Raw genomic sequence first — 72,089 nt, forward strand, 5'->3', positions numbered from 1 at the left:
AATGGCACAGAATAGAAGACAAAGCCAAATCCATACAGACACAGTCATCAGGTTCTTGATGAATGTGCCAAAAACATACACTGGAGAAAAATCTGCTTTTATAACACATGGTCCTAGAAAAATTAGTTCTCCATATATAGAAGAATTAAACTAGACCCCTGTCTCTCACCCTGCACAAAAATCAACTCAAAATCAATCAAAGACCTAAGAATTAGACTGGAAACTAGAAGACAACAGAGGTCAACACTCCCGCACACAGGCACAGGCAATGACTTTCTCAATAGGACCCCTAAGGTTCAGGAAATAATGACAAAAGTTAATAAATGGGATAGCATCAAATAAAAAAGTTTCAGCACAGCAAAGGAAATAACAGGGAATGTGAAGAGAGAACCAATCAAAATGGGAGAAATCTTTGCTATCTACTCTTCTTACAGAGGATTAACATTTAGAAGAGGTAAAGAATTCAAAAATACCAAAAAAAAAAAAATTTAAACCCAATTAGGTCAATTAATAAACAGGCAAATGAACTAAACAGAAAGTTGTCAAAAGAAGAAATACAAATGGTGAATAAATATGTGGAAAAATGTGCAACCTCTATAGCAAGAAGAATGCACATGAAAATTACACTGAGAGTTCATCTCACTCTAGTCAGAATGGCAGCCATCAAGAATATAACAACAGTATGCTGGAGAGGGTGCGCAGGAACAGGAATACCCTCACACCGCTGGTTGGAGTGTGAATTAGTACAATCACTATGGAAATCAGTAAGGAGTTTTCCAAAAAGACTAGGCATGGAACCATCCTAGGACCCAGATACTCCTCAGTGTTTATCCTAAAGAATTAAAGTTGTCACACTAGAGTGACACATGCACACCCAAGTTGATAGCAGCACGATGCATAACAGCCAAACTGTGGAACCAGCCTAGGTGTCCATCAATGGATGAATGGATAAAGAAATGGTAGTATATATACACAGTGGAGTTTTATTCAGTCATAAAGGAAAAAATGAAATTATGTTATTTGCAGGAACATGGATGGAACTTGACAATATTATGTTCCGTGAAATAAGCCAAACTCAAAAGGTCAAGGGTCATATGTTTTCTCTCATATGTGGAAGCTAGAGAGGAGAAAGGAAGAAAGGTGAGGTCAGGGATATCATGAAAATCAAAGGGACATCAACAGAGGAAAGGGACCAAGAGGTGGAGGCAGAGAGAGAGGGGGGAAGTGCTGGGGAGTGATACTGGCCAAATTAGATTGTTAAATTGTGTGCATGTACAAATATGTAACAAATCCCACCATTATGTACAACTATAATGCATCAATTAAAAAATGTAGGGGACAAGAGTTCCAATGTCTAGGACAGCCAAGTTCCTCTAGTTCACATGGTCCTGGGCACACACAGAGGGCTCTGCCTCACATTCACAGATGAGCTTATGGAGCATTACCAAGCAATTATGTCAATGGTAAATAAATCCTAGCTTATTTTATTACCTTGCCTGGAGCAGAAAAGGAGGTCCCCAGGTGACATCCAATTGGGGTCCTTAGTTCATTTGAGGCAGGGTCAGTGGTGACGTTGAATAACAACATTCCTAACTTCTAACTTCATTTGAGAACCAAAGGACAATGCTTTTTTTTTTTTTTTCCTATTCTATAAAAGAAACCTCAAGCAGAAGATCTGTGTAATTGCCAGACAAAGGTATTTCTCACAGGAATTGGCGACGTGTGCAATTTGTCTTCTGTCCTTGTTACAGTATGTATAATTTATCTAGTGGGAAATGAATGGGAAAAGGGCCCAGCATCCTTTTTGCAGCTTGGTTATTAGTCACAGCTTATTAATACCATATTCTTCCCCAGAGAAAGGGAAGTGCTGCAGCCTCGTGATGCCCAGTCTCAGGAGGGCATCCCATCGTGCCAAGGCACGGGCCCTGCCTGGTGATCCCACACATCTATATTTAAAGTATAACCATGTCTATTGTTTGGTAGCCTATTAGAATGCACCAAGAACATCTGACGCTTCATTCCAATCCATCCACCTTTTTAGTAGTGAGGTAAGAAGTTTGTCTTAAATTAGTGGGAGAACTGTAAGCAAAAGAAGTGGTTTTGAAAAATGTGTCTTGGAGAAAGTCTCTCTCAGGGATGTCTCCACCTCATTAATTAGATTTAGATCATGGCATCCACTCAATACAAGGTGCTTTTATAAAGTCGTGCTCATAAATAACATTCTAATAGAGCCCCATTCTCTGACATCTTACTACTTACAGTATGCAATGGTCATGGTCATAATCTCTTTGCCTATCATCATGAAGATCAGATACATTAGCCTTATTTTTTTTAATTATTAAATTATGATGGAAAAACTTATAATTTCAATGCTCTCAAAAGCTGGGTTTGTATCATATGCTGAATACTGTTCTAGGCACTGAAAATATGACCAGCTCCGGGAGCCAGTAAGCTGTTGACATGGGCATGATGAGTGGAAGGTGAGAAGGGGAAACGCCCAGTGGGTATGTACAGCCAGCAGCCCAAGACTGAAGGGTGGCTCAAGGCAAGTCTGAGAAAGCCAGGGCAAGAGGTGGGAAGAGAAGTGGGGCTTTCCTAAGAGCCAAAGCAAGGAGCGCCTACAAGAGTTTAATGAGCATGGATGAACCTGCCTGATGTCCACTGCTTTGGCCCTGCAATGGTGAGGTCAAGTGGGAAGAGAGAAGGAAGCTGTCTATAACAACAATCATCTCAGGAATCGCAACAGCCATCTAGAAGATGAAGGTAACCCATGAAATGGAATTGGCCCAACTAGCTTGTCAGAAATTTATATCGTTTATCTGGACTGAAGGAAGTGCTTCTAGTTACACTAACATTAGGAAAAGTGTCTCCTCACTTTTTCCCCCTTCTGCCCATAAACTTTTCTCCTAAAAATCTAGAGCAAGAAGTCATCATTTCCTTGGAGGTCATCTTGTGATCTCCTCTTGTACACACAGCCAGACCTCTAGAGGAGTGTTCAATATGGTGGGGACGATGAAGGGACCCACGCAGAAGCTGGAACTCAGTGTAAACAGAGGTGCTTGGAAATGATTGTCTCCTGTTATTAATTCAGAGCCTGACTTTGTCACCTTAAGGTAGGATATAGAAAGATTCCCCTACATATTTCTTATAGGTTCTAAATTTTAAGTCCTTCAATGTGGACAGAAACAGTTTATGAAATTCCTCCCCTTCCAAATATTTGGAGAGATGATGGGGAAACAAATTATAAGTTCCACATTCTAGGCTTCTATACATTTTTGGTAAGAAATCCTGCTTAGATGTTTTCCTTAGAAAATAAAATACTCATAAGTGTATTTAGGTTTGGGACAATTAGAACTTTCTCCAGGGGAAAGGGCTCATATTCTTTCCATCCTACATAACTTTAAATGATTTTTATCCAAGACACAATACTAGTAAGACTGCTTCACTGACGTCCTCAGGTCAGTGTACTAATGCGCTGCTGCCCTGGGCATGTAGCACTGCATGCAAAGCTGTCACAGCTCACTCCAAGGAGGCCAAGGGGAAGCAAGCTATTATTTGTTGGATAATATGGGATATTCAAAAATTTGCCCTTAGGATTCTGGATTTTCCTCTGCCATAGATAAACCAAAATGTTCCAGGTACATGAGTCCACTTTTATTAGGGCATTGGAAAAGCCAGGAAAAAAATGTCAGATGCAATATAAAGTTTGGAGCAATGTTTCTAGAGCTACTTTCCATCCCAGGGCTGGCACTTGGTGGTTGGGACACACCTGTGACCTGAGGGCTGCGCCCCCTGCTGGTAGCCAGTTACTGATGCGTGTTCACAAGCTTCTCCTGGTGGCATCTCAAACTCACCCTGCCCACTATTTTCTGGTCTTACAGGAGAACTAGATCACATAGGAAATACTCAAAACAAGGTAAGTAGACAAAGCTGGCCTCAGCACTGGACACTGAGGGGATCCTGACAATTAGCCCAGCAAGGACAGGGAAGGAGGAGGAAGAGTCGTCAGAGCTGACCTGACTGCAAGGTCTCAGTCTCGGTCCCCAGATGCCCCTCACTGTTGACACCAGCTGCAAGTTCAGGGTCTGAGGATTTGCTGGAGGAGAAGCGGGGCTTTCCTAAGAGCCAAAGGAACTCACAGAGCTCACCAAATACTGTTGTGCAGTTGCAGTTTATAACAAGGAAAGAACGCAAATCAAAATCAGTCAAAGAAAGAGACACAGAGCAGGCTAGGAGTTTCAGACAAGAAGCTTCTGTTATCTCCTCTTGGGAGCCAGACAGGCCATTCCCAAAGAATATCACAGACCACAAAAGCTCACTCAAGCTCTGATGTCCAGTGTTTTTACCAGGGCTTTATTACACAGTCATGATGGATGATTGATTGATTACCCTTAGGTTGGATTCGGCCTCCAGATCAACTAATGCCGTCTGATTCAAAGCTCCATTCCTAAATTACAGGGTTGTTCTTTCTGACGTGAAGGAACCTGTCTAAAACAAACTGCTACCATGATTATCTCCCTGCAGCCAAAGGCAAAAGCCAGATCTCTCTTTGCACAAAGTTGAATTCTTCACTGCAGAGAGAGAAGCCAGCAGTATCTACTTACGGTGAGTTCAAGAGAGGAAGGGAGTTGGTCGCCTGCTGTGGAGGAAACTTCATGGCTGAGGAGGTGAAACCTATGGTGCCTTAATCCATCTTCAATTACTCCATCTTCAATTGAAAATGATTTTAAATATTTGAGAAAATAAGGCCACACTCCTGATTGTTCCAGAAAGAACTCTATGACCTTCAGAGGAATGGCGGTTGTGTTGGGGGAGGTTCTGTGATTTAGCAGGAGGACTTGCAGGACTCAGAATTTGATCATTCTAATGCACAAGGTTTGTTACAGCAAAAGGATACTTGGAAGGTGAATGAAGGGAGAAGGAGCTGGGCAGGACTCAGGGAGACCAGGGGCAAGCTCCACTGGCCTTACCTCAGTGCAGTCAGTCATACAGGACGTGACTAACTCCCCCAAACATGAGCTGTGAAGACACGAGAAATGTCACCAGCCAGAGGTGCTTGGTTGATTTTATTTGTAAAGCTTCCTCCTAGGACAGACCTGACTTACACAATCCCAGAGGGAAGCAGGGATTCGTTATAGACCACGTTGGGTTAAAGCTTGGTTTTCATGAGCCACTCTTACAAGTTCTGAAATGGTGGGATCCTCCAGAAATACAAGTTCCCTGACAGGGCTTAATGTTTTAAGCAGGACTTGGAAAGGGTAGTAGTTAGCTTTTTTGATGCACAGTGGCATAGCTGAAGTCTCCAAAAGAAAATAAATCTAAGAACGTCTCATTTAAGCCAAACACAAGGATCAGAGGGAAAATTTGTCCCAGCAACCTGCCGCAGTCTGGCTGGCTGGGCAAAATAGCCGGGGGGTGACGAGCAACTTGTGTAGATTGATACAGCAGGAGTGGGAGCCGTTTATTGTAGCACAGGAGTGGTATATATACATTTCACACAGCTTATCTTAATTAACATAAACTAGATACAGCAGTCAACCAATAAGGAATCTCCACACTTAATGGCTCGCTGGTGTTACTTCACAAACCACTCCCTCTGGCAAAATGCCAGGCGCCATCTTGACTTGTTTACAGACCCTAACATTTCCCCCTTTTATTTAATTTAAATAACGACCATAGTGGTTTTTACACAAACACCATAAATAATCTGCTACAAGCAGAAGGGGAGAATACAAAATGCCACAATACCAAGCCAATTGATGGCTCCATGCAAGAAGCCCTTGGAAAAATTATACCAGCAATGACACCGTTAGCAAAGATACCTAGTTACAATTTGTTGTAGATTACAGTTTGTTGTCTCAGTCCAGGTAAAGCAGTGTCTCAATAGATTAACTCACAGTCCAGTTAAATCACAGTCCAGATAAGTTCTGCAGGCAGCTAGCCTAAGCTGTAGCAACAGAAACAGCAACAGCTCCAAAGTCTCGTCCATTTCTCAGCCAAAGTTTCGTCCGGTTCTCAGCAACACTGGAAATTCTTCCACCCTCGTCCTCACAGGCATTGGGACTAAGGCAGGAACTCCGGCAATGCTGGCTAAAGAAAATCCTGTAGCATTCCACTAAGAAAACAATCTTCTGAACAATTTAGTACATTATCTCAAGGGTTTTTTTTACATTTGAAATAAGCCTTAATAGTGCTCATTACTCATCAGCCTCCAGGTGTGGGAGAACCATTGTAGCTTAGTTATTGGCATTGAAAATGACCAAACTTCAGGGGCGCCATGTGCCATGTGTGTCCTCCGCCCGGCTGCAGCGACCTCGGGGAGTGTCCGGGACTCAAACTGCCACCAGGCACAGGGAGCAAGAGCCTGCGAGACTGTGCCTCCGGGTCAGGTCTGGATTTGGGCTCTCAAGTTGGTGTCCCGCTCCCCGGGCGGGGGGTGGGGAAGAGCCGGCTGCCGCCGCTTGGAAAGTCCTTGCTGGGCCATGACTGGCTCGCGCACTTGGCAGCCGCAGCGCTGATCCACGCACCCTCTGGGAACGAAAAGTATTCAGTAATAGCCTTTTGCTGCAACTTTTTTCCTGATAATCCTTCTTCTTCTGAACTTTCTTTCTGACTAGAGTTCCTGGGCTTCTATCAACACATGCCCTAACTATTCTTGGTTCCACTGGGGTGCCTTCTTCCCTTAGTAATTTACTTCTCACCCCTTCCATATTTTCGTCACAAAGACAATACAACATTTCAAGACAAAACAAGACACAAACATACTGTCTCAATCTTCTCCATTTTCTCAAAATGGCCATTTTTCCTCTCGCCCTATCTGCCTAGGTATGAGCAGATTTACTCCCGTCCTATCTAGGGACGGGCAGCTTTTTTTTCATCAACTTACCCCCGAGTGTCCCAGGGTTCCCGGTACGGGCCACCATCTGCTGCAGTCCGGCTGCAGCAAAATAACCCGGGGGTGTGGAGGAACTTGTGTACATTGATACAGCAGGAGTGGGAGCCGTTTATTGTAGCAGAGGAGGGGTATATATACATTCCACACAGCTTATCTTAATTAACATAAACTAGATACAGCAGTCAACCAATAAGGAATCTCCACACTTAATGGCTCCCTGGCGTTACTTCACAAACCACTCCCTTTGGCAAAATGCCAGGCGCCATCCTGACTTGTTACAGACCCTAATAGCAACCCAGTTATTATAAAATAGATGAGTATTCACAGCCTGGCATTTAGAAATCACAGGAAAATTTGACCCCTCTATAATTTATAGTGTAAGAAGATATTAAAATGAAACTGTATTTGCCTTAATTTCTTTTTTTGAGAGAGAGAGAGAGAGAGAGAGAGAATTTTAATATTTATTTCTTAGTTTTTGGCGGACACAACATCTTTGTTTGTATGTGGTGCTGAGGATCGAACCCGGGCCACATGCATACCAGGCGAGCATGCTACCGCTTGAGCCACATCCCCAGTCCTTGCTTTAATTTCGATATCCCTAAGAAAATAGGTGCCAGCCTCTCAAAAATTTCCAAGTGTGTTGCTAGACCAGGGCAGGGCGTGGAAGGGAGGCAATCCAAAATCACCTGTTTCTGTCCTCGCCAGTGACTGCAAATATCTGGAGGTGTGCACGGAAACCAGGAGCTTTCTAGGAAAGAGTCCTCTAGAAGGGGACTGCTGTGGTAGCTCCCTTCTGCACTGCAGCATGGCCCCAGGCATAGGGAGAGCAGAGAGCAGGAACATTGCATGCAAATGTTGGAGATGAGGCTAGCAAGCTACAGGGCTGGCCCAGTAGTGCAGCCCGTAAGGCTCACAGTGTGAGCGGAGGACAAGACCCCATCCTGCATGGACAAGGACAATCACATTGTGATACTCCAGTGGGTGGGTCATGGCTAATGCTTGTGTGACCCTGGATGTTTTAACCTTCCTGTCCCCACTCAAGGCAGAATATTGAAACACAAGTAAATGTGAACGACATCACTGTAGATCATTTTAGATTATCCGAACTTTTTACAGAAGTGAATACATTTAGAACTTTTGTTGTTGATTATCATTGCCAAGTGCATGATTGATCACGGGCAGCACGATGCTGAGAACCAGGGCTGGGGACAGGGTGAAGGCTTTGGCAGCTTCTGAGGGTGATTAATGGGGCATATGTCTCAGAACCACACTGGCAGGTGAGGGGGACACAGAGAGGCTGCGGTCTTTGTGGAAATAGCGAGAGCGTGGGAGTCAGCATGCACAGAGGGTGGCTGGCCAGTACCACACAGAACAGCATGGGGGCATTGCTCCTTGATGAGAGGGAAAGACGGGGAAAAGACTAGGCCAAGGCCTGTAACCAGGACTAACATTCCAAGAAAGCGGAGAATGGAGATCAAGTTTTGGAAGAGGACTGAATTCCATTTAAAGAGAGTGAAACGTTTGTTCCCGGGGGGCCTCTCAATGTGGACCAACAAGCAGGTGGCAGCTGCGTGAGGGACATGCAAAGGTTCAGTGGAGGGGGAGTTGTTTTATTTTTTATTGATGTATGTTATTTATATAGAACGGTGGATTTCATTGCAGCAAATTTGCATAAATGTAAAAATTCTATTTGCTGTATTTCATTGAAGAAGACAGTGTTGTGCTGGTGTTACCTGCGAAGAGGCAATGAGATCCATGTGTGTTTACTCAAAGTCTTTCTGGAAAGTGTTTTCTAGTTGTTGACATTATGTAACTGAGACTTGTTTCCTAGATTTGTGACTTAGAAAGAAAACCTGTATATAAAGTGTAAGAATCTTAGTAAATACTAAGAGGGGGAGTGATCATTTCTGTTAGGTGGTGGGTTTCTCAGGTTGGCGAAAGCCTTCTTAAATGGAAACCAAAGTTTAAACTTGTCACAATTTCCACAATTATACTAAAGAATATGTGCATGCACGTGCACGCGTGTACACACACACACACACACACACACTTAGAGAAAAATTACAGAAGAGACTTTGCAAATATTCCATAGGCTAAAGGAAAGATAAGATCAAGAATTTACTGTAAAAGTGACAGTTAATACACAATTCTGTCCAGTTCTTTTATTCACAGAAGTTTGACCTTTCCTGTCTCCTCTCCTGCATGCTTTCCCTGATACAGGGACCAAGGTGGTGCTTCTGCGTCCCTCTGTCCCTCCTCTCCCTGTGAATTGCCACTCCTACCCCCACGCCTGCAGGCTCAGTCCCCCTGGAATCTGAAAGAAGAAAAGATCCTCCAGCTGTGCACAGGCTCTTCTGCTTGGGTGGCCATGTTCTTGCTTTGGGGTGGGCTGAAGGGGAGGGACAGTGGTAGGTGTCCCAAGACAGAAAATGACAGGGAGTATCCCTATTCTCGCCAGCTCACCCTCATGATTCCTTTTCCCCTTACAATAAAAGACACCAGTTTGTTTGTTTGTTCACTTGTTTTGCCCTTGAAGAATCTTCAAAGATAGGAATCGTGTCCACCCAAATCGATGAGTGTTTAGGGAGCGTTAATGTGAATGGATGAGTGAAAGAACATTTTTTGCCCCAGAGGAAATGGGGTAAATATATTTGAATAGGACTTTTTCTGTTTATAAGCTTTTAATACATATTGTCACTTAATTTTTGATAAAATTGCACAAAGTAATTTTAGAGATAAAACCTAAGATAATTAAGGAACCCTAATCTTCTTTGATAAATTGCCATTTTTTTTTTTACTTAGTTACATTGTTTTGAAGAGCTGGGGTAGATGGGAGCCCCAAGCATGCAAGGCAAGTGCTCACCCACTAAGCTACATCCCCAAGTCCCACTCTGATCCATTAAATTTTTTCTTTGGAAGAACAGGCCAATTAGAACAGTGATGTTCTAGGCTAAACATGGAAGATGTCTATCAGTTGATCCATGCACATAAGGTCAGTCACAGTCAACTGGAGCCACTGGAGGTGGCAGCCCGGTCAACTAACCTTCCTCTACCCATTCCCAGAGCTGGATCACAGAACCTTTCTTTACCCTGCTTGCTTTTATTTCATACCACTGGTCACTGATACATTGATTTGCACAGTACTTGCATTTCCTGGTTGCATTTAAAATCATAGAGGATAGGGATTGGTCATTTCTGTTGACTCTGTCTTCTCTGGTATATGTACAGTGATGTGACTGACAATAGCTGTCACTTGATAAACAGTTTGAATATATGCATGTACAATTCTAGGACATTTATTAAACCACTCTTTAAGCAGACTCACCTTATTATTTTCTCTGTGAGAATGAGGATAAAGCTGTATAGAACAATTAAGAAATGATATCAGGTGCAACCTGGTATTGACTTTCCTGCCAGGTTTTCTCCCCTGTGTCGAGGGCCCCGTCTGTCTCTATTGAGTGGACTCCAGACATGCCTTTTCTTTTCAATTGACTACAGAAGTTTTGATTATAATATCAATTGCTAAATTTCTAATCTCCAAATTTGATGTCATTGGCAAATCTTGTCTTATTCAATCAGAGGACCAAGGTCATCAGAATGACTTTTGGTAAACACAAAAACCTCCTGATTTTCCCAGAACAAAATCAATAAACTATTTAATGCTTCAGCTGTAAAATACCTTATCTGTTTAGTCAGACAAAATGCAATCTTAGTTTTTTAAAGACTTCCTTAAGTACAATAACAATTTTGCTGTTCTTGGAAAAACTTTATCAATATTTCATTGTGGTATTCTTCTCTGCAGGAGAACCTACAAAAATATTCCATTAATCATGGTGATATTAAAACTATCTGTCACTTGCAGTATGCATATGAAATCAAGTAATCAGATAAAATTGATACCAAGAGACAAATGGCCCACATTAAAAAGGCCTGCTCAAAGTTCTAAAATTGCTCCTTTTTATGATGATCTTAATAACTAAGCCTCTCAATCTGCAAATGAAGATAAATGCTAAGATAATTTTTAAACTCAGAATTGTTTCTGAAAGAGAATAGAGACGATTCTAAAATGGCTAACAGTACAACATCTCAAAGAAATGCTCACAAACCTTTGGAGGCCAATAAATATTTTTAACTACTTGCTATTTTCCTGAACATTTACTTCAAATTCTCTGTAATTCCATTGAAAATAAAACCAATAGAAATACATACTCTTAAGCCAAATCTTTTTGTGTATCTGGATTTCACTTATTCTACCGTGTATCAGAGCTGAACTAGAACCTGTCCGTCCTGTATGTCCCCTTAGAAGGACATTAAGAAGAGGGGCAGAAGAGAGTGAGTGAGAAAACAAGGCAGAGAATGCCAAGTGACAAAACTGGTATGTCCCTCTCCACCTGCCTACCGCCTCCTGACCTGTGGAGTCCTGATTTGGGTTGGAGTAAAGCTGTTCCTGGTTTAGAATCTCACTTCCATGGACTACAGGCTTCCTAGGAGAGTGTGACCTAGCTCTGGCCATGAAATGTAAATGACCACCTGTCGGGGAAGCCTCTGTGGAACCTCTGCACTGCAGCCCCAGAGCCTGCTTGGGGACTTCAGGCTGAACATCACCTAAGCACAGCAGCTGGGAAGAAAGACTGAAGGAGCTCAGACAAGCCCCTTAGTGAGCCATCCCCCCCCCAACCTCCTTCCCCCAGACTTCTGTTCATATGAAAAAGAAAATAATTTCTCTTTATTTGAGCCAGAGAAACTGGGTGTCTATTTCATGCAGGCAAACCATCTCCTAGCTCACAAAGTCTCTCTTTGTCACTCAGACCTTTTCTATATAAAAAACACTGAAAACCCCCAAATAAGACACCCATTTAACTCTAAAAGTAATTTTTCAAACTTACTAAATCATAGTATACTTGATACCTCCCATGAACTAGCAGCCTAATTAAATACCATACAAATTTAACTCTCTGTAATTACATAATCAAAAGTTGAAAGCCTATGTCCACTCCCATAATTGTCCCTGAGTCCCATATGTCTTAGGAAGCATGGTTATCAATGACAATTATTGACATAAGGCATTATGCAGAGGGCTGGCACCCACCTCCTCCATCAGCCTGGGGTGTGTCAGTGATCTTAGATGGCTTAGAAAAAAAACCCTGAAAGCTTTTTTCTTCTCCTCTGACTTATCCAGGGATGACTGCTGAAACAATATGGATGATGATCTAATTCTTAAATAAACACAGGCAAGAAAAAGTGTCATTGATGTTTGTCCTGTGGTTGTTTATGCCCCAACTGCTAGTGTCATCGGCATGTGGTCGGCATTCTTTCTTACGGGTATTTGAGCCCTGTCCTCTTTTTCTCTACGTGGTTATCAGAAAATTTACTCAACTTTCTCTTTCGTGCACATAAAGGCATTTATGTGAACCCATCGTCCACCATGGGTCAAACTAACAGACTTTGTCACTGATACTGGGACGGAGCTCTGGCAACCCTACTGTCTTTCAAAGGCCTACAGAGCTGATGGGCACCTCAGCACCAACGCCATATTCCCTATTCTCAGTTCCCTACTGAGCACAGATGAGCCTTAAGGTGGTAAACACCTTGACTCACTTCCTGTATCCTAGATGAGGAGGAAGCACAAATAGAAAAATAATTGAGAAAAACGGTGCTTCGTCATTTGTCCTTAGAACTGGGTGGTAAATTTCTCATTTTCATAATTTCATATTATCTCCATGGTAGTTGAATTGAAGGTCAAGTTATATTTAAACTCGAGGCTTTTGGTACAGTTACATTCTGACACAGAATTAGACTGAGATTGGCCAGTTGTCAGGCAACTTAGCTTAGCCTGGTGCTTACTACTCAGCGAGGCCGCTAAGCCAGGTTGCAGAGGTTGGTTCCACACTGTGAAGGCTGCTTCAATTGAAATCAAACAGACTGCAATAAAAGAGCAAGTGAAGCCTAACAGTGTCAAAGACCAAGGGTAACCACAAGGCATTCCCTACAGTGAGGCCCTCTTCTGCAGCAATGGAAGGGCCCCATCGTGTGGGTGACTGCAGCAAGCCATCATCAAGCATGGGGTAGCTCCCTAGGCACAGAGGCCAAGATCCTAGACCTGCAGCTCCAGACCATATCTGTAGTGCAGCAGAGGGGTGTGGTTGGCCACCATGCTGCTTTGGAGTTGGTGACGCACTGGGAGATCTCCACCACCCACTGGCAGAGGAAAGGAGGAGAGGAAAGAAGGCCTGGTTCATTCCAGACCATCTCCTTCACACATTACTTTATAAATTATAAAATAATGTATTTATATACATTATAAATATAAATCAAGAAAACCTATCAGATCAGGAGCCCATTGCAGGTCTCCATCACTTAGAAAGCGATGATTCGGCTGGACACAGTGGCACACGCCTGTAATCCCAGGAGGCTGAGGCAGGAGAATCATGATTTCAAAGCCAGTCTCAGTAAAAGCAAGCTGCTAAGCAACTCAGTGAGACCCTGTCACTTAATAAAATACAAAGTAGGGCTGGGGATGGGGCTCAGTGGCCAAGTGCCCCTGAGTTCAATCCCCAGTACCTCCCAGCAAAAAAAGAGCTATGAGTGGGTGATCAAAAGCACATCCACGTTCATAAAGTGCTGTCTGAAACCCATGCTACTCTAAAGACCATAGAGGTACAGATGACAGGCACTGTTCCTCCCAGTCTTGTGGTGAGGCTAAACTGGCTTGAGGCTCTGAGGAGCTCCCGGACAAGAAAGCACGGTAAAGTGGTAAAGTAGGGCAGACTATAAAAAATTAGTAAAGAAAGAAAATAAGATCTTGTGGAAGTTAGGGTCAGGGAACATGAAATTCAAAAAGTAGGAAAGAAAAAGTGTTCTTAAGATCTATAGGTCTTACATATAAATAGTTGGGGGTTTTGTTGCTGTTATTAAATATCCAAGCACTCTTCTAGCAACTTTTCATCTCTATCTCATTGAGAGCAATATAAGCCACTGAATAACCTAAAAAAAATGTCTTTTTAGAATAAAGAGGTACCTGAACATTGGAGAAACACTGCATTAGTCGCCTTTCTGAAATATAAGATAACATATTAAATGTGAAAAACATAGAACAGCAAAATTAACTCAGACAGCGTGAAATTCTTGACAAGACAAAACCTAGAATCACCAAACAATGTTTCAGATCCATGAGGAGGTCAGACTGCTGGGCCCAGGGTCACTGTGAAAATCCTGTCTATTTGAGTCTCCTTCTATAAAGGTGTCTCTTTAAAAAACAAGCTTAATTGTTCATTTTAGTCTCAGCAAATGTATTTCTTAATCAGTTTAAAACTAGGCCAGTGATCACCAGACTGGTATAGAAAAGTTTATGGTTGAACCAAAGAACACTCTGGACACAGTTACAGTATGTTTTCGGATTACGGCACATGATGTGTTTCACAATTGTGGCCTCCAAGTGTTGGAGAAAGCATTTAATAGGCAGCTGCAAGCTTTCTACAAAGAGGAGCAGGAATTCAAACCAACCCTGACCCTGGACTTTGGGAACCTAGAGGGCAGAGTCTCACCCCCAAGGCAGTTTCCAGGTGTGTTATGGACTTGCATTTCATTCCTCTGAAGACATATGTTCACCTCTAAGATCCTCTCTACCTTTATCTTTACAGATTTGTTTTCAAAACATTTTAATAGAATCATGGGCAAATTGATGTTGAAGAAAATCCACTATTTCCTCACCTACAAAAATGGACTGTTGCTTTTCAGCCCGTCGGGAAAAGTGCAGGAAATCACCATCCACCCATCAGAAGAAAGCCCCCAACCAGGAGCTGCCTCGGAAACACTGGATGTCTGACTCCAGCCAGGCTAATTAATGAGAAGATTCTCCCACTGATGGCCATATTAGGAAAGATGACATGAGATTCTTAATTTGTTTCAGTTTCATAATCTCTTCAAAGCCTGCTAGAGATATTTCTCCTTTATCAAATGAACAAGTGGATTTGAGCGATTATGTAGGGGCTTATGTTTTACAAGTATGCTTTGTAGCATTTCCTATCACAGAAGACTTATGTGTTTAATAGTAGAAATAATGTCATTATGCTGAGCAATTAATTCAAATTTTTATGGCTTCACAGTGCTTTTGGATACTGCCTTTAAAACTGTTTTTAAAAAATCACATGCCTATACCCCTGGTTTTGAAAAAAACACAGTAAAGAAGACACTATCCCAGGAAATAAAGGGAATAAGAAACATAAAGAAAACTATTTACTGATGTGATTCTGCAATCTGTATACGGGGTAAAAATGGGAGTTCATAACCCACTTGAATCAAAGTGTGAAATACGATATATCAAGAACTATGTAATGTTTTGAACAACCAACAATAAAAATTAAAAAAAAAAAGAAAACTATTTTTGATCAACCTGAGAAATGCCTCTGAGAGTCAAAATAAAAATAATGTGAGTCAGAGTCCAAATTCAGAGATGGTAACTATGGAAAATGAATGGGGGGAGGTGCCTGTGCATGCAGATTGCAGCCTCTCTTGGGGGGTACCAGCCCTCTCCTATTGACCAGGGCACCAGGGCACGTGGGCAATCATGGCTGTGCTCACTACCACTGCAGCAGCTGGAGCCAGGGCTGGCGAGGCTGAGCGGAGCTGCGTTCCCAGAGAGCACGGTGGATGAAGGCAGAGCCCAGGAAACCACCAGCCTGTCAGGGCACCACACCCAGCCCTATTGCCAGCCTATAACCAAGGACAGAGGAGGGAGGAGCAGCTCACCAAAGATAATAGTCAGACACTGAGCAGCACCATCACTCGAGGGAGGAGGAAACAGGAAAGAGAACAGAAAATGTCACAACCTGGCCACAGAACAGAGGGTCAAAATATCATCATTGATTAAAAAACATTTAGTGGACTGACTGTTTAAAGCCATCACTCAGAGAAAAGGTAGAGAATGTCGGGGAACATGGGTCTGCATAACCAAAGGAGTGGAATATGAACTGCAAGAGCTCAGGAAGAACTGAGGTAGAGAAGCCATCAAAGTGAGGATGGATGGGCAAAGTCACCCAGGAAAAACTGCCGGGGACCTGGAGGGCAGCCAGAGAACAGCGGGAGTGAAGCTAAGGAGCCAGGCGGGAGGATGAGGGACACCAGAGAAAGCTACTGAGCAGAGACGGTCAAAACAGCCATCGTCAAAAAATCATTTTAAAATAAAATGTAAGAAAATTTGCCAGGATTTTTAAAAAGATTTTAACAGACAAATGTATAAATAGAGCACAGCACATCCCAGGGGGAAATGGAGATGGAATAATCAACACTGAGAATAATAAAATCACTGGATCTCAAAGTCAGGCAGAAAGTCCCCTGCACAAGCCTAAGCATCAAGATACTCATGAGCTGAAAAACATCGGCAGGTCTCCCAAAGTGCCACAGGACGCTAAAGACGGGAGGGATGCCTGCAGCATTCTCAAGGAAAAAAAGCGTGACAGTATTTTATATCCACCCGAATTCTAGCGCAGGAGAAAGGCAGCAAGCATTTTTAAACATGCAAGAGCTGGGGCTTACAGTGCTCCTCAGATGCTCCTCAAGAAAGGACTTAAGTAAACTTCAGCCACCCATGAAATAACCAGAGACATCGTTCAAAAAAAGGCTAGCGATAAATAGTGATTTCCTTGAACTCCAGGACTCAGGCTAAACAATTGCAGAAATTATGGTTGCAGAACAAATGTGAAACTTATAAACCCCAGCAGGACTCTTTCCTTGTGGGGGTCTCTTTCTGAGAGTAAGGAGAAGGACGTGTCTCATCTGCAGGAAATCCAGGAGGGCTCTGGTGTTCGTCAAAGCTGAGGGGCAGTGTGATATGCGAAGCTAGAGTTATAGCGGTCCTGTTCCCTTTACATCATCAGGAAAGAAAGAGGCCGGGGGCCCACTGAGGCTCTGACCTTTGTGGCAGAGCCTGGACATCGCTGGTCCCCAAGGTCCACTTTCTCAGAAACTGAACCCAGTGCCAGGTGTACAAGAGGGTGAGCCAGCCCCACGGACATGAGCTTTCTGGAGCCCAGTTGGTTAGGCTCTGAAAACACTCTCCTGTGGATTGTCTTCAAGCCCTTAGGGAAAAGAAATTTCAATTTATTAGGGCTCCAAGACTCAGTGGCTCACGAGTTTCCTAAAATGCACTCAGTGTATTTAAATACAACTGAATCTTCAATCAAAAATCAAATAAAATTGATGTTTGCTGATTCTAAGCCTCAATTACTGTTGGTCTTTAAAATAATGTTTATGTAGAAGTTACCAGAATAAATATTAGCTAATTCAAGGCAAACTGGAAATTTCTTCGTTTTTAAAATAAGCTCAGTCTCTGTACTTTTTTGTGTATCAAATTTCTGATTATATAACCATTGCAGTCTGTATTCTGGTTAAATATATCTTGGCTGTAATAACTTACATTTGTCAAGCTTTTGCTCTAAGCCATGCATTATTCTAAGTACTCTATATTTATTGTCTTGACTCTCTTCCCTTCTTTATGAAGTAGTACCAACATTAAACACATTTTTTAAAATGACGAAAATTAAGTACTTGAATGCCTATGGAAGAGGTCATCAATATTAGTCCATGAAACAGAAAGCTAGATTCACATTGCAACTTTGTCATTTAAGATTAAACTGAAGTTTCAGTACTTTTAATTATAAAGTAGTGATAATAGTTGCAACAATAATGATGATAAACAAAATAATAATAGTCATGTCTACTTCACAGTGTTGGTTTAATAATCAACCTACAGAAGAATGTACCTTAAAATGCTTTGAAGGCATTATACCAATTTATTAGTATTACTGTTAATATTGCCAAGTGGTAAAAATGCTCCTTTTGAGGGGCTGGGTTGGTAGAGTGCTTGCCTCGCATGCACGAGTCCCTGGGTTCAATTCCCAGCATCACAAAAAGAAAAAAAAAATGGTCCATTTGATTATCTCACAATGAATGGCTTTTAAATCCAACAGGGTTACACTGCTTTTTAATTGAACTAAAAATTATTGGTTCTAAAAATCATTTCTTTCTACAATGAATTTCAAAAACTCTGATCTCTGAAGTTTCTATGGGAGGAGGGTTCACATCAACCTTCAGAGTGACCTTGATCTCAAACACTGTAAGGACCATGATAGTAGAATGGATTATCTACCCAGCTTTGGGAGGTAGTTTTTATGATTAGAGCATTGAATTTTAAAAGCATGTGCTGGCAAATTCAGATTTATACTGTTATCTCTCCATCCTTGAACTTTCCCTCTTTCCTGAAATAGCAGCTTCAACCTAAGAACAATGCCAAGCATAAATGATTCAGACCAATTAATTAGAAACTGTTTCTCATGGAGACAGTTTGAGTGTCAAGTATTCTAGCAGTCGGAACTGAACTTTTCAGATAATTCTACATGTTTACAATTTATAGAAGCCTTCTCCTTTGTTTTTAATAGCAATTTGTTTTCTGTCTTGTGTTTTTGAATGCCCTTCTTTAAGAGTGTTTTTCATAAATGAAATCATATTTCAGATAAATTTTAAATACTTCCTCTTTAAGTCCTCTTAGCCTTCTTCTTTCTCAAGTTAGCATTAAAGAAATCATGCTTTTCCAGGGGGAAGCAACTGCAGCCTATGAGGTGTCCAAAGTACTACAAAAGAGTGGCTATAAAAACTGGCAGGTGTAATCCCAGCATCACTGGACAAAGGACAAACATTGGGAAATGACCTGTGGTGGAGGGTGGGGCTTGGGCTCAGCTGTCCTGAGACATGAAGCCTCTCCTGACTTGATTCAGCTCCCTCATTACATCCCACCTCTGCAATGTGATGGTGGAGATTGTGCACCTGGTCTGTGCTCTTCATTCTCTCCTTCTTCAGTGTGTTTGAGGTGGGCCTAAAATGCCCCTGCAGCACCCTGTCACCGCTACTGCCAGGATGCATTTCCAGCCCTTGGCCTCCTCCCCAGTCTCCTGCTCTGAACCTGGAAGTGCACTCCTCCAGTTTTAGCTCATTCATTTGTTTTCCTTGGCCTGGTGCAACCTGAGAACCGTTAGTGTTTCTCTGGGGTCTGAAGTTGGGAAGAGGAGAAATACAAGGCATGTTACAAGCCGAGAGGGAACAGTGATGTCACGGAAATGTCAGAGCTGTCACTCGCATTGTGTTATTTTATCATTTGTCTCCACTTTAAATCCTTTTAGTATATTGACATTTCCATCTTCATTAATTGCATCTGACTTATTTATAATTTTAAAAAATTGGTATTAAAATGTCTGTCATGGCAAAACTAAGTTCCCTTATCATTAGGGAGTCTCTCTCTCTCTCTTTAAAGTCACAGAAATTTCAAGACCACTTGTTTTAATTGTCTGAGTTCTAGCCCATCAAAATTCTTATTCCCTTTAATGTCTTATTTAAATATCTAAACTCCAAAGTTAGAATAGATTGATGATATTAATATCTGTAGTTTTTCGCCTCTGTCTTGATCCATATGACTTTTCTCCAAATTGGTGGAATATATTTCTGACCTCTTCATTTTGAATTCAGCTACATGACCCACTTTCATCAGAGGGATGTCAGCTGTGGGGGGCACACACAGGACTTAAGAAGAAAGCACCTGTGTGTCTGCCCCATCCCTTGCTCTATGAACACAGCCAGGTCAGCCTGCCAGTGCTGTGAAACACTTGGAACAAGACTGCATGGACCCAGCCGGTCCATCCAAGACCACACCACACCAGCACCAGTCCATCCTGAAGATGCTGTGAGCCCACCTGACCCCAGCAGAGCCACCTGGTCACCCCAGCTGCCTGAAGATGCATGAAGAAGCTCAACCAGAGCAATTATGATGAGACAGAGTGGTAGATACTGCATTGCCGTGAGACTTTAAAGAATTGTGGCTGTCATGTGACTTCACTGTGTGATATCTGTGTGTTCAGGTGGTATTTACACACACATAAATATATGCATTCATCACAGTATAAATACTTAGAAATATGTTGGAGAGGAAGGACATGTTTCCAAATATTTTTGTACATCATTCACATGTAGGTGAATAAATTTTATGTTAAATTTAGAAATGTTAATGTTATAGTCACAGGAATCGACCTTTCTTCCTAAAGTTATTTTTACCTAAAACCATTTTCCTGAAAGGAGTTTTCTAACTATTCAAACCTTATCCACTGTGTTTACATATACTAAATAATCTATTTTTTACATCTTACATTTTGGGGGAAATAAAGTATAATAAATTTTCAGTTCTTAAAATACTTTTATTTTAATTTTATATATCAATTTTGGGATATATGGGAAGGATGGAAATCTTTTCTTTATTGGCTTTATTTAATATTTTATTCATTTATAACGTGTTATCATCAAATTAGTAAGCAAAAGAAAACTTTATTCAATTAAAAAGTTTAGTTAATTTCTGTCAGTAATACCAGATTCATAGTACAATCTGTGATGTGCAGTCTTGATACACTTTACTTATGGACTGTTCTATGAATTATGTTGTGTTTCTTGACCAAGTATTTCTCCATGATATAGATATATTGAAAACGTTTTACTTTAATTTTACATGCTATGGACCTAAAACATCTTTTTTAAAATTTATTTTTAATTATTTTTTATTTATATATGACAGCAGAATGCATTATTACACATAGAGAGCACAATTTTTTATATCTCTGGTTGTATACAAAGTATATTCACACCAATTTGTGTCTTCATACATGTGCTTTGGATAACAATGTCCATCGCATTCCACCAGCATTTCTAACCCCATGCCCCCTCCCTACCCCTCCCACCCCTCTGCCATATCTAGAGTTCCTCTATTTCTCCCATGCTCCCCCTCCCTACCCCAGTATGAATCAGCCTTCTTACATCAGAGAAAACATTTGGCATTCAGTTTTTTGAAATTGTCTAACTTCACTTAGCATTATCTTCTCTAACTCCATCCATTTATCTGCAAATGCCATGATTTTATTCTCTTTTATTGATGAGAAATATTCCATTTTGTATATATGCCACACTTTTTTTATCCATTCATCTATTGAAGGGCATCTAGGTTGGTTCCACAGTTTAGCTATTGTGAATTGTGCTGCTTATAAACATTGATGTGGCTGTGTCCCTGCAGTATGCTGTTTTTAAGTCCTTTGGGTATAGACAGAGGAGAGGGATAGCTGGGTCAAATGGTGGTTCCACTCCCAATTTTCCAAGGAATCTCCATACTGCTTTCCATATTGACTGCACCAATTTGCAGTCTCACTAGCAATGTATGTGTGTGCCTTTTTCCCCACATCCTCACCAACACTTACTGTTGTTTGTCTTCATAATAGCTGCCATTCTGACTGGAGTGAGATGAAATCTTAGAGTGGTTTTGATTTGCATTTCTCTAATTGCTAGCAATGATGAACGTTTTTTCATATGTTTGTTGATTGATTGTATATCGTCTTCTGAGACATCTCTGTTCATGTCCTTGACCCATTTATTGACTGGTTATTTGTTTTTTTGGTGTTTAGTTGTTTGATTCTTTATATACCCTAGAGATTAGTGCTCCATCTGATGTGTGAAGAGTAAAGATTTGCTCCCAAGATGTAGGCTCTCTATGCACTCACAGATTGTTTCTTTTGCTGAGAAGAAACTATTTAGTTTGAGTCCATCCCATTTATTGATTCTTGATTTTAATTCTTGTGCTACTGGAGTCTTATTAATGAAGTTAGGGCCTAATCCCACATGATGTAGATTAGGGCTTACTTTTTCTTCTATTAGATGTAGGGTCTCTGATTTTATTCCTAAGTCCTTGATCCATTTTGAGTTGAGTTTTGTGCATGGTGAAAGATAGGGTTATAGTTTCGTTTTGTTGCATATGGATTTCCAACCTGAAACATCTTTAACTCCTCAAATATTAACTATTTCAGATTAGTCTTTATTTATTTGATTTATTTTTGCAGGACTTGGGGTAGAACCCAGGCCTCCTGCATGCTAGGCAAGCAAGCGTTCTACCACTAAGCTACATTCCCAGCACTTCAAATGTTCAAAAACAGATAAAATGGAGGAAGAAATAAACAATGACAATCTCATTTTACAAAATGCTGTACCTTTGATAGGCATTTATGTAGATAATCTTTAAACATATTAAATTTCTTTGCAGTGCACTGAAACTTATTCCTTTCTATCTGGTTCTACTGCCATCTCTGTGGTCAAGGGAATGTTCTGGGCATTAGAAAGAGGCAGTCACAGGGATAACACTACATATTTTCACTGAATTCCAAGAAGTACTAAGATGTAGCACAATGCAGAAAGGCAACACAATGGATCCTAAACTCATCACAGCTCAAGTGGCTATTTTGAGTGTGCTCAGACATATACTCAGAGTACATCCACCCCTAGGAAGGAGGTACATTTCTTATGTGAACTAGATGAGCAAATACATAAATTAATCTGTTTGGCAAAGTGTAATTTATCTTATATACTTAAGGAGAAACCAACTAACACCCATATTCCACCCCCTGCATCCATTCATGGGGCCAGACTGGTTCCACCATGGAAAAGCCCCTTATAAACCATAAATCTGTATACATTCAACTTTTTCCACTTGTTTGGGGATTTGACCTTGAAATGCAGCTCAGAGGCTTGTTGAGCTTTGCTTGTTCAGAAGGGACAGCCCTGTGCTGGGGACATGAGCAAGGGCACCAGCCCTGGAATGCCACTCTAGGCAAGCCTAACTTACTTACATGGAGATGTGCTCCAAGTCACTTCTCATCGGATTTAAAATATTCATGGAGATATGCTAAATGACAAAGCACTCGAGATCATAGAAAACAAAGCTTCCAGAATATGTTCCAAGAGATGGGTGAGAGTTCTAGTCACAGTGGCAAGAAGGTCAAACTGAAAGCCACAGCTGAGTGGTGAGCCCTTGGAAGCCACCTGAGACCACACCCCTAGGGAAGCTAAAGTGTTAATGCCATGACTTAGACACTGGCACCAGGTGACTGGGCTTTCCTTAGGAAACTGCTGAAACTTCACTTGGTTATACTCCCACTGTAGTGGACAGTGCCCTCCAGTGGATGCTGGCTTCAAAACGCCCCTCCTTGGCACCTGCCTCTCTAGCTTGAGTGGCTCCAAGTCACACCATAAGTTTGCCGTGTGCACATGGCGGCTGCTGCAAGCCTCCTCCACTATGCCCAGCCAGCTGACGGCCAGCCAGCCCCAGCAGTCGGGTCAGCACTAGGTCTGCACAGAACCACGTGCACTGAGCAACAACCCGGAGTGAGTGGCAGGTTTTATCATTAAGTTTGAAACATTTCATGTCCCTTCCAGAAAGGCAGCTGGTCAGGAACTTTCAAAAGTAAACAGAACTATGGCCATAGAGAAGGAGGGGAGGATTTTTCCCACCATGAAAATGAGTACAAGGACTTTTCAAGGTATTTTGAACAAGTCTGTAATTATTCCAAGAATCCTCTACCTTCATGATTGAGAGCAACTAACACTGCACCAGCCAGGAACAGCAGGACTCTAAGAAGTAAAGTATTGTGTTCAGTACCCAAGATAAATTGCATAGTTTGAATATAAATAAATAGGTAGGTAGATCATTAATTTAGAAGTTATGTCTCTTCTTGTCCACACTAAATAAATGTCAAATAAATATTTAAAGAACACCTATTTAAAACGGCAATATGTCGTTAGTCAGGATAGCAATGCAATCCTAATGTTCCAAGCAGACTCTGTGTATTTATTAGGTATGTCCAAACCTGCTGAACTAGCTTACAGGTTACAGCTGGAGATATATGATAGATTCATAGATAGATACATAGATAGATGATTGATAGGTAGATAGGTAAATAGGCAGATAGGTAGATAGATGATTGATCGGTAGATAGATGATAGATATTTAAGATTGATAAAACACTAAGACTGTGTCTTAAATTCAGTATCAGTGTCTAATTCAGAAATCCTGGGGTTGCTCTGGCTATAAATCCAATAAAATATTCTCTTTCTTACATAGGAAGTATTTCTGAAACTTGTCATTCAAATTTACAAGTGTGGAAGCACTTGGGTTCATACATGATAAAGGTGTTAGCAAATTTTATCCTGAGGTATGGATAAAACAAGCAGAAATGCAAGGGCAGAAAGAGAAGAGTTCTCAGAACTTACCTTGGGAGCCATGGCGTTTGGGCAGAGCAATCTCAACACTAAAAATAAAACCAGGACAGAAGGACAAAGCAGGTGCCATCATTAAGACAAGGTCCACTCTGTACCATAGCAGCCTCACAAATGTGGGCCTGACCAAGGGTCCTCCCAGTGTTCATGGGGACTGGGAAGGGGCAGGACATTGCAGGCACCATACCTGTTAGCCAAAACAAAGTAGGCTCATGTGAGGACCCAGACTTCAACTGTTAGAAGTGGAAAACTCCTTTAAAAATGTATTGGTTCTGTTTAGTTATATATGGCAGCAGAATCCATTTGATATGATCATACAAGCATGGAGTATATCTTATTCTAGTTAGAATCCCATTCTTATGGATGTACATGGAGGTGAGATTCACTATGTTGTTTTCATATATGTACATGAGAAAACTATGTCAGATTTATTCCACTTTTCCTATCCCCCATTCCCCACTCCCCTATTCCCCATTGTCTAATCTACTGTACTTCTATCCTTCCCCTTACCCCTCCCCCACCTTATTATGGGTTTGCTTCCACATATCAGAGAAAGCATTTGACATTTGGCTTTTGGGGACTGACTTATTTCATTTAGCATTAGCGTTTCCAGACCCATCTATTTACTGGCAAAAGTCATGAAGTCATTCTTCTTTATAGCTCAGTAATACTCCATTGTGTATATATACTACAATTTCTTTATCCATTCATCTGTTGGAGGGCACCTAGGTTGGTTTCATAGCTTAGCTATGGTGAGTTGAGCTGCTATAAACATTGATTGTGGCTCTGTCACTGTAGTATGCTGATTTCAAATCCTTTTGGGTATACACTGAGGAGTGGGAAAGCTGGGCCAAATGTTGGTTCCATTCCAAGTTTTCTGAGGAATCTCCATACTGCTTTCCATAGTGGTTACACCAATTTATAATTCCACCAGCAATGTATGAGTGTACCTTTTCCCCCCACATCCTCACCAACATTTATTGTTACTTGTATTCTTGATAATTGCCATTCCTACTGGAGTGAGATGAAGTTTTAAAGTAGTTTTGATTTGCACTTCTCTAATTGTTGAAGATACTGAACATTTTTTCATATATTTGTTGACCATTCATATTTCTTCTTCTGTGAATTATCTGTTCAGTTCCTTTGCCCATTTATTGAGTGGGTTACTTGGTTTTGGTTGTTAAGGTTTTTTTTTTTTTTTTTAGTTCTTTTTATATACTGAAGATTAATGCTCTATCTGAGGTGCAGGTGGCAAAGATTTTCTCCCATTCTGTAGGCTCCCTCTTCATGCTATTGATTGTTTCCTTCGCTGTGAAGAAGCTTTTTAGTTTGATGCCATCCCATTTATCCATCATTGATTGTATTTCTTGCAATTTAGGAGTCTTATTAAGGAAGTCAGTTCCTGAGCCAATGTGTTGGAGAGTTGTGCCTGTGATCTTCTAGTAGGGTTTCTGGTCTAATACAGTTACCTCATGCTAGACAAAAGTGCCATAAACATACATTGGAGAAAAGATAGCCTCTTAGACAAATGGTGCTGGGAGAACTGGAGATCCATATGTAGCAGAATGGAATATAACCCCTGCACAAAACTCACCTCAACGTGGAAAACTTTTTAAAGCAAGGGAGAAGAACCATTACCTCAAAGTTGGAAAGGAAAGATAAACTTCTAAAGAGGACTGCTTTGATTAAAAACTTCCCAAGCTTCCTGGGAAATCAGTATTGTCTCTTTATTAAGTGACACACACATTACCATGTCCAAGTTCTCCGTCCCTCCTCCACGTCTCTGCTCCTGTCTGGGGTGGTTTCCCTCCTCCTCCTTGAACAATTCCCATTAGTATTTTCTAGAGTGAGGGCTTCCTGGTAGATTATTCTCAGGATCTTTGCCTGCAAATATGTTTGATTCACCTGTACTTTTGAAGGTTTTCACCAAGTGAAGGATTCTGGGTCAGCCCTCACTTTCTTTCAACGCTGCAAGCCGCTGACTCTGCCCCTTGCCTCACTTCTGTGAGGCCTCTTGAAAAGTCAGTCATTCATTTTACCACTGATATTGCAAAGGTTGAGATATGTTTTTGCCTCAGCTGCTCTGTTCTGCATATTTTATTCTCTTATCATGGTGGTTTTTTACTGTCATGGTGATTTTATATTTGCTCATATTTCTCATTTATCCCTGTTAGGTTCCAGGTCTTCACTCCAAGCTCCAGCTTGGAGTCTCTGATCTGTTTTGAAACATCATCCACAATTTGCCTTTGAACGTGGCTTCTGCTATCATCTCCATCTTCCTCTTTACTTCAGTTACATACATAGGACATGTTGCCGGGCCGTGTGTCATTCACGATGGTTCCTATCGCCCATTCTTCAGCTTTCTATGCTCCCGTCTCCCTTGCTATGAACCCTGGTGAACACGTCCTCTGACCTTGGCCCTATCCCTCTAGTTCTGCAATTTCTGATTGTAGCTTGTAGAGTCGGTCTCCCTGGGTCGTTCTGAACACAGCACCTGCAGATAATTCTTGGTTGGTCTCCAGGAACAGTCTGCTTCAGCCGGGAGGCTCATCCCTCCATGTCTCCCCCTTGGAGAGGTTTCCTGGTTCGGCTGGTGATGGTCTATGAATTCTTGTCTCTGTGAATGTCAACTCTTGAGAGGCTCCGGGTGATGATCCTGCAGGGTCCACCCGTCTCCTCTTCAGCAGAATGCAGGCTGGTGGTCTCTGACTTGATGCCATTTACATTGGTCTGTTTCAGATACTAACTGTGGAGAATCTCCAGCACAGGGTAGGGCCAGGCCTCCATTTCTGGGACATCCTTCATGTTAACTTTCGTCTCCACAGTGAAGAAGTGAGACTGGTGAGATCCTTGCTTGACCTTCACTGTACATTGAGATCTCTTGCTTTGGGCAGTTTACCAATCAACTAGTACCTGGTGGGGAAATAGCCCCCTTCTCTGTGACCACTTCCAAGACACTCCCTGAACCTCACTGTCTCAAACTCTTGGACCTTACAAGTCTCTACTTGTGCCTTGTGTTGGCTCCAAGCCAAGCCATGGATGGAGGGAACTCCTACTGGCTTCTCTGTCCCTTAGGCTTTGAGCTCAGCCTCTTGCTCCACTCAGAACTGGCACATGCTTGGGAGTCCCGTGGTGTGCAGAGTAGTGGGCTCTCCTCATGACACTGTCATCTCTGAAGACCTCGGGCCAGGGCTGGGTTTCTGAGAATCACTACAGCAAACAACTTCAGACAGGTCAGGTTTGAGTATGCATGTGCAGTTGAATCCATCTTCTGGTTGTCCTAGGTGAGAATGTTTGTCCAGGTTTCTCCAATATAGTCAAAATCTGAAGTCCCAAATTATTATGGGAGTTATTTATAACCTGAATCAGAAAAAAAAGGAGAGGAAATTGAAGGTTTCCCAAAAAAGTGTGTAAAGAGAGGTAGGTATGTGGTCCTCCAGAGTCATGATACTTTAATAATTAATGGCTCTTTAATGGCTTTAGCAGTGTATTCACATGTCACATGCTAACAATTTAAGTCCCTTGTTGATCAGCATAGGAAGGAAAAGTCAAGGGGAAATCCACCTCCCTCTTGACTTCTAGTGTTTCCTGAGCTTTCAGTGACATGCTACGATGGTGTTTATTTATTTATAGTTTCATGAAAGCAACTTCTATTTTTAAATAAGTGGTCCAACAGGAGCTACATTTTTTTTTTTAGAAAATAAGATTGCTTCCACTTCACTTTGCAACTCTGGAATTGTAAAGCTTTCCCTTAAATATCTGTCACATAATCTAAACCCCCTCGTGCAGTCAGCACTTGGGAAACAAATACCCTCAAGTTATCCACATCCCCTTGGTGACTTAAGGCATGAAATCACCTGGTAAAAATGGGATGAATAGCAAAGCTGTCAGCATGGACATGAAATTGTGTTCCTGAAAACACGCACTACAAGCTTTGGCTCGACTCAGGCACCGTCCTCTCCTCACAGGTCAGGGGCTCCTTGCTCTCCCTAACCTAGTTCCTGCTGTCCTGGGAGTTGCCCTGGGATGTGCCATATTTTAATACTGTAACTTGTTGGGTTTTCCCATAAAACATTAAGTATGATTTTAGTTAATGTTTATATATGTAGACAGATCCCATCCAAGCAGGTTATTGTAGGAGATCTTAATCAGTTCTTAATCCTGTAAGCTTGTCCAAAATGCCTTCACTCTGCCACAGTGGCTTTCTCGGGTCATAGGCTGACTCCCTCCCCTCAGGTGCCCACCCCACACTACTCCTGTTTCAGCTTCATTTCTTCATTAAAACTGTTATGGAGAAAATGTTCATTGCACTAGTCTCTGACTGCTGTGTCATGGACTTTTTATCTGTCTATTCTTTGCTTTCTTGCTTTGTATTACCATCAATTAATATTTTAATGCACTAATTTTCATTTCCATTTTCAGTAATGAGGTAGATGGATTTTTTAATAATCATTTTTCTTATAAAACACCTATAATTGTGAGAAAAAAATATATAATGAATATCCTTATAAATACACAGGGGAAAATCATAGGAATAAAAGGAAAAAAATCCCCAGAAGCCTAAAATGAAGAGCTGTCTGCAAACCAGAGTGGCAGGCAGTGAGCTGAGGCGTGGTGTCTGGGGCTGGGTTGGTACTAACATGGGTTTGAGGTTTTTAGCCCAGGCCCTACCAAGAAACAAGGCGAAGTGTTCACCTAAGACAGGGTTAGAAAACAGAGTCCAGACAGGGTTGAGACTCTCCCTCCCCTTTATGGGTTGCAGCACATACCCACAGATGCAAACATTGAGGCCCTAATGTCGGTCCTTCTGAGTGTACATGCATTTGGAAACAGGACCTATAAAGAGGTGAAAATGAAGTCCTTGGGATGGCCCTACTCCAGCTTGACCGATGTCTTTACAAGAAGAAAAAAGGCACAGGAAAAGAAATTCAGGCTCACCCAGAGGAGAGACCTCATGGGGAAAGGTGGACACCTGTAGGCAGGAGAGAGGCCAAAGGAGAAGCCAAACCACCTGTACCTTGATGGGAGACTTCCAGTCTCCAGAATCGTGAGAAAATAAATTTCTGTTGTTCAAGCTCTAGGTCTGCCACACTGCCAAGTTAATATGCTACCCTAAAGGCCATGTCCTCCATAAAAGAGAGGCCAGGACACTCCAGCTACCATCAATGGAAGGTAACAGGGACGTGTGTCTCCATTAGCATGAGGGTCGTTGAAAACTCCCCAAACCACAGCGCTGCACCTCATGAAGTTCAGGGTTCAAGTTTTGACTACCTGCCAAACAAAGAGATTGACATACACAATAACTGCAATTTTAAATAAGATGTCAACCAGCATTCCCACTGACTGAAATTTGAACAAAGACTCAGCAGAGGTAAGGAAGAGTTGCTTGATACTTGGGGAAGAACTTTCAAGGTAGAAAGACTCAAAGACCCCACACCCTGAGTACACCAGGTACCTGCAGTGATGCAGATGGAGCCACGCTCAGACCCCCAAATGTGCCTTCCTTCCTGGTATGCTGCTGAGCTTCGGGACAGTGGATATATAACAACCCAGTCGTCCATGGAGAGCAACCCCGGGAACTAAAGAAAACACAGAAGTTGCGACATCAGAGCAGACCAAGGACAGGAGGCTTTGAATTGGGCTGAGCACTGCATGTGGGACCCTTGGGCAAGGCCGCCATGCCTTAAGCCTGGAGTAGAGCAAGGCCAGATACTGTCAAAGACACGAAGCACTCAGTGACATGCTCAAAGCCATGTCTCTAAGAGGTGTAGACAAGAGGTGTAAAGAAAATGGCAAATTTGAATGACTGACAGTATCCCAAACTGAAGACAAACACAAAGTCAGACCAAGAAGACCGCCACATCTTGGACAGAATGTGAATTATTAATGCAAACCTAGATATGGAGTTGAAACAGAAGAACACCAAAGACAAGATTAATTTCACAATAATAACTTCAAATGGTCTTCCACCTCTCTTTAAAATAGCTGAATGATTATCATTCCTTAACAGACAACAACTAAACATCCCCCTGGGTGCATCGCTTTTCTCAAATTGGACCAAGCCTGTCCATCTCGCCATAGTTTCCTTCCTAGTCCAACACATAAACCAACTCCGCCTGTGACCTGAGCCTTCCTGGGTGTTCTGAATTCAGTCTCCTGATGGCTCTGCTCAGCGCACCCTGATCTCCACGATCGTCACTTAAAATCTCACTTGTGAAGGTGCCAGGGTGGTCTCACCTCTACCCAGAGGACTCCCCTGACACTGTGCTCTGGGTTACATGGTCACACAGTGCCTGGTGCTGTTCTTGTTGGTGGTATGTGTCCTCCTGCTCAAATGGACGTCCTCCTAAAGGATGTGCACAAAGACAATGCTCCGAAGCTCCGGTTCTGACTCTTGGATCTTAGTTGTGAATTCAGGATTACGAATCATTTTCAGATTTTCTTTTTGCTGAAAATACATTAAAAATAAACAACCATCTGTTATGTATATCATTTTATAAGATAAAGAGACTTTTTTTTCTTTCTTGAGAAAGGAGATTTTAACAATGTAATGAAAGACATAATCTCATGTAATTTCAAGCAACTTACTTTAATATGAAGCTCTCTATATTTTAATTTTTTTGCTTAACTAAAAATAACTAATAAATATTTTGTATTTCTCTTTTCAATATTTTAATTAATGCATTACAGTTATACATAATAGTGGGTCTCATTCTGACACAATCATGCACACATCGAAGAGAACTCACTCCATCTCTGTCCCTGATCCTTCCACTTTCCCTTCCTTCCTCCTTCCCCCTGTTCCCCTACCCTACCCTACTCTATTGGTTTTCTTTCTCTTTATTGTTTTTCAATTGGTGCTTTGTAGATATAAATATGGAATTCACTTTACAATATTCAAATATGTACTTGGCTTACTTTGCTCAGTTTTATTAACTGCTCCTCCCTTTTTCATCCTTCCCTACTTCCTCTTGATCCCCTTCCTCTGCTCCACTGATCTCCCCTCTATTTCCATGGGATTCCTTCCTCCATTTTCCTCCTTAACTTTGCTCTAGGTTCCATGTAAGAGAAAGCATTTGACCTTTGACTTTCTGACTTAGTTCACTGAGCATGATGTTCTCCAATTCCATCCATTAACTGGCAAATGCCATAATTTCAGTCTTCTTTATGGCCGAATAACACTCCATTGTGTGTATATACCACAATTTCTTGATCCATCAGTGACGGGAACCTGGGCTGGTTCCACTACTTGGCTGCTGTGAGTGGCACTGCTAGAAACATGGATGTTCCTGTGTCACTGTAGTATGCTGGTTTGGGCTCTTTTGGATAAATGCTGAGGAGTGGGATAGAGGGTCTTGTGGTGGTTACAAACCTTGATTAAATGCCAGCCTGTTTGTGCCCTAAGTCCTTCACAGAGAAAAGATAAAAAAACACATCTGAATGATCTTTAAGTAACCAAATCATGATTGCCCTTCTTTACTTGTGTTCCCATTTTGATCATCCTGTCAGCCACTGAGAGCTTCCTGAACACACACATCACCAGTGGAAAGAACAGCTTGCCTCTCAACAGCCCCTGCGCTCTCTGTCGCAGAAGCAGTTTTCATCCGCACCTCCACTGCAGGTGCGCAAAGGTGTGTTTCAAAGTCTGCCTCCAGCTTTCCTTCATTGTCTCTTCTGACGACCTTGATTCTCACTACTTCTCTACTGTAACTCAGGTTTATCTATGTCCCAGCACGCTGTCTAACTTGGTCTGATTTTCACCTCTGCACTTTTCTCATCTATACTGAGATGCTCATATAATTTAAATCACTTACTTCTACCTACAGTTTGCATTTACACAAATATTTTCCCTTGTGCACTTAGAATCACTTTTACAAAGTTAAAATTTTCTATTCTTAAGTCAATACTAATTAATCGTAGAATACTTAACATGTTTTTTTAAATGAAAGAAAAATGACTCACAAATCTTATTTCTGAAAACAATCATTAAATTTTGAAATACTTCTTCCCTTATTTTCCTGCATGTAAACACCTCTCCCCAAAAGACAAAGTATGTGAATTTTTCTATTTATCTATCTATCTGGTAAAATTCACAGAAGTATTTTTCAGAGATTCTAGATAGAATAAAAAGGAAGTATTTATTTAATCATAATATATCTCACTATGGATCTGTTACCATCATTAGAAATTAAGTCAATCAATCAAATCACAGTATATGAATTTTAAAAATAAAGGAACTCATATCCTAATTTTTTTAAAGAGAGAGAGAGAGAGAGAGAGAGAGAGAGAGAGAGAGAGAGAGAATATTTTTAATATTTATTTTTCAGTTTTCAGTGGACACAACATCTTTATTTTATTTCTATCGGGTGCTGAGGATCGAACCCAGCGCCCTGTGCATGCCAGGCAAGCGTGTTATTGATAGAGCCACATTCCCAGCCCTCATACCCTAATTTTGACCCATGGTGGTCAAAATTACCTTGGTCCATCCCACTCTTCTTTTAAAGATGGAAAATAAAGTAGTTTGGGTTTAATAAGTCTCCTGGTAGTATCCCCACATTGAAAATAGGTTAGCTATTTTTACTAAGTGCTGACCCAAGCACCACCAATTATTGATTTGAGGTGCAGTGTGCCTGCCCTCTTGGAAGGCTCACAGCCTGGAGTCCTGCTTCGGGGACCTGTAACTCCTCTTCCTCTCCCTTCAGCCGCCCCACCCGTGTGCATCTCACCAGCCACTGCTGCCAGCACCATCTGCCAGTCCCAGAATCTCCAAAGATCAAAGCCGGCCAGGACATGAAGGGCTTTCCCTTGTTTTTTATTATTTTATTTTTCCTGGAAACTGGTCTCAGAGCATGAGTCATGTCACTGTGTGGGCCAAGTGGTCATGTGGACTCAGGGTGGAGGCCTCTGCTCAGGATTGCAACACTGGACCATGTGCAGAGAGGGGCACAAGCTGAGTGCGTGGAGCTTCAGGAGAGAGGTCTTCCCTTTGTAGACCCAGGGACTTTTCTTTCAGTGGGTTTTTGCTATTTGCCAGTCAGGATTGAGTGTGGCACGAGGCGGGAAGAGACATGGGGATCTATCTGAACTGTGGAAGGTGAATCAGGATTCAAGAAACCCTGTCAAGGATTGGAGAGGAAGACAGAGAGGAGAAGTAGCAGAACAGAGGGCAGGAAGCCTCCCTGCATAAGGAAGCCTTGCCCTGGGCTGCGGTGGAGTTCAATGAGGAGCTGCTGATGGGCTTTTTTCTCTTATTTATTTTATTAATACTACTCTTTAATGCAACCAGTTAGTTTGAACACTAGCTGCAAAATACAGCTTCCCTTGCTTAGACAATGCCTCAAACCTCAGCACAGTTCTTTGGCAGAGTCACTGCGAGGTCTGTGGGGGGTCCCCACAACCTTCTTTCCTGGGGAGGGGCAGGCTCTCTCAGGTCTGTCCTCCCCTCTACCCCGCCCCACCTACCCATTCCCCTGCCCTCTCCTCTACAGTCCTTCCTCCTGATTTGGAGATTTGGGCAGAGTTCATACGCCGAATCTGTGCTCCCCTGATCTATAAAAACTTTCCCCTTTTCTCATGTCCCCCCTCCATTTTCAGTGGCTGCACTGGCTTGCTGACCCCTCTTCTGGATCTCCAGATGTGCAAAGTTTCAGGTTTTCCATTAGAGTTTTTATCTGCTGCTGGAGGTGCAAGCTGGAGCCTGTTCCCCTGCTAGGAGTTTGGGGAAGGGGAACTTACCAGGCTGCTCCTTTCTCCAGTGCCATCTCCCTCCAGGTCTACCTCCTTTTCCTCACTCGCCAATGTCATAAGTGGGTGGTTCTCTTCCTATTTTTTTTCAAGGGTTGGTGGTTTCCAATCTATCAGCCCCAGAAGGTCTGGCCTGGTAGACCTACTCAGAGCTGGAGAAGAAGAACGTGTCAGCAAGTCCTTTTGTCCTCTGCCTGTTTCAGCTTCCAGCCCTTCTCCTGGTTCTGACCTTGCAGTCAGAGGCAGTAGCTTTCTGAGTGACTGTGTTCATGACATGCAGATGTGAGCAGAACACTTTCTGAATCCAAGTAAGCCCCTTGATGCCCTTCTGACATAAGACGTCACATGGCTAACCAAACACGTGCTTCACAACTGGTGTTGGGTGTTGCTGAGAAAAGTTTTGAAGAACCAGGCAATAGGACAGCAAAAAAATCCCCCCTTGAATCTAATAAATTAAAATAAAATGAATGCAATAAATTCAAGCTAGCAACCTGAAAAACAGAACAGACCCACATGTTATAACAGTTACAATCACGGACAACCCAACACCCTTTGGCTGGTCTAAGAAGGAGGAAAAATAAAATCCAAAGTGAATTTTTTATTTATTCAAGATTCACTAAATAATAGAAAGAAACAACTAATAAATAATCAAACTGAATACAAAAAAAATAATTTGATAAAGGGGCTGGGGTTGTAGCTCAGTAGCAGAGCACTTGCCTCACATATGTGGGGCACTGGGCTCAATCCTCAGCACCACATAAAAATAAATAAAATAAAGATTTTGTGTCCATCTACGACTAAAAAAATCTTCTTAAAAATAATAATAATTCAATAAAGGCATTGCTTACCCAGGCCTGGCAGGGTTGGGAAGCCAGGAGAAGATGGCATCACCTCTGCAGGGAGCCCTTCTGCCTGATGTCTGCAAGGGACAGAGCAAGAATGGTCCTGGGAATCCAGAGAGGGTAGCAAGGTGAGAGGGTCCATCACAGGGCAAGCCAGGAGCTGGCAATGGACCCAGGATGTAAATACTGCCACCTCACTGTCCTCCTGCCTCCCAGCCACCCTGAGCTGGAAGGTTCTCCAGCTTGCTGGCAGGGTCCACACGTGCGAGCCCTATCAGGCACACTGTGGGTTCTAGAGGGTCCATCAGGAAAGGGCCCAGTGCAGGGCCAATGAACACTCTCCTGCAGGAGGAGAGAACTCTAGCCTAAGGGGGCCTGGGTGAGGGCAGAGCAGACTTCTTCTGAAAAGTATTTACTATACGAATCACAAGTGCATTTTAAAATGTCTTTGGCATTCTCAGCAGAATTTGAAAGAATCCATCACTATGAAACAGCAGAGGCTTATTAGAGAAAAACAAAACTGAGAGGTAAGCAGAGTTCCCTCCGTGATCAAGAAAGAATGATTCAAAAATAACCGAAGGGATAGTAGTAAAAGTAGTGGCCTGTAAAACTGACAGGCTAGAAAATCAAATGATTTCTAGTCACTGTGGAAATCCTGTGGGTGTGAGCAACTTCTCTTCTTTAAAAATGTCTATATTAATATTTTGCTGATAAAATGTAGCCAATCACATTTCAATTCAAGGAGAAGCTTAAAAGTAAAAAATGAGAGATCTCTGGTGCTAGAATATAGGAGAAAACTTAAAGAAATTATTGAGTAAGAACTGAAATATTCTACCAGGGTCTGAACTGGACATGTCTGAATGGCTGGAGTTTGGACAATTTTGTCAAGATGCTTGTGATGATCACTGTCCTAGTGTGTGGAGGTGGAACTGAGCTCCCCAATTAGAGAGGAAAATCTGCAAGAGTTATCTTGTCTATTCCAAAAGATGAGACTGCCTGTGGCCTTGGGACATGAGCCCAAGGGCATGTGACCTCCACCAGTCACTGTGACCTGAGGGAAACAGGAAAAAAAAGAAAGCTTGTGACACCATGTCTGAGCCTGCAAGCATACTCAGTCGGGGGGCATGAAGTCAAGTCATTCACCTAAAACCTGGAAGCACACCCTCACCAGGTGGGCCACTCAGTCCTGCAACAGAAAAATAGCTCCCAGGGATCACCAGGCTGTAATGCAAGCTTCAGCATTCACAAAAGAAATCAGCTGCCTCCCCTGGAGCTGCAGCTGCAGACATGGGAAGAGTCAGATACCAACCCCTTCAGACAAATCTACAGGAGATATTTAAAAACAAGTTTAAACATATTCAGTGCTGAAGGTCATGTAACCAAAATTTAAGGGAAAAAAAAAAACATAAATATATGAAACAAGAGGAGTCAGATATGAAAAAGAAAGTGCAAATTCTAAAGTTAAACAATGGATTGCATTAACATTCAAAAACTCCCAAAATTTAAGCAATTATATTGAACAGGCTAAGGAGGAAATCATAGATAGGAATAAAGAAATCTCTGAGAATGTAGCATAGCCAGATAAATTGAGTAGAAAATGTGAAAGTTGATAAACAGATGATGAGAAGGTCCAATTTATTTCTAATACTGTTCCAGGAAGAATTCCAAAAAAAAAAATGAGGGAAAAGCAAGACTTGAAGAGATCATGTGGAAGAATTTTCCAGAGTTGAAGAAAACATGAATACCCAGATTAAAAACTCCTGTTCAATCCAGAGGAGGAAAATTTAAAAACAAATCCACATGGAAACTAGTCATATCATGATAAAGTGACAGAACATCAAAGATGATGAGAAAACAGTGAAGACTTTGGAGAATTCAGATCCCTTCCCAGTAATGACCACCAGACCCTCAGCTGCTCTGGGAACAGCACTCCACGATGAACCCAATACAGCAGTGCCTTCTAGCTCCCAACTCATGTTCCCTTGAGAGCAAGGATAAAAGCAACGTGTTTTCAGATACACACACTAAGAGATGGCATGCCACAGAAATAACCATTTGAGAAGAAAGTGCTTCACCATACAGGAAGTTGAAGGGGTTCTGATATAGTGTTTGAAGACCCTACTCATCTCTGGGCAGCATATCGGTGCATCTTGATATCAAACATCAGTAACATCCATGTAGCAGCAGTATCCAGGAAATCTTTCTAACAGTGGTTCCCGGTGGGGTTGACTTCTCCTCTATGCAGGGAAACTTCTCCATTTGGCAATGTCTGTAGACAATTTTGGTTGCCCCACCTTAAAGGAGAGGAATGGGTTACTGTCCTCTTAAAACACACAGGCCAGACCTCACATTGAGGAATTATCCAACCCAAAATGGCATGTCTGCCATTATTTTAAAATGATGATTCAAATTCAGATTCAGAACTGAAACCAGTAGAAGAAAGGGGGGATAGTAATGCAACCCGAAGAAGGTAACTAAAAGAAGTTAAGGACCCACATAAGCACAAAAGAATACCAAAAATAAATCACTTTCAATATAGGTGAAAGAAACTTGGTTAAAGGCATGTATTCTCAAATTGAACATAAATAAATAAATTCAGGCATTTATAAAGTCATATTTAGGACTTAACGGTACTGGAAATTTTAAAATAGAAGAATAAAAAATGATGCTAACCACAAAAGGCTGTGCTACCATGAGATCCAATAGAACACAGCACAAACCCTCAGGGCACAGGCCCGCACTCAGCAATACCACAGTAAGCTACAAGAACTCATGGAACAATGCGGTGGCACCATATGCTTTCCTGAAAGGTGAGCAAAGTAGACACAATTTGAAAGGAAAATTGCACAAAACTTTGAAGCAAGAAAAAGCAGTCTGAAAAAAATTGTTTTCCAAATGGGATATTTATAATAACCAAACTCAATGGAATTGGAATCCATACATGCTTAAAAAAAGGATAAAGTACTAAATACACTTAAAGAGTAAAAGAAAATGTAAGAATACATAACATTTTCCTTTATCGTTTAGATGTTTTTTAAAGCATCTGCATTATTCCAACTTAAATGGCTGAAAAATATAGAGTAGTTTTGCCAGTGTTTTTTAGTAATACTCAATACTACTTCCTGCTACAAAGTATTAAAATATTATTTATTATGAATTGGGAGGGGAGACAGAGGGCTTCTGACAGCAGATGTGCTTAAAATCATGATCGCCTACAACTGAAAGAAATTTTTTGATCTGTACTTAAAACTATAACCTCTCAAATAAATAAAGAAATAAACTACACAAAGGATAAAGAAAAAGTGAGAAAATGCTAAACATCTGTACAGAAATCATGTCTCAGACAAGGCCTTCCCCGTGATGTGGTCTTTATAGCCTTGGTATCACTGGCTCACTTAGTTGTGTTAAATGAAACCTTTGAGGGAGAACATGCTGGCAGGGGATTTGGGCCAAATTATATTGTTATATTATGTGCATGTACAAATATGTAATGACAAATTCCAGCATTAGGTACAACTGCAGTGCATCAATAAAAAATGTGGAAAAGTAATAAAATATAATGTCTATTGCAAAACAAATTTGACATTTATAATTTAAAAACTTTGCAAATCTATTAGCTTTGCATTGGCAGAAATCCTCATTCTACTACATGTTCTATTCTATCCCATGTTCTGTGTTCTACTACATGTTCGTCTATTAAAATTATTTCACATGTAATTTAAATTCCTTTAATGTATTTCTTTTTTTGCAGCATTAATTTTCTCAAAAAAAGGTTGTACCCCAATACTTTGATGATTTTTTCAAATTTAAAAAAATACAAAAATATTTTATGAACTCTTGACTTTCTGCCTTATCAACACTTGTCTGTGTACCCTAACACTGAAAATTAAGTACATTTTTATTAGCATCTTTTTCTTATGCAATGGCTATTTTTCCAGAAGGAAGAAAAGCTTATACACTAAATAATATAAAAAGTGTAGAATATAAAATATGGAATGTATGCAATATAAAAGATGTGGAGTGACAGAGCATAAAACTGAGTTGTGAGTGCTCAATGACTTGGCAGATGACTTGCTAACACACACAAGAATTGCAACATACTGATAAAATCCATGAATTGGAAAAACAAAATTTCTACATGCCCTGAATATCCTAAGTCCTGGTGGAAGATGTCTAATCTTCAACATCATGGAAAAAAAATACCTGTCGTTTTTTCCCTAAATATACAAACAGTAACTATAGCAATGTTAATGATAGAACATGTTCTGAGAAGCACATTGCTGGGCAATTTTGTCTTTGTGCCCAAATCACAAAGTGTATACACACAAACCTGCATGGTGTGGGAGTGTCCCTCCCCATCATCCCAGAGCAGTCAGTAGAGACAACAAAGGGAAGAAGGCTGGGGCAGCTGCCAGCAGAACACAACAGACACTTTCACTGCAAACTATTTTTGAAAGTAGAAGGAGTAAACTCTGAAATAATGAAAAAAATAAAATATGGTAAATATATAAAACAGGGACTTTTTCCTCTATGCAGGAAAACTGTCTCCATTTGGCAATGTCTCTAGACAATTTTGGTATTCCCACCTTAAAAGGTAGTTGACAATCATTATCAAGTACTGTGCTCTGTGCTTTACTTGAAGGTGTTGTGCAGTTATGACTGGCAGCACAGGAGGTTGGTTGGGCTGACGCACTGTGTGGTGCAGAGCTTTACTTAGACTTGTTCACAGAAACACAAATATATGACAATGAATATGTATGTACTAACTTATATTCTATATGTACATACAGAAGTACATATACTGCACATTTATGTGTTGACATACAACATAAGATAAACTTGCTATTTTCTCATATTTTAATCATAATATTTAAATTACATTTTGTATTCTGAAATAATCATAGAATCACAAACAAAAATAATACAGAGATACCCTCTAAACTGTGGGCCCAGTTGTCCACAATGGAAGCACCTGGTGGAACCATCTTTGCAGACCACAAGCTGTGGTACACTGTGGTCCTACCCAGGTCTGATCGGCTGAACTTTAGAGCCCTCACTACTCACTTCTTCCCCAACCAACAACCCCTCCTAAACACTGTCAATCATTAATTTGTTCTCCATTTCTTTAATTTTATCTCCAAAATGTTATATCAATGCAGTTATACACGATGCAGACTTCTTGGATTGGCTTTTCTCATTCAGCAGAATTTCCTAGAAATTCATCTGGATTATTACATGTGTTAAAAGTCATTCATTTTATTGTTGATCAATATCCCACCGTTGTCTATGATGGTTTCTTTAACCATTAAGATGTTGAATGACATCTGGGTTATTTTTAGTTTGGGTCTATAAATATTCATGTGTAGGTTTTGGAATAAACATAACTCATAATTTCTCTGTGATAAATGCTTATATGAGTGTAATTGCTGGTTTGCATGATAATTCCAAGTTTAGGTTTTTGAGAAATGTTTCTGGAGTGATTGTATCATTAAACATTTCCTCCCCTAATGTATGAGGAATCTATTTTCTCTACCAGCACTTGCTGATACTATTATTTTTCCTTTGAGGCATTCTGATAGATTTGCCAGGGTATCTCATTGGTTAATGATGTTGAGCACAATTTCATGTGCTGATTTGCTGATATATATCCCATCAATGAAATGTTTGATCCTACTTTTGTCTATTTCTAGTTGAATTAATCCCATTTTATAGCTAATTTTGGAATTCCTTATATTGTTAGGTAGTGTCATTTGTTGGATAGGCATTTTCAAATATCTTCTCCCAGTCTATGGTTTCTCATCTAGTTTGCTTATCAGGATTTTTTTTTTTGGGGGGTGATACTGGGGATTGAACTCAGGGGCACTCCACCACTGAGACACATCCCCAGCCCTATTTTGTATTTTATTTAGAGACAGGGTCTCACTGAGTTGCTTAGCACCTCGCCTTTGCTGAGGCTGGCTTTGGACTCACCATCCTCCTGCCTCAGTCTCCTGAGCCACTGGGATTACAGGCATGCACCACTGCATCCAGTTCTTATCAGGATTATTTTATAGAGTTACACACTTTTGATGAAATACAATTTTAATTTTTTTCTTTAGTGGGTTATTATGATTTGTTATCTTATTTTGTTTTAAGTCTAAAAACATTTATCCTTAAATCTGGGAAGACTTTCCCTAGGTTATCTTTTCCTTAGAGTTTTAGAGTTTTACATTTTACTGTTAACCCTGTGGTCCTCCTAAAGTTTATTTTTGTATAAGGTAGAAGAAAGATGTCAGTTTTCTCCTTCTCTCTCTCCCTCTTCCTTTCCTTCTCCTTCCTCTTCTTCCCCTCCTCCTCCTCTCTCTCTTCTTAAAGTCCCTCTGCCCAGCACCGTCTCCCCTCCACCCTTCCACTGAGTGGCTCTTGCCTCTTGTTAACAGCCTTCTCCCTCTCTCTGTCCAGTGATGGCCAATGCTCATTTTAATTGCGTACTTCATGTGCTCCTTGTTATGTGTCAGAAACCCAGTGGAATTCTGCAAGCTTGTTTTGTCAGCTGTGGCCTTGCTGATCTCCCCTATTAGCTGGGGCAGTGTTCTTCTTCAGACTCCTGAGGATTCCATACACAGACGACTGTGTCATCTCACAAATCGGAAGGGTTTCTTCCTCCCTTATTCTTTCTTTGAGATTGGTGTTGAATAGAGAGAAGGGTGGCCCTCCGGGCTTTGTTCCTGGCTTCAGGAGGGAATCACTTGATCTTCCACCACTGGTGTGATGTTAGCCAGGAGACTGTGGCTTGGGGAGTTCTACAGAATTCTGCTGTGGTTTTTCTGTTTGCTTGGGGCACTGGGGATGGAGCCAGGGCCTCGCCCACAGGAGGCAAGTGCTCTCCCACTGAGCTTCATCCCAGGCTTATGGGAAGTTGTTAAATTATAAATTCAATTTTCTTAAAAGTTGTAGGGCTATTCAAATGTTCTGTTTGTACTGGGTGAGCTGTGGTGGTTTTAATTTTATAGAGATCAGACTATTTTGTCAAAGTTGTCAGGTCTTTGTGTGGAGAACTGTTTGTGATCTCTCTTTATTTCCTCTGGTGTCTGCAGGGTCAGTACTCAGACCCTGTTCCCTTCCAGATAATGGTGACTGGGATCCCCCTTGTCTCTTTCTGCTCGTCCTCCCAGAACTTGGCCAATTTTACTGATCTTTTCAGAGAATTATCTTTTTGTTTCATTGCTATTCTCCATCATTTTTCTGCTTTCAATTTCACTGAGTTCTGCTTGCTTTGAATTCATTTTGCTCTTCTTTTACTATGTTCTTAAAGTGGGAAATAAGTTATTGAATTTTTTTCTCTTTTCTGTTCTCTTCATTGATGAACATATTAAACTTCCCATCAATACTGCTTTAATTGTACCTCACAAACTTGAATATATTGTGTTTTCATTTTCATTCAATTCAGTGCTGGGTTTTCTCCATTAAGACCTCCCATCTGACCCATGGAGTACTAACAAGGGTATTGTTTAAAAAAAAAAAGAAAAAGAAGAAGGGTATTGTTCCATTTCCGAATGTTTAGAGATTTTTTTTGCTACCATTCTGTTATGGATTCTAGCTTTTGATCAAAGAACACATTCTGAACTATTTCAATTATTTTAAATTTCTCAGGGCTTTTTTTTATGTCCCAATATATGTTCCATGGGCACTTGAAATATAAGTATTCTCCTGTGGATAATTCTATGAATGTTGATTAGCTTCTGCTGGATGATGACATTATTGTACTTGTTGGTTTTCTGTTTCATTGTTTTATCAGCTATGGAGAGAGGAGTATTGAAGGCCATCATAATAATTGTTGGCTGTTCTGTCAGTATTTGTTTTACGTATTTTGCAATTCTTTGTTACACGTTAGACTACTCATCTTGATGCACTGGGGAGGTAGCTCAGTGGTAGAGCATTTGCCTATCATGAATGAGGTCGTGGGTTCAATCCTGAGCACTGCCATAAATAAATAAATAAAGTTTAAAAAATAAAGACCACTTATCTTCTTAGTGAATGGTTTTATCACTGGTTAATGTCCTTTTCTCTGGTAATATTCTTTGCCCTGACGTCACTTGATACAAAATTAATAAAACTGCTCCTACTTTGCTCTAATTAATTTTTGTGTGCTTTTACCATTCTCCACCCTTCAATCTGGCTTTATTGTTATATTTGAAGTGAGTTTCTTGTAGACAGCATCATGGTTGGGTCATCTTTTCCAATCCACTCTGCCCATTTGTCTTTTAATTGATATATTTACACCCTTGACATTTAGTGTAGTCATTAATATGACTGAAGTCTGCCATTGTATTTTTCTCTTGTATTTGTTCTCCACTTACCATTTGTTTTTATCTCTTATCTTTTTCATGCTTATTATGGTTCGGAACTGGAATGTCCCCAAAAGCTCATGTGTTGGAAGCAGTGCAGCCAAAGGTGACAATTTTAGACAATTAACAGGGATCTGACCCCATCAGTAGATTAATTCATTTGGTGGATCAATCCTTTGATGGCTGACTAGACTACTGGAAGGTGGGACCTAACTGGAAGAAGTAGATCACTGGGGACATGCCTGGAACGGCTTATCTAGTCTCATGTCCCCTCCTCCCTCTCTCTCTCTCTCTTCCCGTTCTCTCCATTCTGGCTGCCATGAGTTAAGCTGTTCTCCTCTGTCATACCCTTCTGCCTCAGGCCCAGGGCAATGGAATTGGCTAACCATGGACAGAATCTCTGAAATTGTGAACCCCAGATAAACTTTTCCTCCTTTAAGTTATTCTTGTCAGGTATCTTGGACACAGGAACAAAAAGCTGACTAATGTAACGCTGTCCTCTGGGTTACTTGAATCCCTTTGGAATTCTGCTTTTATTTATGTATAGTGTTTTGAGTCCATTTCCATGTGTTGCTTAATGATTGTTCTGGGTGTTACATTTTATGTCAGAAACTTGTTGCAGAGAACTAAAGTTGTCTTTTTACTAGTAAAAGAAGACCGTTCAACCCTTACTTCACTTGAGGTCCATTTACCCTCCCTCACACATCATATAATTGTCTTAAACATTTCCTCTACATGCATTTAGAACGACAGTAGGCAGTGCTGTAACTTTTGTCTGAGCTACCACACACATTCTGGGAAACTCAAGAGGAGAAGGTGCCCTGTTTTTGTGTGCCATGTTCTTTGATTCAGCACCTGTATTGCAGTAACAGCCTCATAACTGACCTGCCTCAACACAGGTCAACTCAATCCCCTCCCCATCTGTTTTCAGCATAACTACAGAATGACAACGTTGTATGTCAGTTGATGTCATCTGTTTAATCACAAGACTCCAATCGCTGCCTCCATCAGTGAACACCCTGGCATGAAACAGAGGCCTGCTGGGTTTGGGAAGGGACCATGTATGTCTGATGGTGCTTGAAGTTCCAAGAGTCCTTCTCATCATTTCCCTTCTGCTGAAAGGACTTCCTGTGGTCATTCTTTTAGGTTAGGTATGGTAGTGACAGATTGTCTTGTTTTTCTTTCATTTTCTTTTTCTTTCATTTTTATTTCCCCTTCTTTCTGAAGAACATCCTCATTAGACACAGGCTTCTGGGTTGACTTTTATTTTCCTTAAGCATTGAAAAATATTGCAATTGGGCAGTTCCTCTGTCCTCCATAGGTTTTGATTTAAAAAAAAATCTGCTTTCACTTGAGCTGTTTTACCTTTAGAGGTTCTCTTTTACCTTTCCAACGTTCCTTTGTCTTTAGACCTCATATATTTAATTGTGATATGTCTTGGCATAGGTTTCTTTAAGTTTATCCTGTTTGGGATTCACTCAGCTACCTGTGGGTTTATCTTTTAACAAACAGAAAGTTTTCAGTCATTATTTCTTTGCATACTTTTTAAGTCCCTGCCCCTTTCTCCTTCTGAAAATCTGTTGACATGAATATGAGACCTTTTGTCACTGTTCCAGGGGTCCTTGAGCATTTCTTTGGCTTTTCTCTTTTGGAGCTGTTTGATTTTTGTTCAATCCTCTTCTCTCTGTTGTTCCCATGTCATTGTCTCTCTTGCCATTCACAAACACTTCCCTCTGTTTTCTCCACTATGATCTTCTGCTGGGCTTTTGACCTTGATCATTGTATTTTTCTGTTTTAAAATTCCCATTTACTTATTCTTTATATCCTCTATTTTTTTTTAATAATTTCTCTTTCTTCTTTGAGACCCTCATGTATGTTCTGTGCTGTGCCTGGGACCATGTATCAAGGCTGTTCTGAGATCTCTGCCATCTTGGGTTGGCTTTTATTGATGGTTTTTCTCCATTTACTCAGAGATCTTCCTGGTTCTTGGTATAATTAATGTTTTGTAGGTTTGTAATTTTCATGAAATTTGGACAAAATTCTTTCTTGTCTCTCCAAATATTTTGTTTCTTGTCCCCTTCTCTTTATTTATTCAGGAGATTCTAATTACAAGTGTGTTTGGCTGCTTGAAATTGTTCAGAAGCCCAAAGGATCTTTTTTATTTATTTATTTTTATTTGTGCTTTAATTAGTGCATTATGGTTTTACATAATTCTGGGGTTCATTTTGCTATATTCTTGAATGCATAAAACATAATTTGCTCCATTTTAATTCCCATTGCTACCCTTTTATTCCCATCATCCCTCGTCCTTATTCACTGCCTCTACTCTATTGGTCTTCATACTATGAATTTACTTTTTAATTGGTACATTATAGTCATACATAAAAGTAGAATTCTTTTTTTATTTCCATTTTCAGTACTGGGGATTGAGCTCAGGTGTGCTAGGTAAACACTCTACCACTGAGATACATCCTCAGTCCTATGAAAGTGAAATTCACTGTGATCTGTTCATACTTGCACATAGTGTAATTTGTTCATTTTCATTCCTCAGTTCCTTCTCTTTCCATCTCTTCTCTCTCTTTCTTGATCCCTTTCATCAAACTCCACTGTTTTTCTTTCTATTTTTATGAGGTACTCTTTTTTAAAAAAAAAAGATGTATTATTTCTCCCTAGCTTCTGCATATGTGATAAGACATGTGACCCTTGACTTTCTGTATCTGGTTTATGTCACTTAGCAAGATGTTATCCAATTCCATGCATTTACCAACAAATGACATAATTTATTTCTTCTTTATGGTGGAGTAGAACTCCATTATGCATATATGCCACATTTTTTTTTTATCTATTTGTCTACCAATGGCACCTGGGCTGGTTCCATAATTTGGCTATTGTGAATTGTGCTGCTATAAACAGTAGTATCCATGTATCACTATAGTATTCTGATTTTAGTTCTTTTGGATAAACAAAGAGGATGGGAGAGCTGGTGGTCATATGGTGGTTCCATTCCCAGTCTTTTGAGGAATTCCATAATGCTTTCCAAAGTGGTTGTACTGATTTATTCTCCCCCACATGCTCACTAGGATTTATTGTTATTTGTATTCTTGATGATTGCCATTCTAATTGGAGTAAGATGTAATCTTAATATTGTTTTGATTTGCATTTTCCTGATTGCTAAGATTGTTGAACAATTTTTCATGTATTTGCTGACCATTTGCATTTATTGTCTTGATAAATGTCTCTCTATATCATTTGCTCATTGTTGATGGGATTATTTCTTTTTTATTCATTTTTCTTTCTTATTTTCTCTTTGAATCATTTCCACTGCCATGTCCTCAGGTTTATTAATGGAACTTAATACAGAGTCAATAAATAAACATATACATTAACATTCAATTAATTTTCTTTCAACAAAGAGTAAATTCAATTCATTGGAGGAAAGAATACCTCTTCACAAAATAATTCTGGCAAAACTAGATATCTGAATACAAAAGCAACAATGAACTTTCACTCATATGTCTCACTACATAACAAAGTTAACTCAAAATTAAATATATGCCTAAATGTAAAATCTAAAAACAAAACTTCTTGAAGAGCACAGAAATCTTTTGTGAAGTTAGGTTAGTCAAAGATTTCTTAGATCCAATAACTAAAGAAAATCCACAAAAGAACAAATTGATAAAAACAAACCAAAGGCTGGATAAAAAAATATTCACAAATCACATATCTGATAAAGTTCTCATATCTAGAGTACAAAAAGGACTGTACCAACTCATAATTTTAAAAAATGCATAGATGCTTTACCAGAGAATATAAACAAATGGAAATTAAATAAGTAGAAATACACTCAACATAATTAGTCATTAGAGAAAGTCAAATTAGAGTCATAATAAACTACTATTAAACATCTTCAAAATGGTTAAAATTGAAATGTGACTATACCAAGTGTTTTACAGGACATGGAGGAACTCAAGTTCTCATACACTGCTGGTAGAAATGTAAAATACTTCAAACACATTGGAAAACATTTGATAGTTTCTTAAAGAGTAGCACTTAATACCTACTGTGATATTTGGCCATTCCACTCCTATGCATTTACCCAAGTCCACATAGACTTGTATACGAATGTATGAATTTTCAAAGAAATTTTTATTGTCATAGGCAAAAACAAAAACCAATCCATATATATATCAGCAGGAGAATGGGTAAGTAAATTGAGATATACATCATACAAAAGAATACTACTCAGCAGGGAAGATGAATAAGCCATTGATACCTGCTAACCATATAAAATCTCAAAGTAATTATACATAGTGAGAGAAGCCAGATATTTTTAAAGAATACATACAGGAGATTGTCTTTGCATACAATTCTTTAGAAATTCAAGACAATCCAAAGTTACAGAAAACAGTTGTCTGGGGAGATGGGTGAGCAAAGAAGCAGGAGGGAAGGACTACAGAGGCTGTGAAGAAGCTTCTAGAGATGGTTGTCGTGTTCTATGTAGAATGACCTACATAGTTATTTCTGTTCAGCCACAGTCTTTGGAAGGAAGAACCTGGAGCAGGCGTGTGAGCCCGTCACTCCATCTGTTTTAGAAATGTCATTAGATATATTTCCACAGCGTCCACTCCAGTTCCATTTAGGAAGGCCCATTGCGTGGTACTTCCTGTAGAGCCAAGTGCTAGGTGGAGCCTTGCTTCCCTGAGGATCTACTATCACCTGTGGACTGAGGAAGCCACACAGCTGACTCTGCGATGTGAGCGATCAGAAAGACTGTGGCGCATAGGGCAGGCAACCTCACGTCAGATTTAGCAGAAAAGTTAGTAGATTGGCAAAGTGATTTAGTTAACAAGATCATAATTTTATGATTCCTTGAAGATTCCAGTAATGCCAAGAATATTATAAAATTACTTAAAATTGTTGAAAAGAAGAAAAGAAAAATATTCCCTCTCTGTGGACAATGAAAAAGAAGGAAAATAAGGCCAGTATCCTAACAGAATGGGGAAAATTATGAATAAGCTGCACGTCCTTTAACAATGCTAACAATCCTATCAAACGTTATATAAAAGTATTACTTAAGTCTAGATAGTCATTTTATGCACACACATACACACCATACATATGCACGAAAAATATTCATAGTTTTCCTAAAATTCTATCAGAAAAAAGAGATCTTCTAATAAACTTTTACTTTTTAGCTTTAAGCAAGAATTCAACCTGTGAATACCTGCATGGTTCTCTCTGTGCTGTCCAGGTTTGCTGGCTTCTAATCTACAGCTGTGCTTTTTTCTCACAGGTAAGTTGGTGACTTTGAAATAATGCAGTATGTTTAAATAAACAGACCAATGAATATGGGCTATCAATGTTTTAAAGTTCACCTTTTAAACTTTTTCTCCTCACATTCCAACGCTCCTTCTTTTGTGCTTTCCTTTCAAAGCACAGGGATCCTACAGTTTCTCCAACACAACGCTCTGCCCCACAAGCCTGGGTGCCTTTGCTCCACTGGGCTCTCCTCTTGGGCCATCTTCCACTTCTCATTCCACCCTCCAAAAGCCAGCTTCTCTTCGACCTTGCTCCTGTGCTGCCGCCTCTCCCCACCTTCTTGCTCCCCAACCCACCGTTTTCCTCCCCTGTGCACTTCCCTTACCTTGTACCTACATTACTATCACACAACTCACACTTCTTTTTCCAAATTTTTCTATTTATTTGACAGTAAAACTGCCTGCCTGTATCATGTATCATGTTGCTTCAAAATACATGGTAGAATGGTCACCTCTAGTCGGAGTGAGCTCTGCCTCACATCTTCCACACACTGGGGTGCTTGCCTCTCTGTGCCTGGACTTTTAACATAGCGATCTCCAGTTCCATCTATGTTACCACAAATGACGGGATTTCATTTTCATGGATGAATGAAACTCCATCATAACACTTCTTTTAAACCATTGGCTGATAGTTGATTCTCCCTTGCTAGCTGAGAGTTCCTCTCGGGGTGCATGTTTACTGCCTTTTCTTCTTTTGTATTCTTGGTTCTCTGCCATGTGCAGCCTTGTTGACCTAGAAGAGATTGCCCTTCACAGGGCTGGTAACTCCTAGAGACAGGAAATGGCTTACCTGTGCACACCTTTAATATGGAAACCAACCAATCTCAACCCTATGTCCTCATCCACTTCCCATGTTCAGGCCACTATAGTCAAGTAACTATCACTCTCTCCCAAATCACCACAAAGTCAAGCAACAAACCACTAGGCACCATTCTCATAGCCCAGAGGCCACTGAAATCATCCACGCTATTCCAACTTAACTTGCCACCTGGCCTCCCTTTTCTTTGCCACAAAAATCTCAGTTGACTGTCCTTCGCTCCTTCTGTCCCTCTTCTGTACCTTGCTCCTTCTGCCTGCTGACTCTCTCTGATGCTCCCCCATGTGGCCCTGTGAGGCTCCTGTGGAACTGTAAGTAATAAACTCTTCTTTCAAGTGCATAGTCTCTAGGTCTTTCCCTAAATCATGCCTACATAAAACAAAATCCTGGTACATATTACAACATGTAGGGATTTTGTTGAATTAATACTTCACATACAGCTTGACAAATGTTGAAGGCACCATTGTTGGCAGCAGGTCCACCCTGGCCCCTGGAGCCCTACCTCCACTAGTTTGTTCTGCATGCCAGTGTGGCCAGCTCACAAGGCCATGGCGAACTTGCGGTTTTTCTGTTCCTGCTTGTCCGTCTGAGACATATGTATCCCACGGGAATGCCTTGACCTTTTCTGGTCTGATGGACTTATTGTTAAGGGAGGTTTCGGTACCTGACAATAATAGATGTTGAAACTAAATTTCTCCCCCCTCCCTCCTGCTTTTGGGTAGTTTTCCACTTCTGCTGCTTGGGGTATAAAAAAGGTGTGTTAGCAATAAAGATTATTATTGACTCCTGGATGAAGAACCTTGGTGTCCTGTGTGTCTTTTAACCTCGCCGTCCCTCGCCGGACTCGGCTCCCTTGGCCGGACGCGGCAACCATAAATACTTGTCAAATTAAGTTGAATAGTCTGAGTTCAATGTAGGAGAAGTTTAAACTGTAAGTGATTTGAACGACATAAAGTATACATAATGCACTGAAGCTCCATATTTATTTTAGTCAATTGCATGATGTGATGGCTGAAAAATACATATATGATGAAAACAATAAAGCTCAAATGAGGAAATCAGACCCCAAAGGAAATAAAAGTGTAGAGATTGAAGTCTGAAATTCTCAGCTCCCTATTTCATTCAACTCCTGGAATGTCATAGACCTGTATTCTGAGAGGAAGGTGTCAATCAATTTTCTTTGCCTCAGTAAAACACCATAGCTAACTTAACTACTTACATCCTTTAAAATTGGACAAGGTTAACCAACAAAAGGAAAAAGGCCAAGTCCAAGACATCACCATGATCCTTAACATGATAACTCAAATTAGAGGGAAAAACCTTAAAACCTTCCAAAATGAAAAAGAAAATAGATGGTTTGAATTTAAACTCAACTTTTTAGGGCTCCTTTCTGAAACAGGAGACTGTCAAGCCTTTTGAGGAGAAACTCACAGGTGAAGTGCACGGGGTGTCTGAGTCTGCTCTGCACTGTTGCAACGAAATCTTTGAACCTGGACAGTTTATAAAGAACAGAAATTTACTTTCTCACAGCTCTGGGGGCAGAAGCCTGACAAGGCCCCAGCAGGTGGGTGGCTTTGTGAGTGTCCCTTTCCCTTCCTTCACATCACCTTGATTCTGCGGCCTCCAGAGGCGGGAAATGCTGTGTCCTCCTGGTACAGAAGGCAGGACAGAAAGCGAGACCTCGCTCTATCAAGTTCTGCACTAGTCCCACTCATGGGTCCCCTGTCGGTACCTTCATCCTGGCCTTGGAGTTCCAACCCCTTGGTCACATTCAAACGAGAACAGAGACCAAAGCCAGATGCAGAACAGAGACATTTTATAGGAAGAGAAAGATGTTCAACAAAGGAACAACTGGAAGGCAACAACAGGCATTCTCCAAAATTAAAAAACAGAGTACAAACGGAAATTTCCAAAGAAGGTGGGAGGTAGAGGAAACTCCCTAGAACCAATGCAGCAAAGTGCCAAGGCATGCAAAATGCATCCAGAGAGGAAAGAAAGGGAAAGAGCGATCCATAAAACCTGACTCCAGGCAGGAGGTCCACACAGAGAAACAGAAAAAACAAACTAAGAAAATGTTCCCAAATTTAAAGATCAGCACCTTGTCTTCTGTTTGAAAGTACTCACCGAGTGTCCAGAACAAGGGGGAAGTGCCACAGAAGGGACATCATCGTAATTCAGAACACAGAGGCAAAAAAGATCCCAAAACCTTCTAGAAAGGAAAAATTAAGCAGATTATGTACAAAGCAAAAGAATTAAAGTGACCTTGGACTTCTCAAAAACAATAATCACCAGAAGACGATGGTGAAATGCCTTAAAGTTCTGAAGGGAAATAACTCCCTCCCTAGAGACCTTTGTGAAGCTAACCTTCCAAGTGTCCAACAGAAGAGCGGTATTTCATAGATCTTTACCGTGGGGTTGTTCACTGGGCACTGGCTAACAGTGTCTGGAGTCCAGGGAAGCACAACAAGCACACATCACAAGTGCCCCTGCTTTATTCCCACACCATGAATATCACCATCTAGAAAACAAACATGGGTTTCTGTGCTTTCCCTTCCCAGCTGACCTTGTGAGCAAGGCCTGGTGTCTCCAGGGCCAACGACATGCTGAGGCTACAGACGCACACAGGTGTGCACCTAGGCTATGTAATGTTGAACCCTCACAGAATTTGGTAGATGTTGAGGGCCACAGCCGAGTCGGAATGATGCATGGCATTTTTGCCAGAAGTAGTGGTTGGGAGGTGACGCCAGCGAGCCATTAAGATGATGACTTTTGAGTTCTCGCCAAGTTCCAGTTGAGTTCTGGTCCCGGGGATTCCTGAAGAGTTCATGTTGGTTGGTGAAATTCCGGTGGTGGGAGTTCCGGTTGGTGTGTGGTGTGTTCCTGGAGGAGCCGCGTGGGTGGCATTTGGGAGAGTTCCCAGGGAGTGTGCTGGTGGAGTTTGGAAATAAAGTTTGTTCCTGCTTGAGTGGCTCGTGATTTGTGCCCAGACAGACTGCGGCAGGTAGCAGGTGTCTTTTTCATCTCCTTTCCCAGGTGAAGAAATTGAAGCACCTAGGACAGGTACTCAGGGAGTTCCAACCGGTTTTCTGCAACTGTAGTCAATGCTGGGTGCTCACCTTGGGAAGTGAGAGGCTTATTTGCTCATATTTTTGGCAGCCTCAGTCCATGACCAGTTAGTGCCAGTGCTTGGTCTAGTGGCATCACAGCCTGGAGGGAGCCTGTGGTAGAGCAAAGCCTTGGTCCTCATGGCGGGAAAAGAGAGAAAAAGGAAGAAAATGGCGTCCCATAGTTCCCTTCAAGGGCTTGCCTGCAACAACCCAAGACCTCCCACAAGCCCCATCTCTTAAAAGTGTTACCCACCTCCCAAGAGCCCCAAGCCAGGGACCAAGCCTTCAACACACGGGACTCTGGGGGAGGGTCCAGACACAACCATAACACTGGCCAAGCCCACAAAGGAACAGATGGCAGAGAGGGCCTCAGCCACCATGTTCTCTTCCTTATCAAGATGGATTTCTTAAGAGGAACGAGGAGAAACACAAGTCAAATCTGTAGCCAGTAAGAGGTTACTGTGATGGAAAAAAAGAATATTCATTTACCTGCCGCAGTCTGGCTGGGCACAAAATAACCGAGCCGCCACACTGCCTTGTAGGTTCAAAACAGGAACTCCTTTATTCTCTGCACTCCGCCAACGCCATGCATGCATGGCCTTCTCTCTGGACACACCACACACCAACCGGAAATCCCGCCTTCGGCACTTCCCCAACCAATGGGAACTCTCTGGGAATCCCCGTGAGAACTCCAAAGTAGCAGGCCGAGGCGGACAGCAGGGGTCTAATATACACAGCTTAACATAACCATTATCATCTCAATGGCTTGCTGGCGTCACCTCTCAACCATTCCATTCTGGCAAAAATGCCATTCATCATTCGGATGGTTATGGCTCTCAGCATTTACCCAAAAAGAAAACTTCTGGGCATGCTATAGAGTAGTGATCCTCAGGCAACAAGAAATTCAGAATTTGTGCACGTGGGCCATTTTATATGATTTTAAAATAGTATTTATTTATGGTTTTTAAAGCTTGTAGGGCAATACACTAATGTGTTATGGAATGGAATAAATGCTTAAACAGAGGCAGATCAAACTCCTGTAGAGAATCTGGGGCCAATAAGAATATAAAAACAATAGGGAAAAAAAATCTGATAGCCTCTTGGTAAAAAATGTACAACCAATTTAAACCGGACGGTGCGTGCTGTTTGTTGCTGATTGCTCCTCGTGTGGTTCTCTTGCTTCTTCAGCCATAGGTAAAGTTCTCTGAGGACAGATTTTAAATTGCCCTTTGGAAGCCAGGTACCAAAGTTGTGCCTATGGCATGTGTCACCCTATCAGAGATTACTATGCTTGGTCTCTCCAGGATGCACGGTGCCAGGCACACTGGATGAGCTGTTGGGATTTCATGATTTCCTTGTTACGTGTATTTCTGATTGTGACACGGCATTGTTTGTTGATATATTACAGCTCAGCTGCAAATCCAGCCTTCCTGCAGGCTCTGTGATAACAGAATGGGGCCTTGCAAATATTTCTCTTGTGCTGGCTGACACAGTGTTCAGCCTTGTCCGTAGAGGGCACTCATGAAACTTGAGCAGAAAGGAGTTGGCTCTGGGTTCTAGTGTGCCTCTCTTGGCATACTCCAGCGGGAAGTGTTTTCTCCATGACGCTCCCTGTGCACTTTCATAACACATGGGTAATTGTCTTAGTCCGATTGAGCTGCTGTAACAAAATATCATAGCCTGTTTGACTTAACCAACAGACACTGGTTTCTCACAGCTTGGGAGGCTGGGAAGTTCAAGGTTAAGGTCGGGTCATTCTGGCTTTTTCCAGGCTTTCAGAAGGCCACCTTCTCTCTGTCCTTACATGGTAGCAGGAGAGAGAAGTAACTCTGGACTCTCTTTTCATGTAAAGACATCAATTTCATCATGAGAGACCAACCCTCATGACCTCATCTGAACCTAATTCTGTCATGAAAACCTTACCTCTGAACACCGACACCGTGCAGGTTAGGGCTTCGATGTGGGGATGTGAAAGGGCACAGTCATCTAGTCCATCTCAGCTACAGAGAAACTAGACATCCACCTGTTACTAGTGCTCTATGTTTAGACGAGGACATTTTAACATGTCAGGGTGCAGGAAACCACCCAAGGTCATCTAGGTCATTGCCCAGACTTCAGGCCCAATTTTGTCGAATAATTCCACAAAAGATTGAAGATGGAGTTTCTCTAATATAGTTGGCAACTCTGAGATAAGTTGTCTAATTTCTCAGCTAACAGTTATAAATCCCAGTGGTCCTGTTCTGTTTGTATGATATCCACGAAAAAATATCTTAAGTTTCCAAATCAACATTTATGTGGTTTATATAGTCACATTTAATTTTTATATCTGTAATGTCTCTTCATTGATGACCATCTTTTGATATTCAATCTGATACCCTAATTACAGAAAATGACATTTTCAAAATCTAGTATTAGCATTTAAAAAGAGTAAAAAAATTAATTTGGCAGCAAAATTAGAAAGGGGGGAAAGATTAAATGAGCGAAAGAAGAATTTATACTCAGTCTCAGGTTAATTTTCTAAAATTTGTCTCTGTGAAGATGAAATGAATTAGTGATAAATGATGCTAGCCCAGTCTGCATTTCATGTGTCTATCTGTGTGTTGGCAGAGTTGCATTTGGCAGACTTACAGTCAGAGACACGGAGACACACACACTCACACAGCTTGCCGATGCCTTTCTCATTTCTATTTCATGGTTGCTATGTGAGTCAGGCAGATTTTTAAAATCTCTTCAGACCTCACTTTTCTTATTAATAAAATGGATGTAATAAAATGACCTCAGGTATAGGTATGAGTACAGGTAATAACGGCTCTGGACACATGAGGAGCCTCAAAAACTGACTCTTGTGTCCCCTCACCTGGGTCTGGCTGACCACATGCTCCACATGACCAAGTGATACCACTGATATCACTGGTTACCTGTGACCAGTGCTGCTTCCTCACATGTTGAAACATAACATTAGAGAAATACACCGAGGCAAGCATATAAAGCAGGGTTGATTTAAAAAGGGGTAACACAGATTTCTCCCAGGAGGGAGAAGGGGGCCATAGCTGGTATCCTGGTATCCCACCAACCGAGGGGTACCAAGTGTTTTGCCTTTTTACATGTCCTAGGCTTTCTTTGTTCTCCTGCCCTCTTCACCTTATCTCTCTCCTTTCTGCATAGGTGACTAGGCCCAGGAGATGCTCAGTGGGATGGTCAAGAGGTGAGAAGCAGATGGGCTGGAGGAGCCCAGTTGGAGTGATCTGGGCAGGAAGGGGGCATAATTAACAACTCCCTGTAGGGAGGGGCAATTCCCCAGACAGGTTACCCTCTCATGGGATTGGAGCTGGGCAGGTTATCTTGATGAGGGTGGAGGAAGGGCTCTGAAGCAATGAACATTTCAATGCCTCCATTCTCTGGATCTGACCCCTTGCCTGTCTGCCTGTCTAATTCTGGCTTCACTAGTAGGAGAAGATGTGGGTTCAAGAAACAAGTCCAATAAGAGGAGAAGCACAGCAGCAGCTTCCTCATGGTGACAGTGAGGGACATAGGGATAATGAGAGTGCCTGAGCAAAGGTAGGGCTGAAACCTGATGTCTCTGAGGACATCTCGGGGCATGAGAATGATCAATGCACAGAAAAGTGGGCAAAAATCGCTGCCAACTCCATAATGAAAGAGAGCTACCAGAGAGAGGAGTCCTCGCCCCCCAGGAGCTGGAAGCCATGAGATAACACACAAAACTGCAAAACAATATTGGGGGACAGAAATTCACACTGTGCTTATGTATAACACCAAAGGCCAGAAGAAAGAGCTAAAATTCTCCTCTCTCCACGAGGTATAAGACAACACAGACGCTGTCCCCCACCTCGCCCTTCCGTCCCCCATGTCTCCTCCCCGTGGCCCTCCTTTGGCTGATTCGTGTGGCATCGACCATCATATTCCTAAAGGTAAAGGTTACCTTTGTAAGGGGATGGAGGGCATTTCTACCCAGGGACCCAGGGTCGGCTCACAGTGAGCGCTGCTCTGCGTGTACTGCTACATGAGGGGACAGCATCAGGAGACACCCCACTCCTGTGGGCAAAGGTCCCCAAGTGCCCTGAGTCGGCAGCAGGGCCTTATTCTGTGCTGCACAGAGAGAAAGGAACAGAGAGTTAAGGAGCCCAAACATACATTCAACTTTTATAAATCAATAAATCAGAATTGCCCTTTAACAAGAAAAATACCTTGGTACGCTGAAGCATTTCAAATATTTCAGGACATAATTGCAAACACTTAATATAGAAGCAGGCATGTATATTAGCTCACTCAACACTGCCACCAACAGTATATGGTAAATATATTATTTATATCCCAATTCTGCATACGAGAAAATTGATACCCAGAGAGATTAAGCCATTTGCTGAGATGACACAATCTATAAGTGAAGGGCCCCTCCAGACCCAGCTCAGCCAAGCTCTGAGATCCTGCTGTCTACCACTGAGAGACATAGACCCAGGTCTGCCGATGACCACGCTTGGGTCTATGTCTCTCTCCAGTGTGAGACACCGAAAGGAGAAAGTTAGGTATAGGAAGGTGGCACGGAACTTTTTGTCAGGGTAGGTTTGTGTTTGTGGTGCTGTGAGGAGGGTGGATGGAATGAGCTGGTTGATAGCAGATGCCCACTGAGATTGCTACTGTGCCTATGGCCCAGCATGGACCAGGGCCACTTAAAAATTGCATGTTCAGTGTGCATGACATCTGACTCCTCCTAAGCCTGCTCACAGCTCCCCAGGATTCGACCTCTGGTGGGATGGAGCTGGGAAGAAGTGGTCTCAGACTCCTGGCTGGGAAATGCACTTCTCTTCTGCTCAAGAGAACTGGACAAAGAGTCTGCAATGTGAGGTCCTGTTCTGGCCACCTGGGAAGGCTGTGCAGAGTGCAGCCCTGCTTGCAGAAATGTCAGCAGAACAGAAGGCAAAATCTCAGACCACAGACCAAAACTGCTGTGAAAAATAGGTGTTTCTCAACTTTAGTGAGCTTTGATGTTGTTTTTAAAAGAAAAAGAATTAATAAGAAATAAAAGGACCTGTTTCCAAGATCTGTTTACTAGGAATGAGAGCAGGGCAGACCTTTTGCAAATTGTTCTGCAAAGCTATTCCATAGCTTGCATGAGCCCTGGTCTCCAACTGAGGAGGCTGGAGTGTGTTCCCGGATTCCAAGGATATAATAGAAGCCCTTTGCAATATAAGTGGGAACCTGAATCCGCATCTCACTACAGAGCCTCAGAGCCACTTGAATTCCTGCTCTTCCCCAGCTGTGCCCAGGCACTGGCTGCCACAGAGGACAGAGGAGGAGCTCCCCAGGGAGCCCTGAGCTTTGTTGCAGGGGCTCAGCTTTCAAGGAGGAGATAGCTGTTAACCCTCCACTGAGAGACTGGGTGTATCCAGATCTTGCAAAGCAAATTATAAATCACACAAGAATTTGCTCTCCTTCGTTGATGGATCCAACATCCTCAGGAGAGTCGAGTCCTACCATTGAGAGTAGGGCCAGCTACCGTCACTCTTCCACCGTGAAGCATGTCCTGGCAGCAGTGATGTTACAGGCAGGGGAGGCTCTGCTGCTCCAGCCACCCCTCCCCACACACTTCCCCCAAGAGGAACTGGTGGGAATTTTGTTATTTTGTTATTGACGTCTTTATGGGTGATTTGATAGAAATTCTTATGCTAAAGAAGAATTAGGGAATTTAAAGAAGACCATATCTTCCAGAACCCTGTAATCCCAGCCACTCTGGAGGCTGGGGCAGGAGGATCACAAGTTTGAGGGCAGCATCAGCAAATTAGCAAGGCCTTGTCTCAAAATTAAAAGAGATTAAATTCTCTTTCTGGCCCCTGTAAGCAGAAAGGTCTAAGGAGCTCACTCCTAGGAGATGGATGGCTCAAAGGAACAGCAGACCATCACAGGGTCTTAATATGAGTGTTTTAAGCCGCAAGATGTTCTTAAAATTCCATCACTGAGTTATATAACACATTTTTTGGCTGCTTTGAGTAATTAGGAGGGTGTTTTCCCTGAACGTCCCCATGTGTCAATAGTACAAACATCTGTCCAACATCTGCCAAGAGGAGGAAGGCACACATTGAGGAAAATTGCTTTTGTTCACAAATAACCTTTCATGACAGAAGAAAAAAAATAAGATTTTATTATGTTGAAATTATGTTTTTGATTTCTGGCATTACAAAAGGAGTATTTAAAATGTAAATCGATTCACAGTGGTCCTGTTAACTGAGGCCAGCTGTGCGGAGGACGGCAGCTGTTCTCATACTACTCTCCGTGTTGCCTTACCTGGTTCCCTCTTTGGGCACCTTCCCAGCACACACACACACACACACACACACTCCAATACCTGCCCAAGGTCACTAAGGTACAAGCAAATGGAACCAAGCCACACTTTACAGATCCCTGTGGAAATGCTTCCAACATTTCATGGAAGGAAGATCAGACTTTTAATCTATCCTATGACCTAGCAAATTTGTTTCTTTGGGGAAGGAGGGGTGTACTGGGGACTGAACTCAGGGGCACTCGACCACTGAGCACATCCCCAGATCTGTTTTGTATTTTATTAAGAGACAGGGTCTCACTGAGTTGCTTAATGCCTCACTTTTGCTGAGGCTGGCTTTGAATTCACAATCCTCCTGCCTGTGCCTCCCAAACTGCTGGGATTATAGATATGTGCCACCGTGACAGCAGCAAATTTGTTTCTTAATAGCTACCTATGTCAATCAGTATTTCACCAGCAGAGTAGAGCTATTAGTATATGTATAAATATATATGTCAGATATATAATGGATATATAAAGTATATGTATGTATAAGACACATATGATACATAAATGTACATTCGCATATATAAAAACATAGGATGCATATAAAGTGTGTATACATACATACTTTATACACACACACACACACACACACATACAACCTGTTCTTATGAAATGTTAGGGACTTGACCTCACGAAGCTCTGGGGCTGGTGGCACAGCCTGTGTGTGGCCACCATGTCTGTGGTGCTGAAGCCCGAGAGCCACAAGGGGGTGAGGGTGGGAAGGTGGGTGTGAGGTAGAGGAAGTGTTATGCTCGAATTTGGGACCCCCAAAAGACCACCAGAGACCAAGATCGATGTAAGCAACAAAGAGGTGTTTATTGTGAGCTAGCTCGGTCCTCCACGCATACACAGCAACTGGTGACGCTAAGAGGCTCAGGGTTTGCAGCAGTTTTATATATTCTTTGGAGAAGGCAGGGACCCCCACATACATCATAGCATCTCTTAGCAAATCATCACATACTGCAGGAAAATCAAACAACAACTCTAAAACATGATTAGCGTATCAAGTGTCGGGAAAGAATCTGGAAAGGATTATTGGTTAGTTCAAGGGGTTGAAGCACTTAAAATTGATTGGTTTAAACCATGAGGAAGTTGCAAGGGGGGTACGTGCCAAGCTGCAGGGCTTCTAGTTTAGATATTGGTCACCACACCTAGGTGGGGGCCATCTGGAATTTCAGATATTTCGATATCTTGGCCTGTCTTAGGTGATCACCATCTGCTGCTTTTCAGAGAACTGTTTCCACAGAGTTTTTCTGTGATATTTTCCTGACTTTAGGACTGCAGTAGGTCAGAGGTTAAGTTTAAGAGCAAAATGAGGTCCCAAGTAGAATGAGGTTGCTTAGATCTTTCAGAAGGAGGCATGAACTGAACTGGAGGGTGGAGCTGAAGGACTGTGTCACCCAGGGGTCATCTGATGGCTTAGTGGCACGTCTTCACAACACACATAACACAGAATTGTACTAAACAGCTCTTTAGTGCCCTGCTCATTCGTGTCCTTTCTCCCACACATACTCTCCCCCTCCTGTGTCCCAGGATCTCTCCCACACAAGGGATGGAGCAGTAAGACGCACAGCTGCCCAAACTTCCTGTCCCTCGGGGAGCTGATACTCCAGTGAGGAGACAGATAATGAAAAGCAGATAAATAAGTGAAACATACCCAGGCCTTGGTGGCAGTGCTGCTGCTGAGGCAGAGAAGCTGAGGAAGGGTCAGGAATGCCGCCATGTAGATTTGAAATGAGGAGAGGCCAGGAGTGCACCCTAAGAAGGTAAGATGGAGCAAAGGATGGAAGGAGAGAGCGTTGGCCATGTGTGTAGTCAGGGAAAGTGGTTCTAGGTAGAGACCAGCGAGTGCGAATACCCTGGAGAAGCAGCGAGCAGTTCAGGGAACAGCCAGGAGGTAGGTGGGGAGAAGCGTGCAGGAGAGGGGCAGCAGCCAGCTTGGGTGTCTCGTGCAGGCCGCAGTACAGACACCACCGCCCAGAGAGAGCGGGAGGGGAGCCTTTGGGGTATTTCTAGCAGGGTGCAGACGTGCACCCTGTAATCCCAGCCACTTGAGAGGCTGGGGCAGGAGGATCACAAGTTCGAGGGCAGCCTCAGCAAACTAGCGAGGCCTTGTCTCAAAATAAAAATGGCTGAGGATGTACCTCACAGGTAGAGCCCCCCTCAGTTCAATCCCCATTTCTGAAAAACAAAAACAAAAACTGAACAGACTGAACATTCATCATGGCTGTTGTGTAAGACCAGACTGCAGAGAGACCAGGGTGAGACATGCAGGAATTAGGCACCTACAGCAACAAACCAGAGGAGAGAAGAGGGGCCTGGACATGTGAGGGTGTTGCAGATGATGAGACAGCTGGATTGTGGGTGCAATTCGAAGGTGGAGCCTGTACCCAGGCTCATTTCACATCCCAGAAATGGGCTGTAGGGGCAGGGCGGGGGCCTGAGGGGGGTGGGAAGAGTGGGAGCTTCTTCTCCTGTGCAACTGGGGTAGAGAAAACTATGGAGGAGCAAATGCAGAAATGAGTTCAGGACTGTACAGGTCTGAGGTGAGCCTGGGCATCCTAAGGGAGAAGCAAATCAGCCTTTTGGCCTTTTCCTGCCCAAATCTTCTCTCTCTCTCAGAGACAGGCCTGTCTTGGGGTAGCACTAGCTTCTCGTGGACACTGCTGTGGTTAACGGCTTAAGGTACCAAGTTCAGACCCATTTCCCAGGCACCAAATTGATGCTGGGATACAGGGGAATGTGTCTGGCCTTCCTTTCTTACCCAACTTACTTGTCCCACCCACTCCGGAGGACAGATCCACCTACCGCCTAGATTACCACAAACTTTCAGGCCAAATGAGATGGAATTTAACTGATAAATTTCTAAAGTTAAAGAATTTCTTTTCTTCCTGTTTAAAAAAAAAATCAGTCCTTTGACTAATTTTTAAATATTTAAATACGTAGATGTGGGGTTATTTGCTTTGTTTCATTAGACTTATAGGATAAATGACCTTCAAGTCCTGCACTATTATTATCCTTTTATTTCACAACACTCTCCAGTTTGTGATTGGTTTCCTGAGATAAACTCACTGAAATTCACTGTGGAGAATGAATGAATTCTGAGGTTTCAGTGTTGGATGGGTGAATCTAATTTCATAGAAATAGCTCAAAGCTCTGAGCATCCTACCTTGAAGCACTTAAAATACAGATGCTTCAAATATGGGTAGATGGTACAAATAGCAAAAATATTTCTAAACTATATCACATACCTCTGTTATTTTTAATTTTCTACTATCAACCACTTAAAATCCATCCACAGGCAATTGTCACCATTATTAGGGAAGAATCAGCTTATTTTCTTTCTCTCTTCTTTGGTTTCCAGATACAAGGGACTGTGAGACTAAATAAATCATTATATATTCTACATGCAATTCTCCAGTGACAGCCTTTCAAAGAAGAATTAGGAAGCTTGAATATTAAATGCCAGCAATCCATGACTAGGATAAGGTCAGTTTCAAGGATAAAGACATTTTTGAATTGAATGGTTTGTTACACTTGCATAAAAACAATTTCAACAATAAGCCCTTGTTATTTGTGTGTCTAATTTATGAAGAAAGCCAATGCCCTCCAGTAACTTCACTAAAAAGAGAAGATATACACATCTTCCTCCTCCTTTCTTCCTGCTCCCTCTGCTATCACTGAATTCAATGTTAATGGCTTTTAATTCAAATGAAACAGAAATTTTTGCAAAGAGTACAAGCAAAGATAGCCTGCTGATAATATTTTGAAGCCTTCCCTTATGGGAACAATGACTATTTTTGCATTAGCATGGATGTTCCTAGTTTAAGCTGTCATCATCAGCTTTGGCAGGAGTTTTTATGTGAATCGAATTAACTCACACAAATGTCTTCTAATTTTTAAAGCAGAAGTGAACCTTACTGGTTGATGCTATTTTTCTAATACTGTTAAAATTATACATACATTTGAAAATAATAAACTGTTACTTTATGTGCTGATTTAAATGAATTTATTTACAAAATTCTTAAAACATGAACAGTACTAAATATATATGAAGCTGTTATCATTGGAGACATGAATATTCACTGGGTGTTATTTGGGATGATAATGCATTTTAGTTATGTAGCAATACACCCATATTTTTAGGGATGCATCTTGGGTTGTGCATAATATGTATGCTTTCAAATACTTTGCAAAAAGAAATCAATACAGCAAGTATGCAAACTCTTGATGATTAATTATGGGAGATGATTAAGTTTGAAATATGTCTGAAATTTTTTCATGATAAAACATGTAATCAATCCACTTGCTTCTATGAATCAACTTCCCTTTTTATAAACAGTAAAATTAAGTTTCAAATACATAAATATAGTAATAATTATATAACTGTAATTCTGTGGTCCCTATTCTGGTAAACCCTGAAAAGATACTCTAATATATCTGGGCCATATGCAAAGATCGAGGAGAGCTAACTCTGGGGGAAAGATGTTTTCCCAGGATCCCGGGCCCGACAGCATTTGACACACACAGAAACCCCCCAACTGCTATATTTCACATGGAAAAACTAAGACCGGCAAAGATGTTAAATAAGTCCCTAAATTCACAAATATCCTAAGTGCTCAAGCTGGAATTCAGATCTAGATCCAACTGCCCTACACGGAGCTCCGTCTCCACCAGGCTCCTGGGCCTTCAGGTTAATTCCTAGAGAAACAGTGCTCACCTCCTGCTGCGTGTGCTCCTCCCAAGTGTAGACCTCTTGTTCATTTGACACTACTTAGTCCAGCCTCCTTGAGAACAGGCTTTCTTCCGACTCGGGGACCCCATGAATTCCAGCCTCTTCCTCTACCACCACTGAGGGTTGAGTTTTCGGTGCCACTAGAGGTTTTTGTTAGTCCGTGAGGGCTCCGTCCTGCAGCCCGGTTCTCTCTGCACAGTCTCTAGCGTCTCCACCTGTCTACCTCCCAGGGATGGCTCATGCTCCTCCAGCTTCACCCATCCATCAGGCAGGCTGACTGCTGAATGTCTGCAGGGGGCACAGTCTTGTCACCCCCAAAAGCAGATCAACAGAGTCCCTAGAACAAAGCTGTTCTCATTCTACATTATTTCTTCCTAGTGATGATCATGCCATTCAAAAGGAGACATCTACAGATCATCTTTGATGCCTCCTTTAACCTTAACCTCCCACGTAAAATCCATCAGGACCTGCTGGCATCCCCTGCTCAAACTCTCCTTCCCCCCCACTCTGACTTGAGAGTTTTTCTGCTTTAAATTGTTAAATATTTTTCAAATCTACTCCTTTTTCTCCAATCTAGCAAAACCTTATTAAAAGAAAGTGTCTCTGCCTGTTCCAGTTCCTACTAGACTTCTCTCCCTAATCACTTCATCAAACCATCAAATAGATCACCTCCTCATAGCACTAATACAATCTGACCATGCCTACAATCTTAAGTTCAGCTCAGACATGGGTGAAAACCCAAGCATTTTTAGGGTAGCATATACAGCTCTTCATTACTAACCCAGTGGCTCTCACACTCTTTAAAATAAGGGACTATTGCCACAGAAACACTTACAAAATGGATCAGTAACTTTGCACATTTGAGTAACTTACATTTAATAAGCACTATGCTGATTTCTATTTAATTCTATTTAATTATTTCATTTTTTCATGCACAGCCCAGACTGATTTGGAAAGCTCTGGTCATGTGTGGGCCTGCCTGCCTCTGAGGTCTCACTACTTCCTAACACAGACACAATACTCTAGCTTCATCACACTGAGAAATAAATGAACAAATTAATGACACTTCAGGATACAACATTACAGATGCTGTTATATTGTTTAGTTACAAAGTGGAAGGAATGGTGAAGATTTGCAATAGGCTAAGTAAACGTAAAACTCACCATCGAGATGTGCATCAGTCACCTGTAGCCACCTAATAAGTCATCTAAACCTTAGGCTTCTCAGCACAGTTTATCATCCCTCGTGTATCTGTGAATTAGTTGGCTTCCTCTGAGGTCTCTCTTGAGACGCCCACTCAGCCGCATTCAGGGGAACCCTAAGGCCAAGATGGCCTCTCTGCAATGTCAGAGGGTGGGTGCTGGCTGTTGGCTGAGTGTCTCAGTCCTGCAGGGGCCTCGCAACTAGGCTGGCTTCTTAGATGGAAGCTTCAGGGCACACCCCAGAGGGCACAGGTAGAAGCACTAAGGCCTTTGGTGCCTGGTCTCTGACGTACACCCAGTGTCACTTCCCACCCTTCAGATCACCAGGCCAGCCTGGACTCCAGAGGTGGGAGACCTGCCTCAGGCTTCTCAGTGACCCACTGATTAGGTCTCTCGTAGCTATTGATCATCCCCTTCTAATCACCTATCCTTCTCTTCCCCCAGTCCCTTCTCCAGAAGCATCTGTAATCCAAGAATGAGGACAAGTTCTTAAATACAAACAGACTCAGAGAAACAGAAAATCAAGGAGCCCGCCCCCTTTTTAAATTCTTTTAACCATCAGTTAAAAGTTGGTTTAGCTAAAACTTTCTGATGCTAAATTTTGACATTCCACTTACGGAGTGCATATCTGAGCTCAGATACTGTAGATATTTGCAGACTGTGTGATTTACATTCACTTGGAAAAGAGCAAGACCTTGAGAATTGGGGCAAATCTTTGTCTCTGGAAGTTTCTTAGTTTATCTTTTCTCTTGAGACCTCCCTCACTCAGCCTGAGCCACCTAATATGTTGACAAGAATGAGTAACTGGCCTCACTCTTGGTTTTATCCCTGTCTTAGGCTGACCTCTAGACAATGCTGCTTCCACAAGTTCAGCCAAGGACAGTGTGTGCACAGCCCGATGAAGACAGCCTTTCACCACCTGCTAATTTTGCTGCAGCTGTGATAAGAGAAGAACAGATTTAGCACAAAGCTCTGAAAACCAGAAACAGGGCAAAAGCAAAAGGTCTGCATTTGTCAGGTACCTCCACAGTGATTGGCCGGTTATTTGATACTCCCTGTTTTAATTAGTTGATCCTAATTTCTGAAAATGCTACATTGTCCATTATAAAGAATGTCCCCTGAAGACAACAGCCACATGAAATATACAACAGGCACTTGTCAGAAGAATATTCCAGCCAAAGAATATTCCTCAAAGAATGTCCCTCTGTGTATGCCTGTTCCAGGATTGATTCCACTCTAAATTAGTTTAACTGCCAATCAACCTGTTGAAATGGTAAACTCTCGATAAAATATGCATTCATCTTTTTTTTTGTGCATTGCATTAAGTAGAAACTTAAAATATGATGTTTAAATCAGATTGCCTTTTTAAAATTAGCTCTCATTAATTTCACAAATACTTTTCTATTATTTATTTACCAAAAACTACCTAGTAAGCACCTACTCTATGCTAGACTCTGTTAAAAAAAAAAGAAAAAAGAAAGATAGTACAAAAGAGCCTGCCCTCTTGGACCTGAAATCCTATGGGAAAGATAACATGGAAGATGTAAAAGTCATTCACTTGGATTCTAGGCCACAGGCACTTTCAGAGACTAGCTGGACAAGACAAGTGCTACCAGAGGGGAAGCGATGTTCTATGGGACTCTAACTGGAAAAAGTTTCAAGCCTTTGCACAGGACATAAAGAATGGATGCAGCACCTTCACAACGAGAAGACAGAAGGCTCCAGGACAAGGGCTGGGAATGCGTGGCCATGCGCAGCTGGAGGGCTGAGCCCAGGCATCCACTGGCCTCAGGATGGGTTCCAAGAAAGGAAAAGCAGAAAAGAAAGGGAATAAGGTGAGTTGTGACCCAGGGCCAGTTAAAACCGTTAGACCTGAACTGTCAAGGAAATGACTTCCATGCACCATGAAATAGACCATTAAAAAATATAAGACTAGAGCTCCCATTTGTCCCTGAAAATAAAAATCTGATTTTTTCCCATGATGTCTTTATTAATGTCTGTTGCTATTTGTGATATGTGACTATGGGGACTTTCTAAGTTCTACCATTCCCTTGTCCCCCTGCACCCTTCTGCATGTTCACGCTGATGAGAAAGCCCCAGTGTCCTTCCTTTGGTGCCAGCAGGAAGGGGAAGTCGTGAAGGAGCATTTACTTTGGGCTCATCTCTTAACTGCTATCAAAACTCCAGGCAGGGCTGGGGCTGGGGCTCAGCAATAGAGCGCTCACCTAGCATGTGCGAGGCCCTGGGTTCAATCCTCAGCACCACAGACAAATAAATAAAATGAAGGTATTGTGTCCAACTACAACTAAAATATATATTTAAAAAACAAAACAAAACAAAAAACCTCCAGGCCAATCTTCTTTTCCTGCTCTCTCAAGTAATTTAGGAAGTTAGTGCTGAGTCTTTCTCTTGGGTGTATGTATGCCATTAACATCTGAATACATCTTGGGGTAGAGGTCCATCCTGTATATAGAAAGTAAGTAGCTGCAATAGCTATTCTGAGGCTCTTTTTAATATTCTTCTGGAACAGTCCAGGACCACTGCTCTGTTCTGACCTTGGAGATGCAGAACCAGAGACCAGATCACAGAGGATCCTAGATGCTACAGCCACTGGAACTTTGAAGTTTGATTTTCTATAGCTAAAGGAGCCAAGTTTCTGGTCATTAAGTGAAATACTTGAAGACAACATCCACATGAAATACACAACAGACCCTCATGGGAAGACAATTCTAGCAAAGCTGTTGCAATGCCAGAGCCATTTGACAGCATGAAAGTAAAGGAGGAAAATATGTGGTAGAGATATGTGCTTTTCCCAAAATGAGGAAGAGTGAAGATGGGACCCACTCTTCATCTCTCCAGTCACTGTCCACCAAACACTGGCCACAACGCAGTCCCCTGTGCTTGTCCTCGTGTGTTGGAGAAACTGGATAGTTTTTTCCTATAGTTAGTTTATATGCACACGCATTCAAACAGGTGCACCTCAGGTGGTTAATTTGCCTAACCAAAGTTGAAACGAACTGATGAATGATGAAAATGAATTAATTATCACTTAGCCAGTAATGAGCCACTTACATTCAAGCCATTCAGGGCACATTAGGCTCTATTCTGGGACGTGTTTCACGCACAAGTCATTCCTCAGTAGAAACAAACCAAACTGAAATTTCTAAAAGCCGATCACTCTGGGTGATGAATAGCATTTTTCTAAACTGCCAAATAAAATCTATTATGATAGGAGAACGTGGTCCTCATAATGGAACCTAGTTGGCAGTTATATGCAGAGTATTTTATCATCAATGGTATCTTTCATCTTACGGAGAATTTCCCGATTTTGTGGAATGAACTAGTATTTCCTTTTAAAATATGAAATATGTGTAATCTTTTCCTAATAATGCTATCTGGAAAATAAAGTGCTATCATTTGTAAACAGATTGTCAAAAAAAGACTTTGATTTCTGTTAGAAAGAAGGGATGAAAACAAGCTAGACAAAGGAACGGCAAGAATGCAGAAAGTGATGGCGTGAGTACATTTGTGCTCCTGGAATAGTTTGAATAGATGTTTTTCTGCAAGTCAAAAGTTATTAAATAATTATCAAGAATGAGTAGTGCCAAAAGATTCTGCTTTTCTCAATCCCAAAAGAAATCCAAGCATTTCAAAGGAAGCTCACATAATAGCACCAAAACGCATGTGGTACAAGAATATAAATGTTCTATTCGCTGCAGCATTGGATGTTGAGTTACTGAACTTAACAATATTGGTGGAAATGAATATTGTCAACCTACGGGTCAAATTTCTGTCACTGGTGGCAAAAGTTGTAAAGACGGACTTAAGCCATTTGGTCCCCAGGACGCAGGTAAGATGCACACCTTTACCTCTAAGGGCAACACTGCTTCTGTACCTGGAGTCACTGCCCCCATTTCATGATAAATCTCTTCCTAATGTGGATAAATTTCTTAAAAGGAAATGACAGCCCTCTGACAAGTCACTGTCCAGTCACTGTCCACCTGCCACAGCTGCTTTGAGGAAGGCAGGATGCACGGAGGCGGGTGAGCTTTCCCAGACGCTGGCAGGAAGAGATGCGGTTTCTCCTGAGGAGGTTGTCATAGAGAAAAGGCTCCGGTTCTTCCCATTGTCTCATAGTCCCGAATCCAGTACACCTTTCTGAGTCTGCTAAACTGACTTCAACTTGTATGATGACACTCAAGCTTAGACAGTAAGGAACAGGGAACTCCACTCCTCAGCCGTGGCCCTAAGGCAACAGACAGGTCCCAGCCTCAAATCCACTTGGGTCTCCTTCAGCAGATACCCTGAGAACTTGCTGTGCACCAGGCTCCAACCTAGACGAGTGGAACAATCTAGAAAACAAAGCAGTAAAGACCCTGGAGCCACCCTCCCCCTATCCCTGGAATGACCACCTCAGTCTCCTCCAACTGCTCCGTCCTCTTCCTCTCACTCAGGGCAACTATTCTAACTCCCATTTCCCCAAAGACCTGGAAGCCATGAATAGTGTCAGAAGAAGTGATTTGTCTTCTTTGGTCCTTTAATGGATTGAACCCCTCGCCCCCCAAATAAAGATGTGTTGAACCCTAAGCCCATGGTACCTATGAATGGGGCCATATTTGATTGCAGATATAATCGAGTTAAGATGAGTTTGTTATGTGGGGTCCTAATTCAGTCTGACTTTTTTGTCCATAAGAGGTCAAGTTGAATAGACACAGAGACGTATGGGCCATGTAAAGACAGAGACAGAGGACGAAGTCATAAGGACACAGTCAAAGAACACCAGGAATACTGGCAGCTGAAAGGGGCAAGGAAGCACCCCTCAGAGAGACTTGGAGGGAGCAGGGCCCTGCAACACCTGGCATCCAGCCTCCCAAACAGCAAAGGGATAAATTTCTGTTGTTTTGAGTTGCCCAGGTTGTAGTGCTTTGTTCTGGTAGCCATAAGAAGCTAATATGGGTCCTTTCAAGGGGAAAAAGTCAAATATAGAAGTAGAAAAATTGGGAGCCTAGCCAAGTGGACAGACTGCAAGAACCTTCTCTGGCCCTCCTGATATTTCTTCCCTTTGTCCCTTTAGACATAAGACTCACTCCACTAATGTCAGGAACTCTGAAAAATGAGCCAGATATGCAGCCCTGCAGGTCCTGCACCTGGCTCCCCAATTAATCAGGGCTTTGCAGAGGGCATCAGCCTGGTGACTCCTCGGATGACGTCCAGACAACGTAAGGCAGGCGGACTCAAACCACTTTCAGTGGGAGGCTCTGGCTAGTGTTTGCTCCCTGCTGAGAGGCCAGTTGACCCGGCTGATTGAGGGAATACCTAGCTCGGTCTTCACTAGCACTCCAGCTTTCTCAAGTCAGCAGGCCACAAGGAGTCTGGAGGCTGAGAGGCCAGCTGGGGGAGGCGTCTCACCTGTGTTGGAAGCACACGGCCAGGTACCTCTTTTACCTTAGGTGTCAGCTTCTGTATGCTCAGTGATTACAGGACAGCCCACGTGATTATTCCAGCCAGTGTACATGACTACCTGACAACCTCTCATCCATTTGCATTTTTCACTGACTTTCCACTAGTATAATTGGGAAGCTTTAAGATCACACAAAACTGGAAGGCTAGAGAAATCTACCAACATTGGTCTACATTGTTCTGAACTATGGTAGCTGCTGTCTTATTACCACGGAAGGACTTGAATCCAGATAGAATCACACCCATTTGTTAAATATGAGTGACAACACAGAAGTGTATGTGCTTCAATAAGTTCTCACAATGGCATAAAAAAATGATCTTGGCATTCTACACACACTCACACAAATACTCTCATGCTACCTCTTCAAATATGTTTTATAAAATTTTCATGTTATTTTCAGTATTAAGAGAATAAAACATTAGCTCTTCAGAGTTAAAGATTCAAAGAGAAATCTTTCGGTTGGACCTTACATGAACACAACATCTAACGGTAATTACTAAGAAAATTTCACAATTCAAAAGCTCCAGAAGGGTTCTGACAAAAAAGATATTTTCATCCTAAGAAAACCACTACATCACCCAATTTCCTATCAGCATTTCCCTCATGAGTCACAATATGTTGATATCTTCCTCAAACACACGGGGCTCTGAAAAATAAAAGAGCACTTATTCTTTATGAAATCATAGCACCACCTTTGAACAATGTGGTTGGTTCCACCTAATTTACATACAATTTGCTTTGGCTTGAAATTCCATTATCAAGGCCACAGAAGTGCTGGGACGAGTAGAGTGGAGAAGTGCATCTGGGAACAGGGGAGTGACTCCCCGGGTCTGTCAATGTGCTTTGTTATCCACCTCTGCTTTGACTGATTATGCTCACACCACTTTCTATGGCAAAATTACGAGTATAAGGGCTCCAAACTATGGGTTTTCAAACACCGGGAAGCCATTAATTTCTTTAAACATGTCTAAAACTCTATAGTATACAAGTACTGCCTGTAGTCAGAGTAAGTAGTTTGTCATACAAAATAATTTTTCAAATGTAGATGGAAACTACTATGATTGAAATGAAATTATTTTTCCAAAAATTACAAAATTCCAGCCTGGTGGTGTAATTCAGGTAGAGTATTTGCCTAGCATGCATGAGGCCTTGGGTTCAATCCCCCATACCACCCCAAAAATATGTATAGAATTCATAGTAGTTTTACAATCTATTTTCTCAATTATCAGATTAAAAAGCAATTACACTCATGTAACTGCAGCAGAATATCTTAAATCAACATATAGTGAGCGACAGCTGCCAACTATTGAATGCTTATTATGCTTCAGGAATTATGTTAAGCACTTAATCATAATCTTTTTTAAATTTTCACAGCAATTTGTGTAATATTAAGAAATCACAGATTATTGGATTTAGCCAGGTGATCCTCCCAAGGTCAGACTTCACAAAAAATAGGGTTAGAATTCTCAAGGAGGACAAACACAACCTTGCTGTCTACAGTAGGTGTTGGGGACCACAAATCAAGTCAAGATGGTGCCTGGCAGTTTGCCAGGAGGAGTGGTTTGTGAGGCAATGCCACCGAGCCATTAAGATGATGGGGATTCCTTATTGGCTGACTGCTGTATCTAAATGATGCTAATTGAGTCAAGTTGTGTGTAATCAGTTAGGTATATATACCTCTGCTGTTCCACAATAAAGCGGCTCCCGCTACCTTAGGCTCCTGCTACCTTGGGTGCCCGCTACCTTGAGTTCCCGCTCAGTTCCCGCTGAGTTTCCCCGCAATAAAGCAGTTCCCGCTTCGACCTTCAAGTTGCTTGTCACCTCCAGGTTATTTTGCCCAGCCGGACTGCGGCAAGTAGGACCAACTCCGTTGGTACAAATAGGAGCAACATGATCCCTCCAGCACTGCAAGATGTAGTGTAGCATCTCTATGCTGGAGCAGCTCCTGCAGGCCCAGGAGAACTGTAAATACCAGCAGTTGCAAGCCAGTTGTTAAAACAGGCTCATTTGAACTTGGCCATGGAATATTTTCACCATGGAAATCAGCAAAGGCTTCATATCTCCTGCTTTCCACTGCCCAGGAGAACCAGTTACCAGCACAACACTGGGTGCAGAAAAAGATTCCAAGAATCATTCCACTTTCCCTTTGCTTCAATGGTTGGGAATAATTTGTC

This window comes from Marmota flaviventris, chromosome 8 (genome assembly GCF_047511675.1).
Source record: "Marmota flaviventris isolate mMarFla1 chromosome 8, mMarFla1.hap1, whole genome shotgun sequence".
In the NCBI taxonomy this organism is placed as follows: Eukaryota; Metazoa; Chordata; class Mammalia; order Rodentia; family Sciuridae; genus Marmota; species Marmota flaviventris.